This window comes from Passer domesticus, chromosome W, assembly GCF_036417665.1.
Source record: "Passer domesticus isolate bPasDom1 chromosome W, bPasDom1.hap1, whole genome shotgun sequence".
In the NCBI taxonomy this organism is placed as follows: domain Eukaryota; kingdom Metazoa; phylum Chordata; class Aves; order Passeriformes; family Passeridae; genus Passer; species Passer domesticus.
The window spans coordinates 34,501,713-34,571,903 of NC_087511.1; positions in this window are offsets into that span (position 1 = coordinate 34,501,713).

Here is a 70,191-nt window from a genome sequence, read left to right on the forward strand (position 1 = left end):
TTCCGCACGGATCAGGATACGTCCTATATGCAAGGTGCCCCCACAGGCAACTGTGGCTGGTTTGACAGTGCCAAGTGCCTCCTGCAAACTGACATCAGGAACCTGGCCTGCTGAATTTTGTTTCTCTGTGGAAAGGCCATAGTTCGTGTCTAGGGCCCGGTGGCCCGGAGTGGCCGGCTGCCTGCTGAAATTCCACACCGATCAGGATCCCTCCCGGACCGAAGGTACCACCACAGGCAACTGTGGCTGGTTTGACAGTGCCACGTGCCTCCTGCAAACTGACATCAGGAACCTGGCCTGGTGAGTTTTGTTTCTCTGGGGAAAGGCCATCGTTCCTGTCCGGTTCCGGGTGGCCCCGAGTGGCCGGCTGCCTGCTGAAATTCCGCACGGATCAGGATGCCTCCCAGACCGAAGGTACCACCGCAGGCAACTGTGGCAGGTTTGACAGTGCCAAGTGCCGCCTGCAAAATGACAGCAGGAACCTGGCCTGGTGACTTTTGTTTCTAAGGGAAAGGCCATGGTTGATATCCAGGGCCCGGTGGCCCGGAGTGGCCGGCTGCCTGCTGAAATTCCGCACGGATCAGGATACGTCCTAGATGCAAGGTGCCCCCACAGGCAACTGTGGCTGGTTTGACAGTGCCAAGTGCCTCCTGCAAACAGAGATGAGGAACCTGGCCTGGTGAGTTTTGTTTCTCAGGGGAAAGGCCATCGTTCGTGTCCAGGGCCCGGTGGCCCGGAGTGGCCGGCTGCCTGCTGAAATTCCGCACGGATCAGGATGCCTCCTAGATGCAAGGTGCCCCCTCAGGCAACTGTGGCTGGTTTGACAGTGCTACGTGCCTCCTGCAAACTGACACCAGGAACCTGGCCTGGTGCGTTTTGTTTCTCTGTGGAAAGGCCATCGTCCGTGTCCAGGGCCCGGTGGCCCGGAGTGGCCGGCTGCCTGCTGAAATTCCGCACCGATCTGGATGCCTCCCGGGCCGAAGGTACCACCACAGGCAACTGTGGCTGGTTTGACAGTGCCAAGTGCCTCCTGCAAACTGACAGCAGGAACCTGGCATGGTGACTTTAGTTTCTAAGGGAAAGGCCATGGTTTAGATCCAGGGCCCGGTGGCCCGGAGTGGCCAGCTGCCTGCTGAAATTCCGCACCGATTAGGATACATCCCAGATGCAAGGTGCCCCCACAGGCAACTGTGGCTGGTTTGACAGTGCCACGTGCCTCCTGCAAACTGACATCAGGAACCTGGCCTGGTGCGTTTTGTTTCTCTGGGGAAAGGCCATCGTTCTTGTCCAGGGCCCGATGGCCTGGAGTGGCCGGCTGCCTGCTGAAATTAATCCACCGATCAGGATGCCTCCCGGACCGAAGGTACCACCGCAGGCAACTGTGGCTGGTTTGACAGTGCCAAGTGCCTCCTGCGACCAGACATGAGGAACCGGGCCTGGTGCGTTTTGTTTCTCAGGGGAAAGGCCATTGTTCTTGTCCAGGGCCCGATGGCCTGGAGTGGCCGGCTGCCTGCTGAAATTCCGCACCGATCAGGATGCCTCCCGGGCCGAAGGTATCACCACAGGCAACTGTGGCAGGTTTGACAGTGCCACGTGCCTCCTGCAAACTGACATCAGGAACCTGGCCTGGTGAGTTTTGTTTCTCTGGTGAAAGGCCATCGTTCCTGTCCGGGGCCGGGTGGCCCCGAGTGGCCGGCTGCCTGCTGAAATTCCACACAGATCAGGATATGTCCCAGATGCAAGGTGCCCTCACAGGCAACTGTGGCTGGTTTGACAGTGCCACGTGCCTCCTGCAAACAGACATCAGGAACCTGGCCTGGTAAGTTTTGTTTCTCAGGGGAAAGGCCATCGTTTGTGTCCAGGGCCCGGTGGCCTGGAGTGGCCGGCTGCCTACTGAAATTCCACACCGATCAGGATCCCTCCCGGACCGAAGGTAACACCACAGGCAACTGTGGCTGGTTTGACAGTGCCACGTGCCTCCTGCAAACTGACATCAGGAACCTGGCCTGGTGAGTTTTGTTTCTCTGGGGAAAGGCCATCGTTCCTGTCCGGGGCCGGGTGGCCCGGAGTGGCCGGCTGCCTGCTGAAATTCCGCACGGATCAGGATACGTCCTAGATGCAAGGTGCCCCCACAGGCAACTGTGGCTGGTTTGACAGTGCCAAGTGCCTCCTGCAAACAGAGATGAGGAACCTGGCCTGGTGACTTTTGTTTCTAAGGGAAAGGCCATGGTTGATATCCAGGGCCCGGTGGCCCGGAGTGGCCGGCTGCCTGCTGAAATTCCGCACGGATCAGGATGCCTCCTACATGCAAGGTGCCCCCACAGGCAACTGTGGCTGGTTTGACAGTGCCAAGTGCCTCCTGCAAACTGACACCAGGAACCTGGCCTGGTGCGTTTTGTTTCTCTGTGGAAAGGCCATCGTTCGTGTCCAGGGCCCGGTGGCCCGGAGTGGCCGGCTGCCTGCTGAAATTCCGGCCGGATCAGGATACCGCCCAGATGCACGGTGCCCCCACAGGCAACTGTGGCTGGTTTGACAGTGCCAAGTTCCTCCTGCAAAAAGAGATGAGGAACCTGGCCTGGGGAGTTTTGTTTCTCAGGGGAAAGGCCATCGTTCGTGTCCAGGGCCTGATGGCCTGGAGTGGCCGGCTGCCTGCTGAAATTCCGCACCAATCAGGATGCCTCCCGGACTGAAGGTACCACCACAGGCATCTGCGGCTGGTTTGACAGTGCCAATTGCCGCCTGCAAACTGACAGCAGGAACCTGGCCTGGTGACTTTTGTTTATAAGGGAAAGGCCATGGTTGATATCCAGGGCCCGGTGGCCCGGAGTGGCCAGCTGCCTGCTGAAATTCCGCACGGATCAGGATACGTCCTATATGCAAGGTGCCCCCACAGGCAACTGTGGCTGGTTTGACAGTGCCAAGTGCCTCCTGCGACCAGACATGAGGAACCGGGCCTGGTGCGTTTTGTTTCTCAGGGGAAAGGCCATTGTTCTTGTCCAGGGCCCGATGGCCTGGAGTGGCCGGCTGCCTGCTGAAATTCCGCACCAATCAGGATGCCTCCCGGACTGAAGGTACCACGACAGGCATGTGCAGCTGGTTTGACAGTGCCAATTGCCTCCTGCAAACTGACATCAGGAACCTGGCCTGGTGAGTTTTGTTTCTCAGGGGAAAGGCCATGGTTCGTGCCCAGGGCCCGGTGGCCCGGAGTGGCCGGCTGCCTGCTGAAATTCCGCAGGGATCAGGATGCCTCCTAGATGCAAGGTGCCCCCACAGGCAACTGTGGCTGGTTTGACAGTGCCAAGTGCCTCCTGCAAACTGACACCAGGAACCTGGCCTGGTGAGTTTTGTTTCTCAGGGGAAAGGCCATCGTTCATGTCCAGGGCCCGGTGGCCCGGAGTGGCCGGCTGCCTGCTGAAATTCCGCACCGATCAGGATGCCTCCCGGGCCGAAGGTATCACCACAGGCAACTGTGGCAGGTTTGACAGTGCCACGTGCCTCCTGCAAACTGACATCAGGAACCTGGCCTGGTGAGTTTTGTTTCTCAGGGGAAAGGCCATCGTTTGCGTCCAGGGCCCGGTGGCCTGGAGTGGCCGGCTGCCTACTGAAATTCCACACCGATCAGGATCCCTCCCGGACCGAAGGTAACACCACAGGCAACTGTGGCTGGTTTGACAGCGCCAAGTGCCTCCTGCAAACTGAGATGAGGAACCTGGCCTGGTGAGTTTTGTTTCTCAGGGGAAAGGCCATCGTTCGTGTCCAGGGCATGATGGCCTGGAGTGGCCGGCTGCCTGCTGAAATTCCGCACCGATCCGGATGCCTCCCGGACTGAAGGAACCACGACAGGCAACTGTGGCTGGTTTGACAGTGCCAAGTGCCTCCTGCAAACTGACATCAGGAAGCTGGCCTGGTGCGTTTTGTTTCTCAGGGGAAAGGCCATTGTTCGTGTCCAGGGCCTGATGGCCTGGTGTGGCCGGCTGCCTGCTGAAATTCTGCGCCGATCAGGATGCCGCCCGGACCGAAGGTACCACCACAGGCAACTGTGGCTGGTTTGACAGTGCCAAGTGCCTCCGGCAAACAGAGATGAGGAACCTGGCCTGGGGAGTTTTGTTTCTCTGGGGAAAGGCCATCGTTCGTGTCCAGGGCCTGATGGCCTGGAGTGGCCGGCTGCCTGCTGAAATTCCGCACCAATCAGGATGCCTCCCGGACTGAAGGTACCACGACAGGCAACTGTGGCTGCTTTGACAGTGCCAATTGCCGCCTGCAAACTGACATCAGGAACCTGGCCTGGTGACTTTTGTTTCTAAGAGAAAGGCCATGGTTGATATCCAGGGCCCGGTGGCCCGGAGTGGCCGGCTGCCTGCTGAAATTCCGCACGGATCAGGATACGTCCTATATGCAAGGTGCCCCCACAGGCAACTGTGGCTGGTTTGACAGTGCCAAGTGCCTCCTGCAAACTGACATCAGGAACCTGGCCTGCTGAATTTTGTTTCTCTGTGGAAAGGCCATAGTTCGTGTCTAGGGCCCGGTGGCCCGGAGTGGCCGGCTGCCTGCTGAAATTCCACACCGATCAGGATCCCTCCCGGACCGAAGGTACCACCACAGGCAACTGTGGCTGGTTTGACAGTGCCACGTGCCTCCTGCAAACTGACATCAGGAACCTGGCCTGGTGAGTTTTGTTTCTCTGGGGAAAGGCCATCGTTCCTGTCCGGGGCCGGGTGGCCCCGAGTGGCCGGCTGCCTGCTGAAATTCCGCACGGATCAGGATGCCTCCCAGACCGAAGGTACCACCGCAGGCAACTGTGGCAGGTTTGACAGTGCCAAGTGCCGCCTGCAAAATGACAGCAGGAACCTGGCCTGGTGACTTTTGTTTCTAAGGGAAAGGCCATGGTTGATATCCAGGGCCCGGTGGCCCGGAGTGGCCGGCTGCCTGCTGAAATTCCGCACGGATCAGGATACGTCCTAGATGCAAGGTGCCCCCACAGGCAACTGTGGCTGGTTTGACAGTGCCAAGTGCCTCCTGCAAACAGAGATGAGGAACCTGGCCTGGTGAGTTTTGTTTCTCAGGGGAAAGGCCATCGTTCGTGTCCAGGGCCCGGTGGCCCGGAGTGGCCGGCTGCCTGCTGAAATTCCGCACGGATCAGGATGCCTCCTAGATGCAAGGTGCCCCCTCAGGCAACTGTGGCTGGTTTGACAGTGCTACGTGCCTCCTGCAAACTGACACCAGGAACCTGGCCTGGTGCGTTTTGTTTCTCTGTGGAAAGGCCATCGTTCGTGTCCAGGGCCCGGTGGCCCGGAGTGGCCGGCTGCCTGCTGAAATTCCGCACCGATCTGGATGCCTCCCGGGCCGAAGGTACCACCACAGGCAACTGTGGCTGGTTTGACAGTGCCAAGTGCCTCCTGCAAACTGACAGCAGGAACCTGGCCTGGTGACTTTAGTTTCTAAGGGAAAGGCCATGGTTTAGATCCAGGGCCCGGTGGCCCGGAGTGGCCAGCTGCCTGCTGAAATTCCGCACCGATTAGGATACATCCCAGATGCAAGGTGCCCCCACAGGCAACTGTGGCTGGTTTGACAGTGCCACGTGCCTCCTGCAAACTGACATCAGGAACCTGGCCTGGTGCGTTTTGTTTCTCTGGGGAAAGGCCATCGTTCTTGTCCAGGGCCCGATGGCCTGGAGTGGCCGGCTGCCTGCTGAAATTAATCCACCGATCAGGATGCCTCCCGGACCGAAGGTACCACCGCAGGCAACTGTGGCTGGTTTGACAGTGCCAAGTGCCTCCTGCGACCAGACATGAGGAACCGGGCCTGGTGCGTTTTGTTTCTCAGGGGAAAGGCCATTGTTCTTGTCCAGGGCCCGATGGCCTGGAGTGGCCGGCTGCCTGCTGAAATTCCGCACCGATCAGGATGCCTCCCGGGCCGAAGGTATCACCACAGGCAACTGTGGCAGGTTTGACAGTGCCACGTGCCTCCTGCAAACTGACATCAGGAACCTGGCCTGGTGAGTTTTGTTTCTCTGGTGAAAGGCCATCGTTCCTGTCCGGGGCCGGGTGGCCCCGAGTGGCCGGCTGCCTGCTGAAATTCCACACAGATCAGGATATGTCCCAGATGCAAGGTGCCCTCACAGGCAACTGTGGCTGGTTTGACAGTGCCACGTGCCTCCTGCAAACAGACATCAGGAACCTGGCCTGGTAAGTTTTGTTTCTCAGGGGAAAGGCCATCGTTTGTGTCCAGGGCCCGGTGGCCTGGAGTGGCCGGCTGCCTACTGAAATTCCACACCGATCAGGATCCCTCCCGGACCGAAGGTAACACCACAGGCAACTGTGGCTGGTTTGACAGTGCCACGTGCCTCCTGCAAACTGACATCAGGAACCTGGCCTGGTGAGTTTTGTTTCTCTGGGGAAAGGCCATCGTTCCTGTCCGGGGCCGGGTGGCCCGGAGTGGCCGGCTGCCTGCTGAAATTCCGCACGGATCAGGATACGTCCTAGATGCAAGGTGCCCCCACAGGCAACTGTGGCTGGTTTGACAGTGCCAAGTGCCTCCTGCAAACAGAGATGAGGAACCTGGCCTGGTGACTTTTGTTTCTAAGGGAAAGGCCATGGTTGATATCCAGGGCCCGGTGGCCCGGAGTGGCCGGCTGCCTGCTGAAATTCCGCACGGATCAGGATGCCTCCTACATGCAAGGTGCCCCCACAGGCAACTGTGGCTGGTTTGACAGTGCCAAGTGCCTCCTGCAAACTGACACCAGGAACCTGGCCTGGGGAGTTTTGTTTCTCAGGGGAAAGGCCATCGTTCGTGTCCAGGGCCTGATGGCCTGGAGTGGCCGGCTGCCTGCTGAAATTCCGCACCAATCAGGATGCCTCCCGGACTGAAGGTACCACCACAGGCATCTGCGGCTGGTTTGACAGTGCCAATTGCGGCCTGCAAACTGACAGCAGGAACCTGGCCTGGTGACTTTTGTTTATAAGGGAAAGGCCATGGTTGATATCCAGGGCCCGGTGGCCCGGAGTGGCCAGCTGCCTGCTGAAATTCCGCACGGATCAGGATACGTCCTATATGCAAGGTGCCCCCACAGGCAACTGTGGCTGGTTTGACAGTGCCAAGTGCCTCCTGCGACCAGACATGAGGAACCGGGCCTGGTGCGTTTTGTTTCTCAGGGGAAAGGCCATTGTTCTTGTCCAGGGCCCGATGGCCTGGAGTGGCCGGCTGCCTGCTGAAATTCCGCACCAATCAGGATGCCTCCCGGACTGAAGGTACCACGACAGGCATGTGCAGCTGGTTTGACAGTGCCAATTGCCTCCTGCAAACTGACATCAGGAACCTGGCCTGGTGAGTTTTGTTTCTCAGGGGAAAGGCCATGGTTCGTGCCCAGGGCCCGGTGGCCCGGAGTGGCCGGCTGCCTGCTGAAATTCCGCAGGGATCAGGATGCCTCCTAGATGCAAGGTGCCCCCACAGGCAACTGTGGCTGGTTTGACAGTGCCAAGTGCCTCCTGCAAACTGACACCAGGAACCTGGCCTGGTGCGTGTTGTTTCTCAGGGGAAAGGCCATCGTTCATGTCCAGGGCCCGGTGGCCCGGAGTGGCCGGCTGCCTGCTGAAATTCCGCACCGATCAGGATGCCTCCCGGGCCGAAGGTATCACCACAGGCAACTGTGGCAGGTTTGACAGTGCCACGTGCCTCCTGCAAACTGACATCAGGAACCTGGCCTGGTGAGTTTTGTTTCTCTGGTGAAAGGCCATCGTTCCTGTCCGGGGCCGGGTGGCCCCGAGTGGCCGGCTGCCTGCTGAAATTCCACACAGATCAGGATATGTCCCAGATGCAAGGTGCCCCCACAGGCAACTGTGGCTGGTTTGACAGTGCCAAGTGCCTCCTGCGACCAGACATGAGGAACCGGGCCTGGTGCGTTTTGTTTCTCAGGGGAAAGGCCATTGTTCTTGTCCAGGGCCCGATGGCCTGGAGTGGCCGGCTGCCTGCTGAAATTCCGCACCGATCCGGATGCCTCCCGGACTGAAGGAACCACGACAGGCAACTGTGGCTGGTTTGACAGTGCCAAGTGCCTCCTGCAAACTGACATCAGGAAGCTGGCCTGGTGCGTTTTGTTTCTCAGGGGAAAGGCCATCGTTCGTGTCCAGGGCCTGATGGCCTGGTGTGGCCGGCTGCCTGCTGAAATTCTGCGCCGATCAGGATGCCGCCCGGACCGAAGGTACCACCACAGGCAACTGTGGCTGGTTTGACAGTGCCAAGTGCCTCCGGCAAACAGAGATGAGGAACCTGGCCTGGGGAGTTTTGTTTCTCTGGGGAAAGGCCATCGTTCGTGTCCAGGGCCTGATGGCCTGGAGTGGCCGGCTGCCTGCTGAAATTCCGCACGAATCAGGATGCCTCCCGGACTGAAGGTACCACGACAGGCAACTGTGGCTGCTTTGACAGTGCCAATTGCCGCCTGCAAACTGACATCAGGAACCTGGCCTGGTGACTTTTGTTTCTAAGAGAAAGGCCATGGTTGATATCCAGGGCCCGGTGGCCCGGAGTGGCCGGCTGCCTGCTGAAATTCCGCACGGATCAGGATACGTCCTATATGCAAGGTGCCCCCACAGGCAACTGTGGCTGGTTTGACAGTGCCAAGTGCCTCCTGCAAACTGACATCAGGAACCTGGCCTGCTGAATTTTGTTTCTCTGTGGAAAGGCCATAGTTCGTGTCTAGGGCCCGGTGGCCCGGAGTGGCCGGCTGCCTGCTGAAATTCCACACCGTTCAGGATCCCTCCCGGACCGAAGGTACCACCACAGGCAACTGTGGCTGGTTTGACAGTGCCACGTGCCTCCTGCAAACTGACATCAGGAACCTGGCCTGGTGAGTTTTGTTTCTCTGGGGAAAGGCCATCGTTCCTGTCCGGGGCCGGGTGGCCCCGAGTGGCCGGCTGCCTGCTGAAATTCCGCACGGATCAGGATGCCTCCCAGACCGAAGGTACCACCGCAGGCAACTGTGGCAGGTTTGACAGTGCCAAGTGCCGCCTGCAAAATGACAGCAGGAACCTGGCCTGGTGACTTTTGTTTCTAAGGGAAAGGCCATGGTTGATATCCAGGGCCCGGTGGCCCGGAGTGGCCGGCTGCCTGCTGAAATTCCGCACGGATCAGGATACGTCCTAGATGCAAGGTGCCCCCACAGGCAACTGTGGCTGGTTTGACAGTGCCAAGTGCCTCCTGCAAACAGAGATGAGGAACCTGGCCTGGTGAGTTTTGTTTCTCAGGGGAAAGGCCATCGTTCGTGTCCAGGGCCCGGTGGCCCGGAGTGGCCGGCTGCCTGCTGAAATTCCGCACGGATCAGGATGCCTCCTAGATGCAAGGTGCCCCCTCAGGCAACTGTGGCTGGTTTGACAGTGCTACGTGCCTCCTGCAAACTGACACCAGGAACCTGGCCTGGTGCGTTTTGTTTCTCTGTGGAAAGGCCATCGTTCGTGTCCAGGGCCCGGTGGCCCGGAGTGGCCGGCTGCCTGCTGAAATTCCGCACCGATCTGGATGCCTCCCGGGCCGAAGGTACCACCACAGGCAACTGTGGCTGGTTTGACAGTGCCAAGTGCCTCCTGCAAACTGACAGCAGGAACCTGGCCTGGTGACTTTAGTTTCTAAGGGAAAGGCCATGGTTTAGATCCAGGGCCCGGTGGCCCGGAGTGGCCAGCTGCCTGCTGAAATTCCGCACCGATTAGGATACATCCCAGATGCAAGGTGCCCCCACAGGCAACTGTGGCTGGTTTGACAGTGCCACGTGCCTCCTGCAAACTGACATCAGGAACCTGGCCTGGTGCGTTTTGTTTCTCTGGGGAAAGGCCATCGTTCTTGTCCAGGGCCCGATGGCCTGGAGTGGCCGGCTGCCTGCTGAAATTAATCCACCGATCAGGATGCCTCCCGGACCGAAGGTACCACCGCAGGCAACTGTGGCTGGTTTGACAGTGCCAAGTGCCTCCTGCGACCAGACATGAGGAACCGGGCCTGGTGCGTTTTGTTTCTCAGGGGAAAGGCCATTGTTCTTGTCCAGGGCCCGATGGCCTGGAGTGGCCGGCTGCCTGCTGAAATTCCGCACCGATCAGGATGCCTCCCGGGCCGAAGGTATCACCACAGGCAACTGTGGCAGGTTTGACAGTGCCACGTGCCTCCTGCAAACTGACATCAGGAACCTGGCCTGGTGAGTTTTGTTTCTCTGGTGAAAGGCCATCGTTCCTGTCCGGGGCCGGGTGGCCCCGAGTGGCCGGCTGCCTGCTGAAATTCCACACAGATCAGGATATGTCCCAGATGCAAGGTGCCCTCACAGGCAACTGTGGCTGGTTTGACAGTGCCACGTGCCTCCTGCAAACAGACATCAGGAACCTGGCCTGGTAAGTTTTGTTTCTCTGTGGAAAGGCCATCGTTTGTGTCCAGGGCCCGGTGGCCTGGAGTGGCCGGCTGCCTACTGAAATTCCACACCGATCAGGATCCCTCCCGGACCGAAGGTAACACCACAGGCAACTGTGGCTGGTTTGACAGTGCCACGTGCCTCCTGCAAACTGACATCAGGAACCTGGCCTGGTGAGTTTTGTTTCTCTGGGGAAAGGCCATCGTTCCTGTCCGGGGCCGGGTGGCCCGGAGTGGCCGGCTGCCTGCTGAAATTCCGCACGGATCAGGATACGTCCTAGATGCAAGGTGCCCCCACAGGCAACTGTGGCTGGTTTGACAGTGCCAAGTGCCTCCTGCAAACAGAGATGAGGAACCTGGCCTGGTGAGTTTTGTTTCTCAGGGGAAAGGCCATCGTTCGTGTCCAGGGCCGGGTGGCCCCGAGTGGCCGGCTGCCTGCTGAAATTCCACACAGATCAGGATATGTCCCAGATGCAAGGTGCCCTCACAGGCAACTGTGGCTGGTTTGACAGTGCCACGTGCCTCCTGCAAACAGACATCAGGAACCTGGCCTGGTAAGTTTTGTTTCTCAGGGGAAAGGCCATCGTTTGTGTCCAGGGCCCGGTGGCCTGGAGTGGCCGGCTGCCTACTGAAATTCCACACCGATCAGGATCCCTCCCGGACCGAAGGTAACACCACAGGCAACTGTGGCTGGTTTGACAGCGCCAAGTGCCTCCTGCAAATTGACATCTGGAACCTGGCCTGGTGACTTTAGTTTCTAAGGGAAAGGCCATGGTTTAGATCCAGGGCCCGGTGGCCCGGAGTGGCCGGCTGCCTACTGAAATTCCACACCGATCAGGATCCCTCCCAGACCGAAGGTAACACCAAAGGCAACTGTGGCTGGTTTGACAGTGCCAAGTGCCTCCTGCAAACTGACACCAGGAACCTGGCCTGGTGCATTTTGTTTCTCAGGGGAAAGGCCATCGTTCGTGTCTAGGGCCCGGTGGCCGGAGTGGCCGGCTGCCTGCTGAAATTCCGCACCGATCAGGATGCCTCCCAGACCGAATGTACCACCGCAGGCAACTGTGGCTGGTTTGACAGTGCCAAGTGCCTCCTGCAAACTGACATCAGGAACCTGGCCTGGTGAGTTTTGTTTCTCAGGGGAAAGGCCATCGTTCGTGTCCAGGGCATGATGGCCTGGAGTGGCCGGCTGCCTGCTGAAATTCCGCACCGATCCGGATGCCTCCCGGACTGAAGGAACCACGACAGGCAACTGTGGCTGGTTTGACAGTGCCAAGTGCCTCCTGCAAACTGACATCAGGAACCTGGCCTGGTGCGTTTTGTTTCTCTGTGGAAAGGCCATCGTTCGTGTCCAGGGCCCGATGGCCTGGTGTGGCCGGCTGCCTGCTGAAATTCCGCGCCGATCAGGATGCCGCCTGGACCGAAGGTACCACCACAGGCAACTGTGGCTGGTTTGACAGTGCCAATTGCCACCTGCAAACTGACATCAGGAACCTGGCCTGGTGACTTTTGTTTCTAAGAGAAAGGCCATGGTTGATATCCAGGGCCCGGTGGCCCGGAGTGGCCGGCTGCCTGCTGAAATTCCGCACGGATCAGGATGCCTCCCGGACTGACGGTACCACGTTAGGCATCTGCGGCTGGTTTGACAGTGCCAATTGCCGCCTGCACACTGCCAGCAGGAACCTGGCCTGCTGACTTTTGTTTCTAAGGGAAAGGCCACGGTTGATATCCAGGGCCCGGTGGCCCGGAGTGGCCGGCTGCCTGCTGAAATTCCGCACGGATCAGGATACGTCCTAGATGCAAGGTGCCCCCACAGGCAACTGTGGCTGGTTTGACAGTGCCAAGTGCCTCCTGCAAACTGACATGAGGAACCTGGCCTGGTGAGTTTTGTTTCTCAGGGGAAAGGCCATCGTTCGTGTCCAGGGCCCGGTGGCCCGGAGTGGCCAGCTGCCTGCTGAAATTCCGCACGGATCAGGATGCCTCCTAGATGTAAGGTGCCCCCACAGGCAACTGTGGCTGGTTTGACAGTGCCAAGTGCCTCCTGCAAACTGACAGCAGGAACCTGGCCTGGTGACTTTTGTTTCTAAGGGAAAGGCCATGGTTCCTAGCCAGGGCCCGGTGGCCCGGAGTGGCCGGCTGCCGGCTGAAATTCCGCACGGATCAGGATGCCTCCTACATGCAAGGTGCCCCCACAGGCAACTGTGGCTCGTTTGAAAGTGCCAAGTGCCTCCAGCAAATTGACATAAGGATCCTGGCCTGTTGAGTTTTGTTTCTCAGGGGAAAGGCCATCGTTACTGTTTAGGGCCCGGTGGCCTGGAGTGGCCGGCTGCCTGCTGAAATTCCGCACGGATCAGGATACGTCCTATATGTAAGGTGCCCCCACAGGCAGCGGTGGCTGGTTTGACAGTGCCACGTGCCTCCTGAAAACTGCCATCAGGAACCTGCCCTGTTGAGTTTTGTTTCTCTGGGGAAAGGCCATTGTTCAAGTCCAGGGCGCGGTGGCCAGGAGTGGCCGGCTGCCTGCTGAAATTCCGCACCGATCAGGATTCCTCCTAGATGCAAGGTGCCCCCACAGGCAACTGTGGCTGGTTTGACAGTGCCAAGTGCCGCCTGCAAACTGACATCAGGAACCTGGCCTGGTGAGTTTTGTTTCTCAGGGGAAAGGCCATCGTTCGTGTCCAGGGCCCGGTGGCCCGGAGTGGCCGGCTGCCTGCTGAAATTCCGCATGCTTCAGGATATCTCCCAGATGCAAGGTGCCCCCACAGGCAACTGTGTCTGGTTTGAGAGTGCCAAGTGCCTCCTGCAAACTGACATCAGGAACCTGGCCTGGTGAGTTTTGTTTCTCAGGGGAAAGGGCATCGTTCGTGTCCAGGGCCCGGTGGCCCGGAGTGGCCGGCTGCCTGCTGAAATTCCGCGCCGATCAGGATGCCGCCCGGACCGAAGGTACCACCGCAGGCAACTGTGGCTGGTTTGACAGTGCCAAGTGCCTCCTGCAAACAGAGATGAGGAACCTGGCCTGGTGAGTTTTGTTTCGCAGCGGAAAGGCCATTGTTCGTGTCCAGGGCCTGATGGCCTGGAGTGGCCGGCTGCCTGCTGAAATTCCGCACCAATCAGGATGCCACCCGGACTGACCGTACCACGACAGGCATCTGCGGCTGGTTTGACAGTGCCAATTGCCGCCTGCACACTGCCAGCAGGAACCTGGCCTGCTGACTTTTGTTTCTAAGGGAAAGGCCATGGTTGATATCCAGGGCCCGGTGGCCCGGAGTGGCCGGCTGCCTGCTGAAATTCCGCACGGATCAGGATACGTCCGATATACAAGGAGCCCCCACAGGCAACTGTGGCTGGTTTGACAGTGCCAAGTGCCTCCTGCAAACAGACATCAGGAACCTGGCCTGCTGAATTTTGTTTCTCAGGGGAAAGGCCATCGTTCGTGTCCAGGGCCCGGTGGCCCGGAGTGGCCGGCTGCCTGCTGAAATTCCACACCGATCAGGATCCCTCCCGGACCGAAGGTACCACCACAGGCAACTGTGGTTGCTTTGACAGCGCCAAGTGCCTCCTGCAAATTGACATCTGGAACCTGGCCTGGTGACTTTAGTTTCTAAGGGAAAGGCCATGGTTTAGATCCAGGGCCCGGTGGCCCGGAATGGCCGGCTGCCTGCTGAAATTCCGCACCGATCAGGATGCCTCCCGGGCCGAAGGTACCACCGCAGTCAACTGTGGCTGGTTTGACAGTGCCAAGTGCCTCCTGCAAACAGAGATGAGGAACCTGGCCTGGGGAGTTTTGTTTCTCAGGGGAAAGGCCATCGTTCGTGTCCAGGGCCTGATGGCCTGGAGTGGCCGGCTGCCTGCTGAAATTCCGCACCAATCAGGATGCCTCCCGGACTGAAGGTACCACGACAGGCATCTGCGGCTGGTTTGACAGTGCCAATTGCCGCCTGCAAACTGACAGCAGGAACCTGGCCTGGCGACTTTTGTTTCTAAGGGAAAGGCCATGGTTGATATCCAGGGCCCGGTGGCCCGGAGCGGCCGGCTGCCTGCTGAAATTCCGCACGGATCAGGATACGCCCTAGATGCAAGGTGCCCCCACAGGCAACTGTGGCTGGTTTGACAGTGCCAAGTGCCTCCTGCAAACTGACATCAGGAACCTGGCCTGGTGAGTTTTGTTTCTCAGGGGAAAGGCCATCGTTCGTGCCCAGGGCCCGGTGGCCCGGAGTGGCCGGCTGCCTGCTGAAATTCCGCACGGATCAGGATGCCTCCTACATGCAAGGTGCCCCCACAGGCAACTGTGGCTGGTTTGACAGTGCCAAGTGCCTCCTGCAAACTGACACCAGGAACCTGGCCTGGTGCGTTTTGTTTCTCTGTGGAAAGGCCATCGTTCGTGTCCAGGGCCCGGTGGCCCGGAGTGGCCGGCTGCCTGCTGAAATTCCGCACCGATCAGGATGCCTCCCGGGCCGAAGGTACCACCACAGGCAACTGTGGCTGGTTTGACAGTGCCAAGTGCCTCCTGCAAAGTGTCATCAGGAACCTGGCCTGGTGAGTTTTCTTTCTCAGGGGAAAGGCCATCGTTCATGTCCAGGGCCCGGTGGCCCGGAGTGGCCAGCTGCCTGCTGAAATTCCGCACCGATTAGGATACATCCCAGATGCAAGGTGCCCCCACAGGCAACTGTGGCTGGTTTGACAGTGCCACGTGCCTCCTGCAAAAAGACATCAGGAACCTGGCCTGGTGCGTTTTGTTTCTCAGGGGAAAGGCCATCGTTCTTGTCCAGGGCCCGATGGCCTGGAGTGGCCGGCTGCCTGCTGAAATTAATCCACCGATCAGGATGCCTCCCGGACCGAAGGTACCACCGCAGGCAACTGTGGCTGGTTTGACAGTGCCAAGTGCCTCCTGCGACCAGACATGAGGAACCGGGCCTGGTGCGTTTTGTTTCTCAGGGGAAAGGCCATTGTTCTTGTCCAGGGCCCGATGGCCTGGAGTGGCCGGCTGCCTGCTGAAATTCCGCACCGATCAGGATGCCTCCCGGGCCGAAGGTATCACCACAGGCAACTGTGGCAGGTTTGACAGTGCCACGTGCCTCCTGCAAACTGACATCAGGAACCTGGCCTGGTGAGTTTTGTTTCTCTGGTGAAAGGCCATCGTTCCTGTCCAGGGCCGGGTGGCCCCGAGTGGCCGGCTGCCTGCTGAAATTCCACACAGATCAGGATATGTCCCAGATGCAAGGTGCCCCCACAGGCAACTGTGGCTGGTTTGACAGTGCCACGTGCCTCCTGCAAACAGACATCAGGAACCTGGCCTGGTAAGTTTTGTTTCTCAGGGGAAAGGCCATCGTTTGTGTCCAGGGCCCGGTGGCCTGGAGTGGCCGGCTGCCTACTGAAATTCCACACCGATCAGGATCCCTCCCGGACCGAAGGTAACACCACAGGCAACTGTGGCTGGTTTGACAGCGCCAAGTGCCTCCTGCAAATTGACATCTGGAACCTGGCCTGGTGACTTTAGTTTCTAAGGGAAAGGCCATGGTTTAGATCCAGGGCCCGGTGGCCCGGAGTGGCCGGCTGCCTACTGAAATTCCACACCGATCAGGATCCCTCCCGGACCGAAGGTAACACCACAGGCAACTGTGGCTGGTTTGACAGTGCCAAGTGCCTCCTGCAAACTGACACCAGGAACCTGGCCTGGTGCATTTTGTTTCTCAGGGGAAAGGCCATCGTTCGTGTCTAGGGCCCGGTGGCCGGAGTGGCCGGCTGCCTGCTGAAATTCCGCACCGATCAGGATGCCTCCCAGACCGAATGTACCACCGCAGGCAACTGTGGCTGGTTTGACAGTGCCAAGTGCCTCCTGCAAACTGAGATGAGGAACCTGGCCTGGTGAGTTTTGTTTCTCAGGGGAAAGGCCATCGTTCGTGTCCAGGGCATGATGGCCTGGAGTGGCCAGCTGCCTGCTGAAATTCCGCACCGATCCGGATGCCTCCCGGACTGAAGGAACCACGACAGGCAACTGTGGCTGGTTTGACAGTGCCAAGTGCCTCCTGCAAACTGACATCAGGAACCTGGCCTGGTGCGTTTTGTTTCTCAGGGGAAAGGCCATCGTTCGTGTCCAGGGCCCGATGGCCTGGTGTGGCCGGCTGCCTGCTGAAATTCCGCGCCGATCAGGATGCCGCCTGGACCGAAGGTACCACCACAGGCAACTGTGGCTGGTTTGACAGTGCCAATTGCCGCCTACAAACTGACATCAGGAACCTGGCCTGGTGACTTTTGTTTCTAAGAGAAAGGCCATGGTTGATATCCAGGGCCCGGTGGCCCGGAGTGGCCGGCTGCCTGCTGAAATTCCACGCCGATCAGGATGCCTCCCGGACTGAAGGTACCACGACAGGCATCTGCGGCTGGTTTGACAGTGCCAATTGCCCCCTGCACACTGCCAGCAGGAACCTGGCCTGCTGACTTTTGTTTCTAAGGGAAAGGCCATGGTTGATATCCAGGGCCCGGTGGCCCGGAGTGGCCGGCTGCCTGCTGAAATTCCGCACAGATCAGGATACGTCCTAGATGCAAGGTGCCCCCACAGGCAACTGTGGCTGGTTTGACAGTGCCAAGTGCCTCCTGCAAACAGAGATGAGGAACCTGGCCTGGTGCATTTTGTTTCTCTGTGGAAAGGCCATCGTTCGTGTCCAGGGCCCGGTGGCCCGGAGTGGCCGGCTGCCTGCTGAAATTCCGCACCGATCAGGATGCCTCCCGGGCCGAAGGTACCACCACAGGCAACTGTGGCTGGTTTGACAGTGCCGCGTGCCTCCTGCAAAGTGACATCAGGAACCTGGCCTGGTGAGTTTTCTTTCTCAGGCGAAAGGCCATCGTTCATGTCCAGGGCCCGGTGGCCCGGAGTGGCCAGCTGCCTGCTGAAATTCCGCACGGATCAGGATACGTCCTATATGCAAGGTGCCCCCACAGGCAACTGTGGCTGGTTTGACAGTGCCACGTGCCTCCTGCAAAAAGACATCAGGAACCTGGCCTGGTGCGTTTTGTTTCTCTGGGGAAAGGCCATTGTTCTTGTCCAGGGCCCGATGGCCTGGAGTGGCCGGCTGCCTGCTGAAATTCCGCACCAATCAGGATGCCTCCCGGACTGAAGGTACCACGACAGGCATGTGCAGCTGGTTTGACAGTGCCAATTGCCTCCTGCAAACTGACATCAGGAACCTGGCCTGGTGAGTTTTGTTTCTCAGGGGAAAGGCCATCGTTCGTGCCCAGGGCCCGGTGGCCCGGAGTGGCCGGCTGCCTGCTGAAATTCCGCACGGATCAGGATGCCTCCTAGATGCAAGGTGCCCCCACAGGCAACTGTGGCTGGTTTGACAGTGCCACGTGCCTCCTGCAAATTGACATCTGGAACCTGGCCTGGTGACTTTAGTTTCTAAGGGAAAGGCCATGGTTTAGATCCAGGGCCCGGTGGCCCGGAGTGGCCGGCTGCCTACTGAAATTCCACACCGATCAGGATCCCTCCCGGACCGAAGGTAACACCACAGGCAACTGTGGCTGGTTTGACAGTGCCAAGTGCCTCCTGCAAACTGACACCAGGAACCTGGCCTGGTGCATTTTGTTTCTCAGGGGAAAGGCCATCGTTCGTGTCTAGGGCCCGGTGGCCGGAGTGGCCGGCTGCCTGCTGAAATTCCGCACCGATCAGGATGCCTCCCAGACCGAATGTACCACCGCAGGCAACTGTGGCTGGTTTGACAGTGCCAAGTGCCTCCTGCAAACTGAGATGAGGAACCTGGCCTGGTGAGTTTTGTTTCTCAGGGGAAAGGCCATCGTTCGTGTCCAGGGCATGATGGCCTAGAGTGGCCGGCTGCCTGCTGAAATTCCGCACCGATCCGGATGCCTCCCGGACTGAAGGAACCACGACAGGCAACTGTGGCTGGTTTGACAGTGCCAAGTGCCTCCTGCAAACTGACATCAGGAACCTGGCCTGGTGCGTTTTGTTTCTCAGGGGAAAGGCCATCGTTCGTGTCCAGGGCCCGATGGCCTGGTGTGGCCGGCTGCCTGCTGAAATTCCGCGCCGATCAGGATGCCGCCTGGACCGAAGGTACCACCACAGGCAACTGTGGCTGGTTTGACAGTGCCAAGTGCCTCCTGCAAACAGAGATGAGGAACCTGGCCTGGTGAGTTTTGTTTCTCAGGGGAAAGGCCATCGTTCGTGTCCAGGGCCCGGTGGCCCGGAGTGGCCGGCTGCCGGCTGAAATTCCGCACGGATCAGGATGCCTCCTACATGCAAGGTGCCCCCACAGGCAACTGTGGCTCGTTTGAAAGTGCCAAGTGCCTCCAGCAAATTGACATAAGGATCCTGGCCTGTTGAGTTTTGTTTCTCAGGGGAAAGGCCATCGTTACTGTTTAGGGCCCGGTGGCCTGGAGTGGCCGGCTGCCTGCTGAAATTCCGCACGGATCAGGATGCCTCCCAGATGCAAGGTGCCCCCACAGGCAGCGGTGGCTGGTTTGACAGTGCCAAGTGCCTCCTGCAAACTGCCATCAGGAACCTGCCCTGTTGAGTTTTGTTTCTCTGGGGAAAGGCCATTGTTCAAGTCCAGGGCGCGGTGGCCAGGAGTGGCCGGCTGCCTGCTGAAATTCCGCACCGATCAGGATTCCTCCTAGATGCAAGGTGCCCCCACAGGCAACTGTGGCTGGTTTGACAGTGCCAAGTGCCGCCTGCAAACTGACATCAGGAACCTGGCCTGGTGAGTTTTGTTTCTCAGGGGAAAGGCCATCGTTCGTGTCCAGGGCCCGGTGGCCCGGAGTGGCCGGCTGCCTGCTGAAATTCCGCGCCGATCAGGATGCCGCCCGGACCGAAGGTACCACCACAGGCAACTGTGGCTGGTTTGACAGTGCCAAGTGCCTCCTGCAAACAGAGATGAGGAACCTGGCCTGGTGAGTTTTGTTTCTCAGCGGAAAGGCCATTGTTCGTGTCCAGGGCCTGATGGCCTGGAGTGGCCGGCTGCCTGCTGAAATTCCGCACCAATCAGGATGCCTCCCGGACTGAACGTACCACGACAGGCATCTGCGGCTGGTTTGACAGTGCCAATTGCCGCCTGCGCACTGCCAGCAGGAACCTGGCCTGCTGACTTTTGTTTCTAAGGGAAAGGCCATGGTTGATATCCAGGGCCCGGTGGCCCGGAGTGGCCGGCTGCCTGCTGAAATTCCGCACGGATCAGGATACGTCCTATATGCAAGGTGCCCCCACAGGCAACTGTGGCTGGTTTGACAGTGCCACGTGCCTCCTGCAAATTGACATCTGGAACCTGGCCTGGTGACTTTAGTTTCTAAGGGAAAGGCCATGGTTTAGATCCAGGGCCCGGTGGCCCGGAGTGGCCGGCTGCCTACTGAAATTCCACACCGATCAGGATCCCTCCCGGACCGAAGGTAACACCACAGGCAACTGTGGCTGGTTTGACAGTGCCAAGTGCCTCCTGCAAACTGACACCAGGAACCTGGCCTGGTGCATTTTGTTTCTCAGGGGAAAGGCCATCGTTCGTGTCTAGGGCCCGGTGGCCGGAGTGGCCGGCTGCCTGCTGAAATTCCGCACCGATCAGGATGCCTCCCAGACCGAATGTACCACCGCAGGCAACTGTGGCTGGTTTGACAGTGCCAAGTGCCTCCTGCAAACTGAGATGAGGAACCTGGCCTGGTGAGTTTTGTTTCTCAGGGGAAAGGCCATCGTTCGTGTCCAGGGCATGATGGCCTAGAGTGGCCGGCTGCCTGCTGAAATTCCGCACCGATCCGGATGCCTCCCGGACTGAAGGAACCACGACAGGCAACTGTGGCTGGTTTGACAGTGCCAAGTGCCTCCTGCAAACTGACATCAGGAACCTGGCCTGGTGCGTTTTGTTTCTCAGGGGAAAGGCCATCGTTCGTGTCCAGGGCCCGATGGCCTGGTGTGGCCGGCTGCCTGCTGAAATTCCGCGCCGATCAGGATGCCGCCTGGACCGAAGGTACCACCACAGGCAACTGTGGCTGGTTTGACAGTGCCAAGTGCCTCCTGCAAACAGAGATGAGGAACCTGGCCTGGTGAGTTTTGTTTCTCAGGGGAAAGGCCATCGTTCGTGTCCAGGGCCCGGTGGCCCGGAGTGGCCGGCTGCCTGCTGAAATTCCGCACGGATCAGGATGCCTCCTACATGCAAGGTGCCCCCACAGGCAACTGTGGCTCGTTTGAAAGTGCCAAGTGCCTCCAGCAAATTGACATAAGGATCCTGGCCTGTTGAGTTTTGTTTCTCAGGGGAAAGGCCATCGTTACTGTTTAGGGCCCGGTGGCCTGGAGTGGCCGGCTGCCTGCTGAAATTCCGCACGGATCAGGATGCCTCCCAGATGCAAGGTGCCCCCACAGGCAGCGGTGGCTGGTTTGACAGTGCCAAGTGCCTCCTGCAAACTGCCATCAGGAACCTGCCCTGTTGAGTTTTGTTTCTCTGGGGAAAGGCCATTGTTCAAGTCCAGGGCGCGGTGGCCAGGAGTGGCCGGCTGCCTGCTGAAATTCCGCACCGATCAGGATTCCTCCTAGATGCAAGGTGCCCCCACAGGCAACTGTGGCTGGTTTGACAGTGCCAAGTGCCGCCTGCAAACTGACATCAGGAACCTGGCCTGGTGAGTTTTGTTTCTCAGGGGAAAGGCCATCGTTCGTGTCCAGGGCCCGGTGGCCCGGAGTGGCCGGCTGCCTGCTGAAATTCCGCGCCGATCAGGATGCCGCCCGGACCGAAGGTACCACCACAGGCAACTGTGGCTGGTTTGACAGTGCCAAGTGCCTCCTGCAAACAGAGATGAGGAACCTGGCCTGGTGAGTTTTGTTTCTCAGCGGAAAGGCCATTGTTCGTGTCCAGGGCCTGATGGCCTGGAGTGGCCGGCTGCCTGCTGAAATTCCGCACCAATCAGGATGCCACCCGGACTGACCGTACCACGACAGGCATCTGCGGCTGGTTTGACAGTGCCAATTGCCGCCTGCACACTGCCAGCAGGAACCTGGCCTGCTGACTTTTGTTTCTAAGGGAAAGGCCATGGTTGATATCCAGGGCCCGGTGGCCCGGAGTGGCCGGCTGCCTGCTGAAATTCCGCACGGATCAGGATGCCTCCTATATGCAAGGTGCCCCCACAGGCAACTGTGGCTGGTTTGACAGTGCCAAGTGCCTCCTGCAAACAGACATCAGGAACCTGGCCTGCTGAATTTTGTTTCTCAGGGGAAAGGCCATCGTTCGTGTCCAGGGCCCGGTGGCCCGGAGTGGCCGGCTGCCTGCTGAAATTCCACACCGATCAGGATCCCTCCCGGACCGAAGGTACCACCACAGGCAACTGTGGTTGCTTTGACAGCGCCAAGTGCCTCCTGCAAACTGACATCAGGAACCTGGCCTGGTGAGTTTTGTTTCTCAGGGGAAAGGCCATCGTTCGTGCCCAGGGCCCGGTGGCCTGGAGTGGCCGGCTGCCTGCTGAAATTCCGCACGGATCAGGATGCCTCCTACATGCAAGGTGCCCCCACAGGCAACTGTGGCTGGTTTGACAGTGCCAAGTGCCTCCTGCAAACTGACACCAGGAACCTGGCCTGGTGCGTTTTGTTTCTCTGTGGAAAGGCCATCGTTCGTGTCCAGGGCCGGGTGGCCCCGAGTGGCCGGCTGCCTGCTGAAATTCCACACAGATCAGGATATGTCCCAGATGCAAGGTGCCCCCACAGGCAACTGTGGCTGGTTTGACAGTGCCAAGTGCCTCCAGCAAACTGACATCAGGAACCTGGCCTGGTGAGTTTTCTTTCTCAGGGGAAAGGCCATCGTTCATGTCCAGGGCCCGGTGGCCCGGAGTGGCCGGCTGCCTGCTGAAATTCCGCACCAATCAGGATGCCTCCCGGACTGAAGGTACCACGACAGGCAACTGTGGCTGGTTTGACAGTGCCAATTGCCGCCTGCAAACTGACATCAGGAACCTGGCCTGGTGACTTTTGTTTCTAAGAGAAAGGCCATGGTTGATATCCAGGGCCCGGTGGCCCGGAGTGGCCGGCTGCCTGCTGAAATTCCGCGCCGATCAGGATGCCTCCCGGACTGACCGTACCACGACAGGCATCTGCGGCTGGTTTGACAGTGCCAATTGCCGCCTGCACACTGCCAGCAGGAACCTGGCCTGCTGACTTTTGTTTCTAAGGGAAAGGCCATGGTTGATATCCAGGGCCCGGTGGCCCGGAGTGGCCGGCTGCCTGCTGAAATTCCGCACGGATCAGGATACGTCCTAGATGCAAGGTGCCCCCACAGGCAACTGTGGCTGGTTTGACAGTGCCAAGTGCCTCCTGCAAACAGAGATGAGGAACCTGGCCTGGTGAGTTTTGTTTCTCAGGGGAAAGGCCATCGTTACTGTTTAGGGCCCGGTGGCCTGGAGTGGCCGGCTGCCTGCTGAAATTCCGCACGGATCAGGATGCCTCCCAGATGCAAGGTGCCCCCACAGGCAGCGGTGGCTGGTTTGACAGTGCCAAGTGCCTCCTGCAAACTGCCATCAGGAACCTGCCCTGTTGAGTTTTGTTTCTCTGGGGAAAGGCCATTGTTCAAGTCCAGGGCGCGGTGGCCAGGAGTGGCCGGCTGCCTGCTGAAATTCCGCACCGATCAGGATTCCTCCTAGATGCAAGGTGCCCCCACAGGCAACTGTGGCTGGTTTGACAGTGCCAAGTGCCGCCTGCAAACTGACATCAGGAACCTGGCCTGGTGAGTTTTGTTTCTCAGGGGAAAGGCCATCGTTCGTGTCCAGGGCCCGGTGGCCCGGAGTGGCCGGCTGCCTGCTGAAATTCCGCGCCGATCAGGATGCCGCCCGGACCGAAGGTACCACCACAGGCAACTGTGGCTGGTTTGACAGTGCCAAGTGCCTCCTGCAAACAGAGATGAGGAACCTGGCCTGGTGAGTTTTGTTTCGCAGCGGAAAGGCCATTGTTCGTGTCCAGGGCCTGATGGCCTGGAGTGGCCGGCTGCCTGCTGAAATTCCGCACCAATCAGGATGCCACCCGGACTGACCGTACCACGACAGGCATCTGCGGCTGGTTTGACAGTGCCAATTGCCGCCTGCAAACTGCCAGCAGGAACCTGGCCTGCTGACTTTTGTTTCTACGGGAAAGGCCATGGTTGATATCCAGGGCCGGTGGCCCGGAGTGGCCGGCTGCCTGCTGAAATTCCGCACGGATCAGGATACGTCCTATATGCAAGGTGCCCCCACAGGCAACTGTGGCTGGTTTGACAGTGCCAAGTGCCTCCTGCAAACAGACATCAGGAACCTGGCCTGCTGAATTTTGTTTCTCAGGGGAAAGGCCATCGTTCGTGTCCAGGGCCCGGTGGCCCGGAGTGGCCGGCTGCCTGCTGAAATTCCACACCGATCAGGATCCCTCCCGGACCGAAGGTACCACCACAGGCAACTGTGGTTGCTTTGACAGCGCCAAGTGCCTCCTGCAAATTGACATCTGGAACCTGGCCTGGTGACTTTAGTTTCTAAGGGAAAGGCCATGGTTTAGATCCAGGGCCCGGTGGCCCGGAGTGGCCGGCTGCCTGCTGAAATTCCGCACCAATCAGGATGCCTCCCGGACTGAAGGTACCACGAGAGGCATCTGCGGCTGGTTTGACAGTGCCAATTGCCGCCTGCAAACTGACAGCAGGAACCTGGCCTGGTGACTTTTGTTTCTAAGGGAAAGGCCATGGTTGATATCCAGGGCCCGGTGGCCTGGAGTGGCCGGCTGCCTGCTGAAATTCCGCACCGATCCGGATGCCTGCCGGGCCGAAGGTACCACCACAGGCAACTGTGGCTGGTTTGACAGTGCCACGTGCCTCCTGCAAACTGACAGCAGGAACCTGGCCTGGTGACTTTTGTTTCTCTGGGGAAAGGCCATCGTTCCTGTCCGGGGCCGGGTGGCCCCGAGTGGCCGGCTGCCTGCTGAAATTCCACACAGATCAGGATATGTCCCAGATGCAAGGTGCCCCCACAGGCAACTGTGGCTGGTTTGACAGTGCCAAGTGCCTCCAGCAAACTGACATCAGGAACCTGGCCTGGTGAGTTTTCTTTCTCAGGGGAAAGGCCATCGTTCATGTCCAGGGCCCGGTGGCCCGGAGTGGCCGGCTGCCTGCTGAAATTCCGCACCAATCAGGATGCCTCCCGGACTGAAGGTACCACGACAGGCATCTGCAGCTGGTTTGACAGTGCCAATTGCCGCCTGCAAACTGACAGCAGGAACCTGGCCTGGTGACTTTTGTTTCTAAGGGAAAGGCCATGGTTGATATCCAGGGCCCGGTGGCCCGGAGCGGCCGGCTGCCTGCTGAAATTCCGCACGGATCAGGATACGCCCTAGATGCAAGGTGCCCCCACAGGCAACTGTGGCTGGTTTGACAGTGCCAAGTGCCTCCTGCAAACTGACATCAGGAACCTGGCCTGGTGAGTTTTGTTTCTCAGGGGAAAGGCCATCGTTCGTGCCCAGGGCCCGGTGGCCTGGAGTGGCCGGCTGCCTGCTGAAATTCCGCACGGATCAGGATGCCTCCTACATGCAAGGTGCCCCCACAGGCAACTGTGGCTGGTTTGACAGTGCCAAGTGCCTCCTGCAAACTGACACCAGGAACCTGGCCTGGTGCGTTTTGTTTCTCTGTGGAAAGGCCATCGTTCGTGTCCAGGGCCCGGTGGCCCGGAGTGGCCGGCTGCCTGCTGAAATTCCGGCCGGATCAGGATACCGCCCAGATGCACGGTGCCCCCACAGGCAACTGTGGCTGGTTTGACAGTGCCAAGTGCCTCCTGCAAACTGACACCAGGAACCTGGCCTGGTGCGTTTTGTTTCTCTGTGGAAAGGCCATCGTTCGTGTCCAGGGCCCGGTGGCCCGGAGTGGCCGGCTGCCTGCTGAAATTCCGCACCAATCAGGATGCCTCCCGGACTGAAGGTACCACCACAGGCATCTGCGGCTGGTTTGACAGTGCCAATTGCCGCCTGCAAACTGACAGCAGGAACCTGGCCTGGTGACTTTTGTTTCTAAGGGAAAGGCCATGGTTGATATCCAGGGCCCGGAGGCCCGGAGTGGCCGGCTGCCTGCTGAAATTCCGCACGGATCAGGATACGTCCTATATGCAAGGTGCCCCCACAGGCAACTGTGGCTGGTTTGACAGTGCCACGTGCCTCCTGCAAACTGACATCAGGAACCTGCCCTGGTGCGTTTTGTTTCTCTGTGGAAAGGCCATCGTTCGTGTCCAGGGCCCGGTGGCCCGGAGTGGCCGGCTGCCTGCTGAAATTCCGCACCGATCAGGATGCCTCCCGGGCCGAAGGTACCACCACAGGCAACTGTGGCTGGTTTGACAGTGCCGCGTGCCTCCTGCAAAGTGACATCAGGAACCTGGCCTGGTGAGTTTTCTTTCTCAGGGGAAAGGCCATCGTTCCTGTCCAGGGCCCGGTGGCCCGGAGTGGCCAGCTGCCTGCTGAAATTCCGCACCAATCAGGATGCCTCCCGGACTGAAGGTACCACGACAGGCATGTGCAGCTGGTTTGACAGTGCCAATTGCCTCCTGCAAACTGACATCAGGAACCTGGCCTGGTGAGTTTTGTTTCTCAGGGGAAAGGCCATCGTTCGTGCCCAGGGCCCGGTGGCCCGGAGTGGCCGGCTGCCTGCTGAAATTCCGCACGGATCAGGATGCCTCCTAGATGCAAGGTGCCCCCACAGGCAACTGTGGCTGGTTTGACAGTGCCAAGTGCCTCCTGGAAACTGACACCAGGAACCTGGCCTGGTGCGTGTTGTTTCTCTGTGGAAAGGCCATCGTTCATGTCCAGGGCCCGGTGGCCCGGAGTGGCCGGCTGCCTGCTGAAATTCCGCACCGATCAGGATGCCTCCCGGGCCGAAGGTATCACCACAGGCAACTGTGGCAGGTTTGACAGTGCCACGTGCCTCCTGCAAACTGACATCCGGAACCTGGCCTGGTGAGTTTTGTTTCTCTGGGGAAAGGCCATCGTTCCTGTCCGGGGCCGTGTGGCCCCGAGTGGCCGGCTGCCTGCTGAAATTCCACACAGATCAGGATATGTCCCAGATGCAAGGTGCCCCCACAGGCAACTGTGGCTGGTTTGACAGTGCCACGTGCCTCCTGCAAACAGACATCAGGAACCTGGCCTGGTAAGTTTTGTTTCTCAGGGGAAAGGCCATCGTTTGTGTCCAGGGCCCGGTGGCCCGGAGTGGCCGGCTGCCTGCTGAAATTCCGCACCAATCAGGATGCCTCCCGGACTGAAGGTACCACGACAGGCATCTGCGGCTGGTTTGACAGTGCCAATTGCCGCCTGCAAACTGACAGCAGGAACCTGGCCTGGTGACTTTTGTTTCTAAGGGAAAGGCCATGGTTGATATCCAGGGCCCGGAGGCCCGGAGTGGCCGGCTGCCTGCTGAAATTCCGCACGGATCAGGATACGTCCTATATGCAAGGTGCCCCCACAGGCAACTGTGGCTGGTTTGACAGCGCCAAGTGCCTCCTGCAAATTGACATCTGGAACCTGGCCTGGTGACTTTAGTTTCTAAGGGAAAGGCCATGGTTTAGATCCAGGGCCCGGTGGCCCGGAGTGGCCGGCTGCCTACTGAAATTCCACACCGATCAGGATCCCTCCCGGACCGAAGGTAACACCACAGGCAACTGTGGCTGGTTTGACAGTGCCAAGTGCCTCCTGCAAACTGACACCAGGAACCTGGCCTGGTGCATTTTGTTTCTCAGGGGAAAGGCCATCGTTCGTGTCTAGGGCCCGGTGGCCGGAGTGGCCGGCTGCCTGCTGAAATTCCGCACCGATCAGGATGCCTCCCAGACCGAATGTACCACCGCAGGCAACTGTGGCTGGTTTGACAGTGCCAAGTGCCTCCTGCAAACTGAGATGAGGAACCTGGCCTGGTGAGTTTTGTTTCTCAGGGGAAAGGCCATCGTTCGTGTCCAGGGCATGATGGCCTGGAGTGGCCGGCTGCCTGCTGAAATTCCGCACCGATCCGGATGCCTCCCGGACTGAAGGAACCACGACAGGCAACTGTGGCTGGTTTGACAGTGCCAAGTGCCTCCTGCAAACTGACATCAGGAACCTGGCCTGGTGCGTTTTGTTTCTCAGGGGAAAGGCCATCGTTCGTGTCCAGGGCCCGATGGCCTGGTGTGGCCAGCTGCCTGCTGAAATTCCGCGCCGATCAGGATGCCGCCCGGACCGAAGGTTCCACCACAGGCAACTGTGGCTGGTTTGACAGTGCCAAGTGCCTCCTGCAAACAGAGATGAGGAACCTGGCCTGCTGCGTTTTGTTTCTCAGGGGAAAGGCCATCGTTCGTGTCCAGGGCCTGATGGCCTGGAGTGGCCGGCTGCCTGCTGAAATTCCGCACCAATCAGGATGCCTCCCGGACTGAAGGTACCACGACAGGCAACTGTGGCTGGTTTGACAGTGCCAATTGCCGCCTGCAAACTGACATCAGGAACCTGGCCTGGTGACTTTTGTTTCTAAGAGAAAGGCCATGGTTGACATCCAGGGCCCGGTGGCCCGGAGTGGCCGGCTGCCTGCTCAAATTCCACACGGATCAGGATACGTCCTATATGCAAGGTGCCCCCACAGGCAACTGTGGCTGGTTTGACAGTGCCAAGTGCCTCCTGCAAACTGACATCAGGAACCTGGCCTGCTGAATTTTGTTTCTCTGTGGAAAGGCCATAGTTCGTGTCTAGGGCCCGGTGGCCCGGAGTGGCCGGCTGCCTGCTGAAATTCCGCACCGATCAGGATCCCTCCCGGACCGAAGGTACCACCACAGGCAACTGTGGCTGGTTTGACAGTGCCACGTGCCTCCTGCAAACTGACATCAGGAACCTGGCCTGGTGAGTTTTGTTTCTCTGGGGAAAGGCTATCGTTCCTGTCCGGGGCCGGGTGGCCCCGAGTGGCCGGCTGCCTGCTGAAATTCCGCACGGATCAGGATGCCTCCCAGACCGAAGGTACCACCGCAGGCAACTGTGGCAGGTTTGACAGTGCCAAGTGCTGCCTGCAAACTGACAGCAGGAACCTGGCCTGGTGACTTTTGTTTCTAAGGGAAAGGCCATGGTTCCTAGCCAGGGCCCGGTGGCCCGGAGTGGCCGGCTGCCTGCTGAAATTCCGCACGGATCAGGATACGTCCTAGATGCAAGGTGCCCCCACAGGCAACTGTGGCTGGTTTGACAGTGCCAAGTGCCTCCTGCAAACAGAGATGAGGAACCTGGCCTGGTGAGTTTTGTTTCTCAGGGGAAAGGCCATCGTTCGTGTCCAGGGCCCGGTGGCCCGGAGTGGCCGGCTGCCTGCTGAAATTCCGCACGGATCAGGATGCCTCCTAGATGCAAGGTGCCCCCTCAGGCAACTGTGGCTGGTTTGACAGTGCCACGTGCCTCCTGCAAACTGACACCAGGAACCTGGCCTGGTGCGTTTTGTTTCTCTGTGGAAAGGCCATCGTTCGTGTCCAGGGCCCGGTGGCCCGGAGTGGCCGGCTGCCTGCTGAAATTCCGCACCGATCTGGATGCCTCCCGGGCCGAAGGTACCACCACAGGCAACTGTGGCTGGTTTGACAGTGCCAAGTGCCTCCTGCAAACTGACAGCAGGAACCTGGCCTGGTGACTTTTGTTTCTAAGGGAAAGGCCATGGTTCCTAGCCAGGGCCCGGTGGCCCGGAGTGGCCGGCTGCCGGATGAAATTCCGCACGGATCAGGATGCCTCCTACATGCAAGGTGCCCCCACAGGCAGCTGTGGCTCGTTTGAAAGTGCCAAGTGCCTCCAGCAAATTGACATAAGGATCCTGGCCTGTTGAGTTTTGTTTCTCAGGGGAAAGGCCATCGTTACTGTTTAGGGCCCAGTGGCCTGGAGTGGCCGGCTGCCTGCTGAAATTCCGCACCAATCAGGATTCCTCCTAGATGCAAGGTGCCCCCACAGGCAACTGTGGCTGGTTTGACAGTGCCAAGTGCCGCCTGCAAACTGACATCAGGAACCTGGCCTGGTGAGTTTTGTTTCTCAGGGGAAAGGCCATCGTTCGTGTCCAGGGCCCGGTGGCCCGGAGTGGCCGGCTGCCTGCTGAAATTCCGCGCCGATCAGGATGCCGCCCGGACCGAAGGTACCACCACAGGCAACTGCGGCTGGTTTGACAGTGCCAAGTGCCTCCTGCAAACAGAGATGAGGAACCTGGCCTGGTGAGTTTTGTTTCTCAGCGGAAAGGCCATTGTTCGTGTCCAGGGCCTGATGGCCTGGAGTGGCCGGCTGCCTGCTGAAATTCCGCACCAATCAGGATGCCACCCGGACTGACCGTACCACGACAGGCATCTGCGGCTGGTTTGACAGTGCCAATTGCCGCCTGCACACTGCCAGCAGGAACCTGGCCTGCAGACTTTTGTTTCTAAGGGAAAGGCCATGGTTGATATCCAGGGCCCGGTGGCCCGGAGTGGCCGGCTGCCTGCTGAAATTCCACACCGATCAGGATCCCTCCCGGACCGAAGGTACCACCACAGGCAACTGTGGTTGCTTTGACAGCGCCAAGTGCCTCCTGCAAATTGGCATCTGGAACCTGGCCTGGTGACTTTAGTTTCTAAGGGAAAGGCCATGGTTTAGGTCCAGGGCCCGGTGGCCCGGAGTGGCCAGCTGCCTGCTGAAATTCCGCACCGATCAGGATACGTCCTATATGCAAGGTGCCCCCACAGGCAACTGTGGCTGGTTTGACAGTGCCAAGTGCCTCCTGCAAACAGACATCAGGAACCTGGCCTGCTGAATTTTGTTTCTCAGGGGAAAGGCCATCGTTCGTGTCCAGGGCCCGGTGGCCCGGAGTGGCCGGCTGCCTGCTGAAATTCCACACCGATCAGGATCCCTCCCGGACCGAAGGTACCACCACAGGCAACTGTGGTTGCTTTGACAGCGCCAAGTGCCTCCTGCAAATTGGCATCTGGAACCTGGCCTGGTGACTTTAGTTTCTAAGGGAAAGGCCATGGTTTAGATCCAGGGCCCGGTGGCCCGGAGTGGCCGGCTGCCTGCTGAAATTCCGCACCGATCAGGATGCCTCCCGGGCCGAAGGTACCACCGCAGTCAACTGTGGCTGGTTTGACAGTGCCAAGTGCCTCCTGCAAACTGACAGCAGGAACCTGCCCTGTTGAGTTTTGTTTCACTGGGGAAAGGCCATTGTTCAAGTCCAGAGCGCGGTGGCCAGGAGTGGCCAGCTGCCTGCTGAAATTCCGCACCGATCAGGATTCCTCCTAGATGCAAGGTGCCCCCACAGGCAACTGTGGCTGGTTTGACAGTGCCAAGTGCCTCCTGCAAACTGACATCAGGAACCTGGCCTGGTGAGTTTTGTTTCTCAGGGCAAAGGCCATCGTTCGTGTCCAGGGCCCGGTGGCCCGGAGTGGCCGGCTGCCTGCTGAAATTCCGCATGCTTCAGGATATCTCCCAGATGCAAGGTGCCCCCACAGGCAACTGTGTCTGGTTTGACAGTGCCAAGTGCCTCCTGCAAACTGACATCAGGAACCTGGCCTGGTGAGTTTTGTTTCTCAGGGGAAAGGGCATCGTTCGTGTCCAGGGCCCGGTGGCCCGGAGTGGCCGGCTGCCTGCTGAAATTCCGGATGCTTCAGGATATCTCCCCGATGCAAGGTGCCCCCACAGGCAACTGTGTCTGGTTTGACAGTGCCAAGTGCCTCCTGCAAACTGACATCAGGAACCTGGCCTGGTGAGTTTTGTTTCTCAGGGGAAAGGGCATCGTTCGTGTCCAGGGCCCGGTGGCCCGGAGTGGCCGGCTGCCTGCTGAAATTCCGCATGCTTCAGGATATCTCCCAGATGCAAGGTGCCCCCACAGGCAACTGTGTCTGGTTTGACAGTGCCAAGTGCCTCCTGCAAACTGACATCAGGAACCTGGCCTGGTGAGTTTTGTTTCTCAGGGCAAAGGCCATCGTTCGTGTCCAGGGCCCGGTGGCCCGGAGTGGCCGGCTGCCTGCTGAAATTCCGCATGCTTCAGGATATCTCCCAGATGCAAGGTGCCCCCACAGGCAACTGTGTCTGGTTTGACAGTGCCAAGTGCCTCCTGCAAACTGACATCAGGAACCTGGCCTGGTGAGTTTTGTTTCTCAGGGGAAAGGGCATCGTTCGTGTCCAGGGCCCGGTGGCCCGGAGTGGCCGGCTGCCTGCTGAAATTCCGGATGCTTCAGGATATCTCCGCGATGCAAGGTGCCCCCACAGGCAACTGTGTCTGGTTTGACAGTGCCAAGTGCCTCCTGCAAACTGACATCAGGAACCTGGCCTGGTGAGTTTTGTTTCTCAGGGGAAAGGGCATCGTTCGTGTCCAGGGCCCGGTGGCCCGGAGTGGCCGGCTGCCTGCTGAAATTCCGCATGCTTCAGGATATCTCCCAGATGCAAGGTGCCCCCACAGGCAACTGTGTCTGGTTTGACAGTGCCAAGTGCCTCCTGCAAACTGAGATGAGGAACCTGGCCTGGTGAGTTTTGTTTCTCAGGGGAAAGGGCATCGTTCGTGTCCAGGGCCCGGTGTCCCGGAGTGGCTGGCTGCCTGCTGAAATTCCGCATGCTTCAGGATATCTCCCAGATGCAAGGTGCCCCCACAGGCAACTGTGTCTGGTTTGACAGTGCCAAGTGCCTCCTGCAAACTGACATCAGGAACCTGGCCTGGGGAGTTTTGTTTCTCAGGGGAAAGGCCATCGTTCGTGTCCAGGGCCTGATGGCCTGGAGTGGCCGGCTGCCTGCTGAAATTCCGCACCAATCAGGATGCCTCCCGGACTGAAGGTACCACGACAGGCATCTGCGGCTGGTTTGACAGTGCCAATTGCCGCCTGCAAACTGACAGCAGGAACCTGGCCTGGTGACTTTTGTTTCTAAGGGAAAGGCCATGGTTGATATCCAGGGCCCGGTGGCCTGGAGTGGCCGGCTGCCTGCTGAAATTCCTCACGGATCAGGACACCTCCGAGATGCAAGGTGCCCCCACAGGTAACTGTGGCTGGTTTGACAGTGCCAAGTGCCTCCTGCAAACAGACATGAGGAACCTGGCCTGGTGAGTTTTGTATCTCAGGGGAAAGGCCATCGTTCGTGTCCAGGGCCCGGTGGCCCGGAGTGGCCGGCTGCCTGCTGAAATTCCACACCGATCAGGATCCCTCCCGGACCGAAGGTACCACCACAGGCAACTGTGGCTGCTTTTACAGCGCCAAGTGCCTCCTGCAAATTGACATCCGGAACCTGGCCTGGTGACTTTAGTTTCTAAGGGAAAGGCCATGGTTTAGATTCAGGGCCCGGTGGCCCGGAGTGGCCGGCTGCCTGCTGAAATTCCACACGGATCAGGATATGTCCCAGATGCAAGGTGCCCCCACAGGCAGCTGTGGCTGGTTTGACAGTGCCACGTGCCTCCTGCAAACAGACATCAGGAACCGGGCCTGGTGCGTTTTGTTTCTCAGGGGAAAGGCCATCGTTTGTGTCCAGGGCCCGGTGGCCTGGAGTGGCCGGCTGCCTGCTGAAATTAATCCACCGATCAGGATGCCGCCCGGACCGAAGGTACCACCGCAGGCAACTGTGGCTGGTTTGACAGTGCCAAGTGCCTCCTGCAAACAGAGATGAGGAACCTGGCCTGGTGAGTTTTGTTTCTCAGGGGAAAGGCCATCGTTCGTGTCCAGGGCCCGGTGGCCTGGAGTGGCCGGCTGCCGGCTGAAATTCCGCACCGATCAGGATGGCTCCTACATGCAAGGTGCCCCCACAGGCAACTGTGGCTCGTCTGACAGTGCCAAGTGCCTCCTGCAAACTGACATCAGGAACCTGGCCTGATGAGTTTTGTTTCTCTGGGGAAAGGCCATCGTTCCTGTCCGGGGCCGGTTGGCCCCGAGTGGCCGGCTGCCTGCTGAAATTCCACACAGAACAGGATATGTCCCAGATGCAAGGTGCCCCCACAGGCAACTGTGGCTGGTTTGACAGTGCCAAGTGCCTCCAGCAAACTGACATCAGGAACCTGGCCTGGTGAGTTTTCTTTCTCAGGGGAAAGGCCATCGTTCATGTCCAGGGCCCGGTGGCCCGGAGTGGCCGGCTGGTGCTGAAATTCCGCACCGATTAGGATATATCCCAGATGCAAGGTGCCCCCACAGGCAATTGTGGCTGGTTTGACAGTGCCAAGTGCCTCCTGCAAACAGACATCAGGAACCCGGCCTGGTGCGTTTTGTTTCTCAGGGGAAAGGCCATCGTTCGTGTCCAGGGCCCGGTGGCCTGGAGTGGCTGGCTGCCTGCTGAAATTAATCCACCGATCAGGATGCCTCCCGGACCGAAGGTACCACCACCGGCAACTGTGGCTGCTTTGACAGCGCCAAGTGCCTCCTGCAAATTGACATCTGGAACCTGGCCTGGTGACTTTAGTTTCTAAGGGAAAGGCCATGGTTTAGATCCAGGGCCCGGTGGCCCGGTGTGGCCGGCTGCCTGCTGAAATTCCGCACGGATCAGGATGCCTCCTACATGCAAGGTGCCCCCACAGGCAACTGTGGCTGGTTTGACAGTGCCAAGTGCCTCCTGCAAACTGACACCAGGAACCTGGCCTGGTGCGTTTTGTTTCTCTGTGGAAAGGCCATCGTTCGTGGCCAGGGCCCGTTGGCCCGGAGTGGCCGGCTGCCTGCTGAAATTCCGCACCGATCAGGATGCCTCCCGGACCGAAGGTACCACCGCAGGCAACTGTGGCTGGTTTGACAGTGCCAAGTGCCTCCTGCAAACAGAGATGAGGAACCTGGCCTGGTGAGTTTTGTTTCTCAGGGGAAAGGCCATCGTTCGTGTCCAGGGCCCGATGGCCTGGAGTGGCCGGCTGCCTGCTGAAATTCCGCACCCATCAGGATGCCTCCTACATGCAAGGTGCCCCCACAGGCAACTGTGGCTGGTCTGACAGTGCCAAGTGCCTCCTGAAAACTGACATCAGGAACCTGGCCGGGTGAGTTTTGTTTCTCTGGGGAAAGGCCATCATTCCTGTCCGGGGCCGGGTGGCCCCAAGTGGCCGGCTGCCTGCTGAAATTCCACACAGATCAGGATATGTCCCAGATGCAAGGTGCCCCCACAGGCAACTGTGGCTGGTTTGACAGTGCCAAGTGCCTCCTGCAAACTGACATCAGGAACCTGGCCTGGTGAGTTTTCTTTCTCAGGGGAAAGGCCATCGTTCATGTCCAGGGCCCGGTGGCCCGGAGTGGCCGGCTGGTGCTGAAATTCCGCACCGATTAGGATACATCCCAGATGCAAGGTGCCTCCACAGGCAACTGTGGCTGCTTTGACAGCGCCAAGTGCCTCCTGCAAATTGACATCAGGAACCTGGCCTGGTGACTTTATGTTCTAAGGGAAAGGCCCTGGTTTCGATCCAGGGCCCGGTGGCCCGGAGTGGCCGGCTGCCTGCTGAAATTCCGCACCGATCAGGATGCCTCCCGGGCCGAAGGTGCCACCACAGGCAACTGTGGCTGGTTTGACAGTGCCACGTGCCTCCTGAAAACTGACATCAGGAACCTGGCCTGCTGAATTTTGTTTCTCAGGGGAAAGGCCATCGTTCGTGTCCAGGGCCCGGTGGCCCGGAGTGGCCGGCTGCCTGCTGAAATTCCACACCGATCAGGATCCCTCCCGGACCGAAGGTACCACCACAGGCAACTGTGGTTGCTTTGACAGCGCCAAGTGCCTCCTGCAAATTGACATCTGGAACCTGGCCTGGTGAGTTTCGTTTCTTAGGGAAAGGCCATGGTTTAGATCCAGGGCCCGGTGGCCCGGAGTGGCCGGCTGCCTGCTGAAATTCCGCACGGATCAGGATGCCTCCTACATGCAAGGTGCCCCCAGAGGCAACTGTGGCTGGTTTGACAGTGCCAAGTGCCTCCTGCAAACTGACACCAGGAACCTGGCCTGGTGCGTTTTGTTTCTCAGGGGAAAGGCCATCGTTCGTGTCTAGGGCCCGGTGGCCTGGAGTGGCCGGCTGCCTGCTGAAATTCCGCACCGATCAGGATGCCTCCCAGACCGAAGGTATCACCGCAGGCAACTGTGGCTGGTTTGACAGTGCCAAGTGCCTCCTGCAAACTGACACCAGGAACCTGGCCTGGTGAGTTTTGTTTCTCTGTGGAAAGGCCATCGTTTGTGTCCAGGGCCCGGTGGCCCGGAGTGGCCGGCTGCCTGCTGAAATTCCGCACGGATCAGGATGCCTCCTGGGCCGAAGGTACCACCACAGGCAACTGTGGCTGGTTTGACAGTGCCACGTGCCTCCTGCAAACTGACATCAGGAACCTGGCCTGGTGAGTTTTGTTTCTCTGGGGAAAGGCCATCGTTCCGGTCCGGGGCCGGGTGGCCCCGAGTGGCCGGCTGCCTGCTGAAATTCCACACAGATCAGGATATGTCCCAGATGTAAGGTGCCCCCAGAGGCAACTGTGGCTGCTTTGACAGCGCCAAGTGCCTCCTGCAAACTGACACCAGGAACCTGGCCTGGTGCGTTTTGTTTCTCTGTGGAAAGGCCATCGTTCGTGGCCAGGGCCCGGTGGCCCTTAGTGGCCGGCTGCCTGCTGAAATTCCGCACCGATCAGGATGCCTCCCGGACCGAAGGTACCACCGCAGGCAACTGTGGCTGGTTTGACAGTGCCAAGTGCCTCCTGCAAACAGAGATGAGGAACCTGGCCTGGTGAGTTTTGTTTCTCAGGGGAAAGGCCATCGTTCGTGTCCAGGGCCCGATGGCCTGGAGTGGCCGGCTGCCTGGTGAAATTCCGCACCCATCAGGATGCCTCCTACATGCAAGGTGCCCCCACAGGCAACTGTGGCTGGTCTGACAGTGCCAAGTGCCTCCTGAAAACTGACGTCAGGAACCTGGCCGGGTGAGTTTTGTTTCTCTGGGGAAAGGCCATCGTTCCTGTCCGGGGCCGGGTGGCCTCGAGTGGCCGGCTGCCTGCTGAAATTCCACACCGATCAGGATATGTCCCAGATGCAAGGTGCCCCCACAGGCAACTGTGGCTGGTTTGACAGTGCCACGTGCCTCCTGCAAACTGACATCAGGAACCTGGCCTGGTGAGTTTTCTTTCTCAGGGGAAAGGCCATCGTTCATGTCCAGGGCCCGGTGGCCCGGAGTGGCCGGCTGGTGCTGAAATTCCGCACCAATCAGGATGCCTCCCGGACCAAAGGTACCACCACAGGCAACTGTGGCTGCTTTGACAGCGCCAAGTGCCTCCTGCAAATTGACATCTGGAACCTGGCCTGGTGAGTTTCGTTTCTTAGGGAAAGGCCATGGTTTAGATCCAGGGCCCGGTGGCCCGGAGTGGCCGGCTGCCTGCTGAAATTCCGCACGGATCAGGATGCCTCCTACATGCAAGGTGCCCCCACAGGCAACTGTGGCTGGTTTGACAGTGCCATGTGCCTCCTGCAAACTGACACCAGGAACCTGGCCTGGTGCGTTTTGTTTCTCAGGGGAAAGGCCATCGTTCGTGTCTAGGGCCCGGTGGCCCGGAGTGGCCGGCTGCCTGCTGAAATTCCGCACCGATCAGGATGCCTCCCAGACCGAAGGTATCACCGCAGGCAACTGTGGCTGGTTTGACAGTGCCAAGTGCCTCCTGCAAACTGACACCAGGAACCTGGCCTGGTGAGTTTTGTTTCTCAGGTGAAAGGCCATCGTTCGTGTCCAGGGCCCGGTGGCCCGGAGTGGCCGGCTGCCTGCTGAAATTCCGCGCCGATCAGGATGCCTCCCGGGCCGAAGGTACCACCACAGGCAACTGTGGCTGGTTTGACAGTGCCACGTGCCTCCTGCAAACTGACATCAGGAACCTGGCCTGGTGAGTTTTGTTTCTCAGGGGAAAGGCCATCGTTCGTGTCCAGGGCCCGATGGCCTGGAGTGGCCGGCTGCCTGCTGAAATTCCGCACCCATCAGGATGCCTCCTACATGCAAGGTGCCCCCACAGGCAACTGTGGCTGGTCTGACAGTGCCAAGTGCCTCCTGAAAACTGACATCAGGAACCTGGCCGGGTGAGTTTTGTTTCTCAGGGGAAAGGCCATCGTTCCTGTCCGGGGCCGGGTGGCCCCAAGTAGCCGGCTGCCTGCTGAAATTCCACACAGATCAGGATATGTCCCAGATGCAAGGTGCCCCCACAGGCAACTGTGGCTGCTTTGACAGCGCCAAGTGCCTCCTGCAAATTGACATCAGGAACCTGGCCTGGTGACTTTATGTTCTAAGGGAAAGGCCATGGTTTCGATCCAGGGCCCGGTGGCCCGGAGTGGCCGGCTGCCTGCTGAAGTTCCGCACGGATCAGGATGCCTCCCGGGCCGAAGGTACCACCACAGGCAATTGTGGCTGGTTTGACAGTGCCACGTGCCTCCTGAAAACTGACATCAGGAACCTGGCCTGCTGAATTTTGTTTCTCAGGGGAAAGGCCATCGTTCGTGTCCAGGGCCCGGTGGCCCGGAGTGGCCGGCTGCCTGCTGAAATTCCACACCGATCAGGATCCCTGCCGGACCGAAGGTACCACCACAGGCAACTGTGGTTGCTTTGACAGCGCCAAGTGCCTCTTGCAAATTGACATCTAGAACCTGGCCTGGTGAGTTTCGTTTCTTAGGGAAAGGCCATGGTTTAGATCCAGGGCCCGGTGGCCCGGAGTGGCCGGCTGCCTGCTGAAATTCCGCACGGATCAGGATGCCTCCTACATGCAAGGTGCCCCCACAGGCAACTGTGGCTGGTTTGACAGTGCCAAGTGCCTCCTGCAAACTGACACCAGGAACCTGGCCTGGTGCGTTTTGTTTCTCAGGGGAAAGGCCATCGTTCGTGTCTAGGGCCCGGTGGCCCGGAGTGGCCGGCTGCCTGCTGAAATTCCGCACCGATCAGGATGCCTCCCAGACCGAAGGTATCACCGCAGGCAACTGTGGCTGGTTTGACAGTGCCAAGTGCCTCCTGCAAACTGACACCAGGAACCTGGCCTGGTGCGTTTTGTTTCTCTGTGGAAAGGCCATCGTTTGTGTCCAGGGCCCGGTGGCCCGGAGTGGCCGGCTGCCTGCTGAAATTCCGCACCGATCAGGATGCCTCCCAGACCGAAGGTATCACCGCAGGCAACTGTGGCTGGTTTGACAGTGCCAAATGCCTCCTGCAAACTGACACCAGGAACCTGGCCTGGTGAGTTTTGTTTCTCAGGTGAAAGGCCATCGTTCGTGTCCAGGGCCCGGTGGCCCGGAGTGGCCGGCTGCCTGCTGAAATTCCGCGCCGATCAGGATGCCTCCCGGGCCGAAGGTACCACCACAGGCAACTGTGGCTGGTTTGACAGTGCCACGTGCCTCCTGCAAACTGACATCAGGAACCTGGCCTGGTGAGTTTTGTTTCTCAGGGGAAAGGCCATCGTTCGTGTCCAGGGCCCGATGGCCTGGAGTGGCCGGCTGCCTGCTGAAATTCCGCACCCATCAGGATGCCTCCTACATGCAAGGTGCCCCCACAGGCAACTGTGGTTGCTTTGACAGCGTCAAGTGCCTCCTGCAAATTGACATCTGGAACCTGGCCTGGTGACTTTAGTTTCTAAGGGAAAGGCCATGGTTTAGATCCAGGGCCCGGTGGCCCAGAGTGGCCGGCTGCCTGCTGAAATTCCGCACCAATCAGGATGCCACCCGGACTGACCGTACCACGACAGGCATCTGCGGCTGGTTTGACAGTGCCAATTGCCGCCTGCACACTGCCAGCAGGAACCTGGCCTGCTGACTTTTGTTTCTAAGGGAAAGGCCATGGTTGATATCCAGGGCCCGGTGGCCCGGAGTGGCCGGCTGCCTGCTGAAATTCCGCACCGATCAGGATGCCTCCCGGGCCGAAGGTACCACCGCAGTCAACTGTGGCTGGTTTGACAGTGCCAAGTGCCTCCTGCAAACAGAGATGAGGAACCTGGCCTGGGGAGTTTTGTTTCTCAGGGGAAAGGCCATCGTTCGTGTCCAGGGCCTGATGGCCTGGAGTGGCCGGCTGCCTGCTGAAATTCCGCACCAATCAGGATGCCTCCCGGACTGAAGGTACCACGACAGGCATCTGCGGCTGGTTTGACAGTGCCAATTGCCGCCTGCAAACTGACAGCAGGAACCTGGCCTGGTGACTTTTGTTTCTAAGGGAAAGGCCATGGTTGATATCCAGGGCCCGGTGGCCTGGAGTGGCCGGCTGCCTGCTGAAATTCCTCACGGATCAGGACACCTCCGAGATGCAAGGTGCCCCCACAGGTAACTGTGGCTGGTTTGACAGTGCCAAGTGCCTCCTGCAAACAGACATGAGGAACCTGGCCTGGTGAGTTTTGTATCTCAGGGGAAAGGCCATCGTTCGTGTCCAGGGCCCGGTGGCCCGGAGTGGCCGGCTGCCTGCTGAAATTCCACACCGATCAGGATCCCTCCCGGACCGAAGGTACCACCACAGGCAACTGTGGCTGCTTTTACAGCGCCAAGTGCCTCCTGCAAATTGACATCTGGAACCTGGCCTGGTGACTTTAGTTTCTAAGGGAAAGGCCATGGTTTAGATTCAGGGCCCGGTGGCCCGGAGTGGCCGGCTGCCTGCTGAAATTCCACACAGATCCGGATATGTCCCAGATGTAAGGTGCCCCCACAGGCAACTGTGGCTGGTTTGACAGTGCCAAGTGCCTCCAGCAAACTGACATCAGGAACCTGGCCTGGTGAGTTTTCTTTCTCAGGGGAAAGGCCATCGTTCGTGTCCAGGGCCCGATGGCCTGGAGTGGCGGGCTGCCTGCTGAAATTCCGCACCGATTAGGATACATCCCAGATGCAAGGTGCCCCCACAGGCAACTGTGGCTGGTTTGACAGTGCCACGTGCCTCCTGCAAACAGACATCAGGAACCTGGCCTGGTGCGTTTTGTTTCTCAGGGGAAAGGCCATCGTTTGTGTCCAGGGCCCGGTGGCCTGGAGTGGCCGGCTGCCTGCTGAAATTAATCCACCGATCAGGATGCCGCCCGGACCGAAGGTACCACCGCAGGCAACTGTGGCTGGTTTGACAGTGCCAAGTGCCTCCTGCAAACAGAGATGAGGAACCTGGCCTGGTGAGTTTTGTTTCTCAGGGGAAAGGCCATCGTTCGTGTCCAGGGCCCGGTGGCCCGGAGTGGCCGGCTGCCTGCTGAAATTCCGCACCGATCAGGATGGCTCCTACATGCAAGGTGCCCCCACAGGCAACTGTGGCTGGTCTGACAGTGCCAAGTGCCTCCTGCAAACTGACATCAGGAACCTGGCCTGGTGAGTTTTGTTTCTCTGGGGAAAGGCCATCGTTCCTGTCCGGGGCCGGTTTGCCCCGAGTGGCCGGCTGCCTGCTGAAATTCCACACAGATCAGGATATGTCCCAGATGCAAGGTGCCCCCACAGGCAACTGTGGCTGGTTTGACAGTGCCAAGTGCCTCCTGCAAACTGACATCAGGAACCTGGCCTGGTGAGTTTTCTTTCTCAGGGGAAAGGCCATCGTTCATGTCCAGGGCCCGGTGGCCCGGAGTGGCCGGCTGGTGCTGAAATTCCGCACCGATTAGGATACATCCCAGATGCAAGGTGCCCCCACAGGCAACTGTGGCTGGTTTGACAGTGCCAAGTGCCTCCTGCAAACAGACATCAGGAACCTGGCCTGGTGCGTTTTGTTTCTCAGGGGAAAGGCCATCGTTCGTGGCCAGGGCCCGGTAGCCCGGAGTGGCCGGCTGCCTGCTGAAATTCCACACCGATCAGGATCCCTCCCGGACTGAAGGTACCACCACAGCCAACTGTGGCTGCTTTGACAGCGCCAAGTGCCTCCTGCAAATTGACATCTGGAACCTGGCCTGGTGAGTTTCGTTTCTTAGGGAAAGGCCATGGTTTAGATCCAGGGCCCGGTGGCCCGGAGTGGCCGGCTGCCTGCTGAAATTCCGCACGGATCAGGATGCCTCCTACATGCAAGGTGCCCCCACAGGCAACTGTGGCTGGTTTGACAGTGCCAAGTGCCTCCTGCAAACTGACACCAGGAACCTGCCCTGGTGCGTTTTGTTTCTCAGGGGGAAGGCCATCGTTTGTGTCTAGGGCCCGGTGGCCCGGAGTGGCCGGCTGCCTGCTGAAATTCCGCACCGATCAGGATGCCTCCCAGACCGAAGGTATCACCGCAGGCAACTGTGGCTGGTTTGACAGTGCCAAGTGCCTCCTGCAAACTGACACCAGGAACCTGGCCTGGTGCGTTTTGTTTCTCTGTGGAAAGGCCATCGTTCGTGGCCAGGGCCCGGTGGCCCGGAGTGGCCGGCTGCCTGCTGAAATTCCGCACCGATCAGGATCCCTCCCGGACCGAAGGTACCACCGCAGGCAACTGTGGCTGGTTTGACAGTGCCAAGTGCCTCCTGCAAACAGAGATGAGGAACCTGGCCTGGTGAGTTTTGTTTCTCAGGGGAAAGGCCATCGTTCGTGTCCAGGGCCCGATGGCCTGGAGTGGCCGGCTGCCTGGTGAAATTCCGCACCCATCAGGATGCCTCCTAGATGCAAGGTGCCCCCACAGGCAACTGTGGCTGGTCTGACAGTGCCAAGTGCCTCCTGAAAACTGACATCAGGAACCTGGCCGGGTGAGTTTTGTTTCTCTGGGGAAAGGCCATCGTTCCTGTCCGGGGCCGGGTGGCCCCGAGTGGCCGGCTGCCTGCTGAAATTCCACACAGATCAGGATATGTCCCAGATGCAAGGTGCCCCCACAGGCAACTGTGGCTGGTTTGACAGTGCCACGTGCCTCCTGCAAACTGACATCAGGAACCTGGCCTGGTGAGTTTTCTTTCTCAGGGGAAAGGCCATCGTTCATGTCCAGGGCCCGGTGGCCCGGAGTGGCCGGCTGGTGCTGAAATTCCGCACCGATTAGGATACATCCCAGATGCAAGGTGCCCCCACAGGCAACTGTGGCTGGTTTGACAGTGCCACGTGCCTCCTGCAAACAGACATCAGGAACCTGGCCTGCTGAATTTTGTTTCTCAGGGGAAAGGCCATCGTTCGTGTCCAGGGCCCGGTAGCCCGGAGTGGCCGGCTGCCTGCTGAAATTCCACACCGATCAGGATCCCTCCCGGACCAAAGGTACCACCACAGGCAACTGTGGCTGCTTTGACAGCGCCAAGTGCCTCCTGCAAATTGACATCTGGAACCTGGCCTGGTGAGTTTCGTTTCTTAGGGAAAGGCCATGGTTTAGATCCAGGGCCCGGTGGCCCGGAGTGGCCGGCTGCCTGCTGAAATTCCGCACGGATCAGGATGCCTCCTACATGCAAGGTGCCCCCACAGGCAACTGTGGCTGGTTTGACAGTGCCAAGTGCCTCCTGCAAACTGACACCAGGAACCTGGCCTGGTGCGTTTTGTTTCTCAGGGGAAAGGCCATCGTTCGTGTCTAGGGCCCGGTGGCCCGGAGTGGCCGGCTGCCTGCTGAAATTCCGCACCGATCAGGATGCCTCCCAGACCGAAGGTATCACCGCAGGCAACTGTGGCTGGTTTGACAGTGCCAAGTGCCTCCTGCAAACTGACACCAGGAACCTGGCCTGGTGCATTTTGTTTCTCTGTGGAAAGGCCATCGTTCATGTCCAGGGCCCGGTGGCCCGGAGTGGCCGGCTGTCTGCTGAAATTCCGCCCCAATCAGGATGCCTCCCGGACTGAAGGTACAACCGCAGGCAACTGTGGCTGGTTTGACAGTGCCAAGTGCCTCCTGCAAACTGACACCAGGAACCTGGCCTGGTGAGTTTTGTTTCTCAGGGGAAAGGCCATCGTTCGTGTCCAGGGCCCGATGGCCTGGAGTGGCCGGCTGCCTGCTGAAATTCCGCACGGATCAGGATACGTCCTATATGCAAGGTGCCGCCCCAGGCAACTGTGGCTGGTTTGACAGTGCCAAGTGCCTCCTGCAAACTGACATCAGGAACCTGGCCTGGTGAGTTTTCTTTCTCAGGGGAAAGGCCATCGTTCATGTCCAGGGCCCGGTGGCCCGGAGTGGCCGGCTGCCTGCTGAAATTCCGCACCGATTAGGATACATCCCAGATGCAAGGTGCCCCCAGAGGCAACTGTGGCTGGTTTGACAGTGCCACGTGCCTCCTGCAAACAGACATCAGGAACCTGGCCTGGTGCGTTTTGTTTCTCAGGGGAAAGGCCATCGTTCGTGTCCAGGGCCCGGTGGCCTGGAGTGGCCGGCTGCCTGCTGAATTTCCACACCAATCAGGATGCCTCCCGGGCCGAAGGTACCACCACAGGCAACTGTGGCTGGTTTGACAGTGCCAAGTGCCGCCTGCAAACTGACAGCAGGAACCTGGCCTGGTGACTTTATGTTCTAAGGGAAAGGCCATGGTTTACATCCAGGGCCCGGTGGCCCGGAGTGGCCGGCTGCCTGCTGAAATTCCGCATGGATCAGGATGCCTCCTACATGCAAGGTGCCCCCACAGGCAACTGTGGCTGGTTTGACAGTGCCAAGTGCCTCCTGCAAACTGACACCAGGAACCTGGCCTGGTGAGTTTTGTTTCTCTGAGGAAAGGCCATGGTTCATGTCCAGGGCCTGGTGGCCGGGAGTGGCCGGCCGCCTGCTGAAATTCCGCACGGATCAGGATACGTCCTAGATGCAAGGTGCCCCCACAGGCAACTGTGGCTGGTTTGACAGTGCCAAGTGCCTCCTGCAAACAGAGATGAGGAACCTGGCCTGCTGCGTTTTGTTTCTCTGTGGAAAGGCCATCGTTCGTGTTCAGGGCCCGGTGGCCCGGAGTGGCCTGCTGCCTGCTGAAATTCCACACAGATCAGGATGCCTCCCAGACTGAAGGTACCACGACAGGCATCTGCGGCTGGTTTGACAGTGCCAATTGCCGCCTGCAAACTGACAGCAGGAACCTGGCCTGGTGACTTTTGTTTCTAAGGGAAAGGCCATGGTTGATATCCAGGGCCCAGTGGCCCGGAGTGACCGGCTGCCTGCTGAAATTCCGCACGGATCAAGATACGTCCTATATGTAAGGTGCCCCCACAGGCAACTGTGGCTGGTTTGACAGTGCCAAGTGCCTCCTGCAAACTGACATCAGGAACCTGGCCTGCTGAATTTTGTTTCTAAGGGAAAGGCCATTGTTCGTTTCTAGGGCCCGGTGGCCTGCAGTGGCCGGCTGCCTGCTGAAATTCCGCACCGATCAGGATGCCTCCCGGACTGAGGGAACCACGACAGGCAACTGTGGCTGGTTTGACAGTGCCAAGTGCCTCCTGCAAACAGACATGCGGAACCTGGCCCGGTGAGTTTTGTTTCTCGGGGAAAGGTCATCGTTCGTGTCCAGGGCCCGATGGCCTGGAGTGGCCGGCTGCCTGCTGAAATTCCGCACCAATCAGGATGCCTCCCGGACCGAAGGTACCACCGCAGGCAACTGTGGCTGGTTTGACAGTGCCAAGTGCCTCCTGCAAACAGAGATGAGGAACCTGGCCTGGTGACTTTTGTTTCTCAGGGGAAAGGCCATCGTTCGTGTCCAGGGCCCGGTGGCCCGGAGTGGCCGGCTGCCTGCTGAAATTCCACACCGATCAGGATCCCTCCCGGACCGAAGGTACCACCACAGGCAACTGTGGCTGCTTTGACAGCGCCAAGTGCCTCCTGCAAATTGACATCTGGAACCTGGCCTGGTGACTTTAGTTTCTAAGGGAAAGGCCATGGTTTAGATCCAGGGCCCGGTGGCCCGGAGTGGCCAGCTGCCTGCTGAAATTCCGCACGGATCAGAATGCCTCCTACATGCAAGGTGCCCCCACAGGCAGCTGTGGCTGGTTTGACAGTGCCAAGTGCCTCCTGCAAACTGACACCAGGAACCTGGCCTGGTGCGTTTTGTTTCTCTGGGGAAAGGCCATAGTTCGTGTCCAGGGCGCGGTGGCCCGGAGTGGCCGGCTGCCTGCTGAAATTCCGCACCGATCAGGATGCCTCCCGGGCCGAAGGTACCACCGCAGGCTACTGTGGCTGGTTTGACAGTGCCAAGTGCCTCCTGCAAACAGAGATGAGGAACCTGGCCTGGTGAATTTTGTTTCTCAGGGGAAAGGCCATCGTTCGTGTCCAGGGCCCGATGGCCTGGAGTGGCCGGCTGCCTGCTGAAATTCCGCACCGATCAGGATGTCTCCCGGGCCGAAGGTACCACCACAGGCAACTGTGGCTGGTTTGACAGTGCCACGTGCCTCCTGCAAACTGACATCAGGAACCTGGCCAGGTGAGTTTTGTTTCTCTGAGGAAAGGCCATGGTTCATGTCCAGGGCCCGGTGGCCGGGAGTGGCCGGCTGCCTGCTGAAATTCCGCACCGATCAGGATACGTCCTAGATGCAAGGTGCCCCCACAGGCAACTGTGGCTGCTTTGACAGCGCCAAGTGCCTCCTGCAAATTGACATCAGGAACCTGGCCTGCTGAATTTTGTTTCTAAGGGAAAGGCCATCGTTCGTTTCTAGGGCCTGGTGGCCTGCAGTGGCCGGCTGCCTGCTGAAATTCCGCACCAATCAGGATGCCTCCCGGACTGAGGGAACCACGACAGGCAACTGTGGCTGGTTTGACAGTGCCAAGTGCCTCCTGCAAACAGACATGCGGAACCTGGCCCGGTGAGTTTTGTTTCTCGGGGAAAGGCCATCGTTCATGTCCAGGGCCCGATGGCCTGGAGTGGCCGGCTGCCAGCTGAAATTCCGCACCAATCAGGATGCCTCCCGGACTGAAGGTACAACCGCAGGCAACTGTGGCTGGTTTGACAGTGCCAAGTGCCTCCTGCAAACACACATGAGGAACCTGGCCTGGTGAGTTTTGTTTCTCAGGGGAAAGGCCATCGTTCGTGTCCAGGGCCCGACGGCCTGGATTGGTCGGCTGCCTGCTGAAATTCCGCACGGATCAGGATACGTCCTATATGCAAGGTGCCGCCCCAGGCAACTGTGGCTGGTTTGACAGTGCCAAGTGCCTCCTGCAAACTGACATCAGGAAACTGGCCTGGTGACTTTTGTTTCTCAGGGGAAAGGCCATCGTTCGTGTCCAGGGCCCGGTGGCCCGGAGTGGCCGGCTGCCTGCTGAAATTCCGCACCGATTAGGATACATCCCAGATGCAAGGTGCCCCCACAGGCAACTGTGGCTGGTTTGACAGTGCCACGTGCCTCCTGCAAACAGACATCAGGAACCTGGCCTGGTGCGTTTTGTTTCTCAGGGGAAAGGCCATCGTTCGTGTCCAGGGCCCGGTGGCCTGGAGTGGCCGGCTGCCTGCTGAATTTCCACACCAATCAGGATCCCTCCCGGACCGAAGGTACCACCACAGGCAACTGTGGCTGCTTTGACAGTGCCAAGTGCCGCCTGCAAACTGACAGCAGGAACCTGGCCTGGTGACTTTATGTTCTAAGGGAAAGGCCATGGTTTACATCCAGGGCCCGGTGGCCCGGAGTGGCCGGCTGCCTGCTGAAATTCCGCACGGATCAGGATGCCTCCTACATGCAAGGTGCCCCCACAGGCAACTGTGGCTGGTTTGACAGTGCCAAGTGCCTCCTGCAAACTGACACCAGGAACCAGGCCTGGTGAGTTTTGTTTCTCTCAGGAAAGGCCATGGTTCATGTCCAGGGCCCGGTGGCCGGGAGTGGCCGGCTGCCTGCTGAAATTCCGCACGGATCAGGATACGTCCTAGATGCAAGGTGCCCCCACAGGCAACTGTGGCTGGTTTGACAGTGCCAAGTGCCTCCTGCAAACAGAGATGAGGAACCTGGCCTGGTGAGTTTTGTTTCTCAGGGGAAAGGCCATCGTTCGTGTCCAGGGCCCGGTGGCCGGGAGTGGCCGGCTGCCTGCTGAAATTCCGCACGGATCAGGATGCCTCCTAGATGCAAGGTGCCCCCACAGGCAACTGTGGCTGGTTTGACAGTGCCAATTGCCGCCTGCAAACTGTCAGCAGGAACCTTCCCTGGTGACTTTTGTTTCTAAGGGAAAGGCCATGGTTCATGTCCAGGGCCCAGTGGCCCGGAGTGACCGGCTGCCTGCTGAAATTCCGCACCAATCAGGATGCCTCCCGGACTGAGGGAACCACGACAGGCAACTGTGGCTGGTTTGACAGTGCCAAGTGCCTCCTGCAAACAGACATGCGGAACGTGGCCCGGTGAGTTTTGTTTCTCGGGGAAAGGTCATCGTTCGTGTCCAGGGCCCGATGGCCTGGAGTGGCCGGCTGCCTGCTGAAATTCCGCACCAATCAGGATGCCTCCCAGACCGAAGGTACCACCGCAGGCAATTGTGGCTGGTTTGACAGTGCCAAGTGCCTCCTGCAAACTGAGATGAGGAACCTGGCCTGGTGAGTTTTCTTTCTCAGGGGAAAGGCCATCGTTCGTGTCCAGGGCCCGGTGGCCCGGAGTGGCCGGCTGCCTGCTGAAATTCCACACCGATCAGGATCCCTCCCGGACCGAAGGTACCACCACAGGCAACTGTGGCTGCTTTGACAGCGCCAAGTGCCTCCTGCAAATTGACATCTGGAACCTGGCCTGGTGACTTTAGTTTCTAAGGGAAAGGCCATGGTTTAGATCCAGGGCCCGGTGGCCCGGAGTGGCCGGCTGCCTGCTGAAATTCCGCACGGATCAGGATGCCTCCTAAATGCAAGGTGCCCCCACAGGCAACTGTGGCTGGTTTGACAGTGCCAAGTGCCTCCTGCAAACTGACACCAGGAACCTGGCCTGGTGCGTTTTGTTTCTCTGGGGAAAGGCCATAGTTCATGTCCAGGGCGCGGTGGCCCGGAGTGGCCGGCTGCCTGCTGAAATTCCGCACCGATCAGGATGCCTCCCGGACCGAAGGTACCACCGCATGCAACTGTGGCTGGTTTGACAGTGCCAAGTGCCTCCTGCAAACAGAGATGAGGAACCTGGCCTGGTGAGTTTTGTTTCTCAGGGGAAAGGCCATCGTTCGTGTCCAGGGCCCGATGGCCTGGAGTGGCCGGCTGCCTGCTGAAATTCCGCACGGATCAGGATACGTCCTATATGCAAGGTGCCGCCCCAGGCAACTGTGGCTGGTTTGACAGTGCCAAGTGCCTCCTGCAAACTGACATCAGGAACCTGGCCTGGTGACTTTTGTTTCTCAGGGGAAAGGCCATCGTTCGTGTCCAGGGCCCGGTGGCCCGGAGTGGCCGGCTGCCTGCTGAAATTCCGCACCGATTAGGATCCCTCCCGGACCGAAGGTACCACCACAGGCAACTGTGGCTGCTTTGACAGTGCCAAGTGCCGCCTGCAAACTGACAGCAGGAACCTGGCCTGGTGACTTTTGTTTCTAAGAGAAAGGCCATGGTTTAGATCCAGGGCCCGGTGGCCCGGAGTGGCCGGCTGCCTGCTGAAATTCCGCACGGATCAGGATACGTCCTAGATGCAAGGTGCCCCCACAGGCAACTGTGGCTGGTTTGACAGTGCCAAGTGCCTCCTGCAAACAGAGATGAGGAACCTGGCCTGGTGAGTTTTGTTTCTCTGAGGAAAGGCCATGGTTCATGTCCAGGGCCCGGTGGCCGGGAGTGGCCGGCTGCCTGCTGAAATTCCGCACGGGTCAGGATACGTCCTAGATGCAAGGTGCCCCCACAGGCAACTGTGGCTGGTTTGACAGTGCCAAGTGCCTCCTGCAAACAGAGATGAGGAACCTGGCCTGGTGAGTTTTGTTTCTCAGGGGAAAGGCCATTGTTCGTGTCCAGGGCCCGGTGGCCTGCAGTGGCCGGCTGCCTGCTGAAATTCCGCACGGATCAGGATGCCTCCTAGATGCAAGGTGCCCCCACAGGCAACTGTGGCTGGTTTGACAGTGCCACGTGCCTCCTGCAAACTGACACCAGGAACCTGGCCTGGTGCGTTTTGTTTCTCTGTGGAAAGGCCATCGTTCGTGTTCAGGGCCCGGTGGCCCGGAGTGGCCTGCTGCCTGCTGAAATTCCACACAGATCAGGATGCCTCCCAGACTGAAGGTACCACGACAGGCATCTGCGGCTGGTTTGACAGTGCCAATTGCCGCCTGCAAACTGTCAGCAGGAACCTGGCCTGGTGACTTTTGTTTCTAAGGGAAAGGCCATGGTTGATATCCAGGGCCCAGTGGCCCGGAGTGACCGGCTGCCTGCTGAAATTCCGCACGGATCAGGATACGTCCTATATGTAAGGTGCCCCCACGGGCAACTGTGGCTGGTTTGACAGTGCCAACTGCCTCCTGCAAACTGACATCAGGAACCTGGCCTGCTGAATTTTGTTTCTAAGGGAAAGGCCATCGTTCGTTTCTAGGGCCCGGTGGCCTGCAGTGGCCGGCTGCCTGCTGAAATTCCGCACCAATCAGGATGCCTCCCGGACTGAGGGAACCACGACAGGCAACTGTGGCTGGTTTGACAGTGCCAAGTGCCTCCTGCAAACAGACATGCGGAACCTGGCCCGGTGAGTTTTGTTTCTCGGGGAAAGGCCATCGTTCGTGTCCAGGGCCCGATGGCCTGGAGTGGCCGGCTGCCTGCTGAAATTCCGCACCAATCAGGATGCCTCCCGGACCGAAGGTACCACCGCAGGCAACTGTGGCTGGTTTGACAGTGCCAAGTGCCTCCTGCAAACAGAGATGAGGAACCTGGCCTGGTGACTTTAGTTTCTAAGGGAAAGGCCATGGTTTAGATCCAGGGCCCGGTGGCCCGGAGTGGCCGGCTGCCTGCTGAAATTCCGCACGGATCAGGATACGTCCTAGATGCAAGGTGCCCCCACAGGCAACTGTGGCTGCTTTGACAGCGCCAAGTGCCTCCTGCAAATTGACATCAGGAACCTGGCCTGGTGACTTTATGTTCTAAGGGAAAGGCCATGGTTTAGATCCAGGGCCCGGTGGCCCGGAGTGGCCGGCTGCCTGCTGAAATTCCGCACCGATTAGGATACATCCCAGATGCAAGGTGCCCCCAGAGGCAACTGTGGCTGGTTTGACAGTGCCAAGTGCCTCCTGCAAACTGACACCAGGAACCTGGCCTGGTGCGTTTTGTTTCTCTGGGGAAAGGCCATAGTTCGTGTCCAGGGCGCGGTGGCCCGGAGTGGCCGGCTGCCTGCTGAAATTCCGCACCGATCAGGATGTCTCCCGGACCGAAGGTACCACCGCATGCAACTGTGGCTGGTTTGACAGTGCCAAGTGCCTCCTGCAAACAGAGATGAGGAACCTGGCCTGGTGAGTTTTGTTTCTCTGAGGAAAGGCCATGGTTCATGTCCAGGGCCCGGTGGCCGGGAGTGGCCGGCTGCCTGCTGAAATTCCGCACCGATCAGGATACGTCCTAGATGCAAGGTGCCCCCACAGGCAACTGTGGCTGCTTTGACAGCGCCAAGTGCCTCCTGCAAATTGACATCAGGAACCTGGCCTGGTGACTTTATGTTCTAAGGGAAAGGCCATGGTTTAGATCCAGGGCCCGGTGGCCCGGAGTGGCCGGCTGCCTGCTGAAATTCCGCACCGATTAGGATACATCCCAGATGCAAGGTGCCCCCAGAGGCAACTGTGGCTGGTTTGACAGTGCCAAGTGCCTCCAGCAAACTGACACCAGGAACCTGGCCTGGTGCGTTTTGTTTCTTTGGGGAAAGGCCATAGTTCGTGTCCAGGGCGCGGTGGCCCGGAGTGGCCGGCTGCCTGCTGAAATTCCGCACCGATCAGGATGTCTCCCGGACCGAAGGTACCACCGCATGCAACTGTGGCTGGTTTGACAGTGCCAAGTGCCTCCTGCAAACAGAGATGAGGAACCTGGCCTGGTGAGTTTTGTTTCTCTGAGGAAAGGCCATAGTTCGTGTCCAGGGCCCGGTGGCCTGGAGTGGCCGGCTGCCTGCTGAATTTCCACACCGATCAGGATCCCTCCCGGACCGAAGGTACCACCACAGGCAACTGTGGCTGCTTTGACAGCGCCAAGTGCCTCCTGCAAATTGACATCAGGAACCTGGCCTGGTGACTTTATGTTCTAAGGGAAAGGCCATGGTTTAGATCCAGGGCCCGGTGGCCCGGAGTGGCCGGCTGCCTGCTGAAATTCCGCACCGATCAGGATGTCTCCCGGGCCGAAGGTACCACCACAGGCAACTGTGGCTGGTTTGGCAGTGCCACGTGCCTCCTGAAAACTGACATCAGGAACCTGGCCTGGTGAGTTTTGTTTCTCTGAGGAAAGGCCATGGTTCATGTCCAGGGCCCGGTGGCCGGGAGTGGCCGGCTGCCTGCTGAAATTCCGCACGGATCAGGATACGTCCTATATGCAAGGTGCCGCCCCAGGCAACTGTGGCTGGTTTGACAGTGCCACGTGCCTCCTGCAAACTGACACCAGGAACCTGGCCTGGTGCGTTTTGTTTCTCTGTGGAAAGGCCATCGTTCGTGTCCAGGGCCTGGTGGCCCGGAGTGGCCGGCTGCCTGCTGAAATTCCGCACCGATCAGGATGCCTCCCGGGCCGAAGGTACCACCACAGGCAACTGTGGCTGGTTTGACAGTGCCACGTGCCTCCTGCAAACTGACATCAGGAACCTGGCCTGGTGAGTTTTGTTTCTCAGGGGAAAGGCCATCGTTCGTGTCCAGGGCCCGGTGGCCCGCAGTGGCCGGCTGCCTGCTGAAATTCCGCACGGATCAGGATACGTCCTATATGCAAGGTGCCGCCCCAGGCAACTGTGGCTGGTTTGACAGTGCCACGTGCCTCCTGCAAACTGACACCAGGAACCTGGCCTGGTGCGTTTTGTTTCTCTGTGGAAAGGCCATCGTTCGTGTCCAGGGCCTGGTGGCCCGGAGTGGCCGGCTGCCTGCTGAAATTCCGCACCGATCAGGATGCCTCCCGGGCCGAATGTACCACCACAGGCAACTGTGGCTGGTTTGACAGTGCCACGTGCCTCCTGCAAACTGACATCAGGAACCTGGCCTGGTGAGTTTTGTTTCTCTGGGGAAAGGCCATCGTTCCTGTCCGGGGCCGGGTGGCCCCGAGTGGCCGGCTGCCTGCTGAAATTCCACACAGATCAGGATATGTCCCAGATGCAAGGTGCCCCCACAGGCAACTGTGGCTGGTTTGACAGTGCCAACTGCCTCCTGCAAACTGACATCAGGAACCTGGCCTGCTGAATTTTGTTTCTAAGGGAAAGGCCATCGTTCGTTTCTAGGGCCCGGTGGCCTGCAGTGGCCGGCTGCCTGCTGAAATTCCGCACCAATCAGGATGCCTCCCGGACTGAGGGAACCACGACAGGCAACTGTGGCTGGTTTGACAGTGCCAAGTGCCTCCTGCAAACAGACATGCGGAACCTGGCCCGGTGAGTTTTGTTTCTCGGGGAAAGGCCATCGTTCGTGTCCAGGGCCCGATGGCCTGGAGTGGCCGGCTGCCTGCTGAAATTCCGCACCAATCAGGATGCCTCCCGGACCGAAGGTACCACCGCAGGCAACTGTGGCTGGTTTGACAGTGCCAAGTGCCTCCTGCAAACAGAGATGAGGAACCTGGCCTGGTGACTTTAGTTTCTAAGGGAAAGGCCATGGTTTAGATCCAGGGCCCGGTGGCCCGGAGTGGCCGGCTGCCTGCTGAAATTCCGCACGGATCAGGATACGTCCTAGATGCAAGGTGCCCCCACAGGCAACTGTGGCTGCTTTGACAGCGCCAAGTGCCTCCTGCAAATTGACATCAGGAACCTGGCCTGGTGACTTTATGTTCTAAGGGAAAGGCCATGGTTTAGATCCAGGGCCCGGTGGCCCGGAGTGGCCGGCTGCCTGCTGAAATTCCGCACCGATTAGGATACATCCCAGATGCAAGGTGCCCCCAGAGGCAACTGTGGCTGGTTTGACAGTGCCAAGTGCCTCCTGCAAACTGACACCAGGAACCTGGCCTGGTGCGTTTTGTTTCTCTGGGGAAAGGCCATAGTTCGTGTCCAGGGCGCGGTGGCCCGGAGTGGCCGGCTGCCTGCTGAAATTCCGCACCGATCAGGATGTCTCCCGGACCGAAGGTACCACCGCATGCAACTGTGGCTGGTTTGACAGTGCCAAGTGCCTCCTGCAAACAGAGATGAGGAACCTGGCCTGGTGAGTTTTGTTTCTCTGAGGAAAGGCCATGGTTCATGTCCAGGGCCCGGTGGCCGGGAGTGGCCGGCTGCCTGCTGAAATTCCGCACCGATCAGGATACGTCCTAGATGCAAGGTGCCCCCACAGGCAACTGTGGCTGCTTTGACAGCGCCAAGTGCCTCCTGCAAATTGACATCAGGAACCTGGCCTGGTGACTTTATGTTCTAAGGGAAAGGCCATGGTTTAGATCCAGGGCCCGGTGGCCCGGAGTGGCCGGCTGCCTGCTGAAATTCCGCACCGATTAGGATACATCCCAGATGCAAGGTGCCCCCAGAGGCAACTGTGGCTGGTTTGACAGTGCCAAGTGCCTCCAGCAAACTGACACCAGGAACCTGGCCTGGTGCGTTTTGTTTCTTTGGGGAAAGGCCATAGTTCGTGTCCAGGGCGCGGTGGCCCGGAGTGGCCGGCTGCCTGCTGAAATTCCGCACCGATCAGGATGTCTCCCGGACCGAAGGTACCACCGCATGCAACTGTGGCTGGTTTGACAGTGCCAAGTGCCTCCTGCAAACAGAGATGAGGAACCTGGCCTGGTGAGTTTTGTTTCTCTGAGGAAAGGCCATAGTTCGTGTCCAGGGCCCGGTGGCCTGGAGTGGCCGGCTGCCTGCTGAATTTCCACACCGATCAGGATCCCTCCCGGACCGAAGGTACCACCACAGGCAACTGTGGCTGCTTTGACAGCGCCAAGTGCCTCCTGCAAATTGACATCAGGAACCTGGCCTGGTGACTTTATGTTCTAAGGGAAAGGCCATGGTTTAGATCCAGGGCCCGGTGGCCCGGAGTGGCCGGCTGCCTGCTGAAATTCCGCACCGATCAGGATGTCTCCCGGGCCGAAGGTACCACCACAGGCAACTGTGGCTGGTTTGGCAGTGCCACGTGCCTCCTGAAAACTGACATCAGGAACCTGGCCTGGTGAGTTTTGTTTCTCTGAGGAAAGGCCATGGTTCATGTCCAGGGCCCGGTGGCCGGGAGTGGCCGGCTGCCTGCTGAAATTCCGCACGGATCAGGATACGTCCTATATGCAAGGTGCCGCCCCAGGCAACTGTGGCTGGTTTGACAGTGCCACGTGCCTCCTGCAAACTGACACCAGGAACCTGGCCTGGTGCGTTTTGTTTCTCTGTGGAAAGGCCATCGTTCGTGTCCAGGGCCTGGTGGCCCGGAGTGGCCGGCTGCCTGCTGAAATTCCGCACCGATCAGGATGCCTCCCGGGCCGAAGGTACCACCACAGGCAACTGTGGCTGGTTTGACAGTGCCACGTGCCTCCTGCAAACTGACATCAGGAACCTGGCCTGGTGAGTTTTGTTTCTCAGGGGAAAGGCCATCGTTCGTGTCCAGGGCCCGGTGGCCCGCAGTGGCCGGCTGCCTGCTGAAATTCCGCACGGATCAGGATACGTCCTATATGCAAGGTGCCGCCCCAGGCAACTGTGGCTGGTTTGACAGTGCCACGTGCCTCCTGCAAACTGACACCAGGAACCTGGCCTGGTGCGTTTTGTTTCTCTGTGGAAAGGCCATCGTTCGTGTCCAGGGCCTGGTGGCCCGGAGTGGCCGGCTGCCTGCTGAAATTCCGCACCGATCAGGATGCCTCCCGGGCCGAATGTACCACCACAGGCAACTGTGGCTGGTTTGACAGTGCCACGTGCCTCCTGCAAACTGACATCAGGAACCTGGCCTGGTGAGTTTTGTTTCTCTGGGGAAAGGCCATCGTTCCTGTCCGGGGCCGGGTGGCCCCGAGTGGCCGGCTGCCTGCTGAAATTCCACACAGATCAGGATATGTCCCAGATGCAAGGTGCCCCCACAGGCAACTGTGGCTGGTTTGACAGTGCCAAGTGCCTCCTGCAAACTGAGATGAGGAACCTGGCCTGGTGAGTTTTCTTTCTCAGGGGAAAGGCCATCGTTCATGTCCAGGGCCCGGTGGCCCGGAGTGGCCGGCTGCCTGCTGAAATTCCGCACCGATTAGGATACATCCCAGATGCAAGGTGCCCCCAGAGGCAACTGTGGCTGGTTTGACAGTGCCACGTGCCTCCTGCAAACAGACATCAGGAACCTGGCCTGGTGCGTTTTGTTTCTCAGGGGAAAGGCCATCGTTCGTGTCTAGGGCCCGGTGGCCAGGAGTGGCCAGCTGCCTGCTGAAATTCCGCACCGATCAGGATTCCTCCTACATGCAAGGTGCCCCCACAGGCAACTGTGGCTGGTTTGACAGTGCCAACTGCCTCCTGCAAACTGACATCAGGAACCTGGCCTGGTGCGTTTTGTTTCTCAGGGGAAAGGCCATCGTTCGTGTCCAGGGCCCGATGGCCTCCTGTGGCCGGCTGCCTGCTGAAATTCCGCGCCGATCAGGATGCCGCCCGGACCGAAGGTACCACCACAGGCAACTGTGGCTGGTTTGACTGTGCCAAGTGCCTCCTGCAAACAGAGATGAGGAACCTGGCCTGGTGAGTTTTGTTTCTCAGGGGAAAGGCCATCGTTCGTGTCCAGGGCCTGATGGCCTGTAGTGGCCGGCTGCCTGCTGAAATTCCTCACCAATCAGGATGCCTCCCGGACCGAAGGTACCACCGCAGGCAACTGTGGCTGGTTTGACAGTGCCAAGTGCCTCCTGCAAACAGAGGTGAGGAACCTGGCCTGGTGAGTTTTGTTTCTCAGGGGAAAGGCCATCGTTCGTGTCCAGGGCCCGGTGGCCGGGAGTGGCCGGCTGCCTGCTGAAATTCCGCACGGATCAGGATACGTCCTATATGCAAGGTGCCGCCCCAGGCAACTGTGGCTGGTTTGACAGTGCCAAGTGCCTCCTGCAAACTGACATCAGGAACCTGGCCTGCTGAATTTTGTTTCTCAGGGGAAAGGCCATCGTTCGTGTCCAGGGCCCGGTGGCCCGGAGTGGCCGGCTGCCTGCTGAAATTCCACACCGATCAGGATCCCTCCGGGACCGAAGGGACCACCACAGGCAACTGTGGCTGCTTTGACAGCGCCAAGTGCCTCCTGCAAATTTACATCTGGAACCTGGCCTGGTGACTTTAGTTTCTAAGGGAAAGGCCATGGTTTAGATCCAGGGCCCGGTGGCCCGGAGTGGCCAGCTGCCTGCTGAAATTCCGCACGGATCAGGATGCCTCCTACATGCAAGGTGCCCCCACAGGCAACTGTGGCTGGTTTGACAGTGCCACGTGCCTCCTGCAAACTGACATCAGGAACCTGGCCTGGTGAGTTTTGTTTCTCAGGGGAAAGGCCATCGTTCGTGTTCAGGGCCCGGTGGCCCGCAGTGGCCGGCTGCCTGCTGAAATTCCGCACGGATCAGGATATGTCCTATATGCAAAGTGCCGCCCCAGGCAACTGTGGCTGGTTTGACAGTGCCACGTGCCTCCTGCAAACTGACACCAGGAACCTGGCCTGGTGCGTTTTGTTTCTCTGTGGAAAGGCCATCGTTCGTGTCCAGGGCCCGGTGGCCCGGAGTGGCCGGCTGCCTGCTGAAATTCCACACAGATCCGGATATGTCCCAGATGCAAGGTGCCCCCACAGGCAACTGTGGCTGGTTTGACAGTGCCACGTGCCTCCTGCAAACTGAGATGAGGAACCTGGCCTGGTGAGTTTTCTTTCTCAGGGGAAAGGCCATCGTTCATGTCCAGGGCCCGGTGGCCCGGAGTGGCCGGCTGCCTGCTGAAATTCCGCACCGATTAGGATACATCCCAGATGCAAGGTGCCCCCAGAGGCAACTGTGGCTGGTGTGACAGTGCCACGTGCCTCCTGCAAACAGACATCAGGAACCTGGCCTGGTGCGTTTTGTTTCTCAGGGGAAAGGCCATCTTTCGTGTCTAGGGCCCGGTGGCCAGGAGTGGCCAGCTGCCTGCTGAAATTCCGCACCGATCAGGATTCCTCCTACATGCAAGGTGCCCCCACAGGCAACTGTGGCTGGTTTGACAGTGCCAACTGCCTCCTGCAAACTGACATCAGGAACCTGGCCTGGTGCGTTTTGTTTCTCAGGGGAAAGGCCATCGTTCGTGTCCAGGGCCCGATGGCCTCCTGTGGCCGGCTGCCTGCTGAAATTCCGCGCCGATCAGGATGCCGCCCGGACCGAAGGTACCACCACAGGCAACTGTGGCTGGTTTGACTGTGCCAAGTGCCTCCTGCAAACAGAGATGAGGAACCTGGCCTGGTGAGTTTTGTTTCTCAGGGGAAAGGCCATCGTTCGTGTCCAGGGCCTGATGGCCTGTAGTGGCCGGCTGCCTGCTGAAATTCCTCACCAATCAGGATGCCTCCCGGACCGAAGGTACCACCGCAGGCAACTGTGGCTGGTTTGACAGTGCCAAGTGCCTCCTGCAAACAGAGGTGAGGAACCTGGCCTGGTGAGTTTTGTTTCTCAGGGGAAAGGCCATCGTTCGTGTCCAGGGCCCGGTGGCCGGGAGTGGCCGGCTGCCTGCTGAAATTCCGCACGGATCAGGATACGTCCTATATGCAAGGTGCCGCCCCAGGCAACTGTGGCTGGTTTGACAGTGCCAAGTGCCTCCTGCAAACTGACATCAGGAACCTGGCCTGCTGAATTTTGTTTCTCAGGGGAAAGGCCATCGTTCGTGTCCAGGGCCCGGTGGCCCGGAGTGGCCGGCTGCCTGCTGAAATTCCACACCGATCAGGATCCCTCCGGGACCGAAGGGACCACCACAGGCAACTGTGGCTGCTTTGACAGCGCCAAGTGCCTCCTGCAAATTTACATCTGGAACCTGGCCTGGTGACTTTAGTTTCTAAGGGAAAGGCCATGGTTTAGATCCAGGGCCCGGTGGCCCGGAGTGGCCGGCTGCCTGCTGAAATTCCGCACCAATCAGGATGCCTCCTACATGCAAGGTGCCCCCACAGGCAACTGTGGCTGGTTTGACAGTGCCAAGTGCCTCCAGCAAACTGACACCAGGAACCTGGCCTGGTGCGTTTTGTTTCTCTGGGGAAAGGCCATCGTTCGTGTCCAGGGCCCGGCGGCCCGGAGTGGCCGACTGCCTGCTGAAATTCCGCACCAATCAGGATGCCTCCCGGACTGAGGGAACCACGACAGGCAACTGTGGCTGGTTTGACAGTGCCAAGTGCCTCCTGCAAACAGACATGAGGAACCTGGCCTGGTGAGTTTTGTTTCTCAGGGGAAAGGCCATCGTCCATGTCCAGGGCCCGATGGCCTGGAGTGGCCGGCTACCTGCTGAAATTCCGCACCAATCAGGATGCCTCCCGGACTGAAGGTACCACCGCAGGCAACTGTGGCTGGTTTGACAGTGCCACAGGCCTCCTGCAAACAGACATCAGGAAACTGGCCTGGTGAGTTTTGTTTCTCAGGGGAAAGGCCATCGTTCGTGTCCAGGGCCCGGTGGCCTGGAGTGGCCGGCTGCCTGCGGAAATTAATCCACCGATCAGGATGCCTCCCGGACCGAAGGTACCACCGCAGGCAACTGTGGCTGGTTTGACAGTGCCAAGTGCCTCCTGCAAACAGACATGAGGAACCTGGCCTGGTGAGTTTTGTTTCTCTGGGGAAAGGCCATCGTTCGTGTCCAGGGCCCGGTGGCCCGGTGTGGCCGGCTGCCTGCTGAAATTCCACACCGATCAGGATCCCTCCCGGACCGAAGGTACCACGACAGGCAACTGTGGCTGGTTTGACAGCGCCAAGTGCCTCCTGCAAATTGACATCTGGAACCTGGCCTGGTGCGTTTTGTTTCTCAGGGGAAAGGCCATCGTTCGTGTCCAGGGCCCGATGGCCTCCTGTGGCCGGCTGCCTGCTGAAATTCCGCGCCGATCAGGATGCCGCCCGGACCGAAGGTACCACCACAGGCAACTGTGGCTGGTTTGACAGTGCCAATTGCCGCCTGCAAACTGACAGCAGGAACCTGGCCTGGTGACTTTTGTTTCTAAGGGAAAGGCCATGGTTGATATCCAGGGCCCGGTGGCCCGGAGTGGCCGGCTGCCTGCTGAAATTCGGCACGGATCAGGATACGTCCTATATGTAAGGTGCCCCCCCAGGCAACTGTGGCTGGTTTGACAGTGCCAAGTGCCTCCTGCAAACTGACATCAGGAACCTGGCCTGCTGAATTTTGTTTCTAAGGGAAAAGCCATCGTTCGTGTCTAGGACCCGGTGGCCGGGAGTGGCCGGCTGCCTGCTGAAATTCCGCACCAATCAGGATGCTTCCCGGACTGAGGGAACCACGACAGGCAACTGTGGCTGGTTTGACAGTGCCAAGTGCCTCCTGCAAACAGACATCAGGAACCTGGCCTGGTGCGTTTTGTTTCTCAGGGGAAAGGCCATCGTTCGTGTCTAGGGCCCGGTGGCCAGGAGTGGCCAGCTGCCTGCTGAAATTCCGCACCGATCAGGATTCCTCCTACATGCAAGGTGCCCCCACAGGCAACTGTGGCTGGTTTGACAGTGCCAACTGCCTCCTGCAAACTGACATCAGGAACCTGGCCTGGTGCGTTTTGTTTCTCAGGGGAAAGGCCATCGTTCGTGTCCAGGGCCCGATGGCCTCCTGTGGCCGGCTGCCTGCTGAAATTCCGCGCCGATCAGGATGCCGCCCGGACCGAAGGTACCACCACAGGCAACTGTGGCTGGTTTGACTGTGCCAAGTGCCTCCTGCAAACAGAGATGAGGAACCTGGCCTGGTGAGTTTTGTTTCTCAGGGGAAAGGCCATCGTTCGTGTCCAGGGCCTGATGGCCTGTAGTGGCCGGCTGCCTGCTGAAATTCCTCACCAATCAGGATGCCTCCCGGACCGAAGGTACCACCGCAGGCAACTGTGGCTGGTTTGACAGTGCCAAGTGCCTCCTGCAAACAGAGGTGAGGAACCTGGCCTGGTGAGTTTTGTTTCTCAGGGGAAAGGCCATCGTTCGTGTCCAGGGCCCGGTGGCCGGGAGTGGCCGGCTGCCTGCTGAAATTCCGCACGGATCAGGATACGTCCTATATGCAAGGTGCCTCCCCAGGCAACTGTGGCTGGTTTGACAGTGCCAAGTGCCTCCTGCAAACTGACATCAGGAACCTGGCCTGCTGAATTTTGTTTCTCAGGGGAAAGGCCATCGTTCGTGTCCAGGGCCCGGTGGCCCGGAGTGGCCGGCTGCCTGCTGAAATTCCACACCGATCAGGATCCCTCCGGGACCGAAGGGACCACCACAGGCAACTGTGGCTGCTTTGACAGCGCCAAGTGCCTCCTGCAAATTTACATCTGGAACCTGGCCTGGTGACTTTAGTTTCTAAGGGAAAGGCCATGGTTTAGATCCAGGGCCCGGTGGCCCGGAGTGGCCAGCTGCCTGCTGAAATTCCGCACGGATCAGGATGCCTCCTACATGCAAGGTGCCCCCACAGGCAACTGTGGCTGGTTTGACAGTGCCACGTGCCTCCTGCAAACTGACATCAGGAACCTGGCCTGGTGAGTTTTGTTTCTCAGGGGAAAGGCCATCGTTCGTGTTCAGGGCCCGGTGGCCCGCAGTGGCCGGCTGCCTGCTGAAATTCCGCACGGATCAGGATATGTCCTATATGCAAAGTGCCGCCCCAGGCAACTGTGGCTGGTTTGACAGTGCCACGTGCCTCCTGCAAACTGACACCAGGAACCTGGCCTGGTGCGTTTTGTTTCTCTGTGGAAAGGCCATCGTTCGTGTCCAGGGCCCGGTGGCCCGGAGTGGCCGGCTGCCTGCTGAAATTCCACACAGATCCGGATATGTCCCAGATGCAAGGTGCCCCCACAGGCAACTGTGGCTGGTTTGACAGTGCCACGTGCCTCCTGCAAACTGAGATGAGGAACCTGGCCTGGTGAGTTTTCTTTCTCAGGGGAAAGGCCATCGTTCATGTCCAGGGCCCGGTGGCCCGGAGTGGCCGGCTGCCTGCTGAAATTCCGCACCGATTAGGATACATCCCAGATGCAAGGTGCCCCCAGAGGCAACTGTGGCTGGTGTGACAGTGCCACGTGCCTCCTGCAAACAGACATCAGGAACCTGGCCTGGTGCGTTTTGTTTCTCAGGGGAAAGGCCATCTTTCGTGTCTAGGGCCCGGTGGCCAGGAGTGGCCAGCTGCCTGCTGAAATTCCGCACCGATCAGGATTCCTCCTACATGCAAGGTGCCCCCACAGGCAACTGTGGCTGGTTTGACAGTGCCAACTGCCTCCTGCAAACTGACATCAGGAACCTGGCCTGGTGCGTTTTGTTTCTCAGGGGAAAGGCCATCGTTCGTGTCCAGGGCCCGATGGCCTCCTGTGGCCGGCTGCCTGCTGAAATTCCGCGCCGATCAGGATGCCGCCCGGACCGAAGGTACCACCACAGGCAACTGTGGCTGGTTTGACTGTGCCAAGTGCCTCCTGCAAACAGAGATGAGGAACCTGGCCTGGTGAGTTTTGTTTCTCAGGGGAAAGGCCATCGTTCGTGTCCAGGGCCTGATGGCCTGTAGTGGCCGGCTGCCTGCTGAAATTCCTCACCAATCAGGATGCCTCCCGGACCGAAGGTACCACCGCAGGCAACTGTGGCTGGTTTGACAGTGCCAAGTGCCTCCTGCAAACAGAGGTGAGGAACCTGGCCTGGTGAGTTTTGTTTCTCAGGGGAAAGGCCATCGTTCGTGTCCAGGGCCCGGTGGCCGGGAGTGGCCGGCTGCCTGCTGAAATTCCGCACGGATCAGGATACGTCCTATATGCAAGGTGCCGCCCCAGGCAACTGTGGCTGGTTTGACAGTGCCAAGTGCCTCCTGCAAACTGACATCAGGAACCTGGCCTGCTGAATTTTGTTTCTCAGGGGAAAGGCCATCGTTCGTGTCCAGGGCCCGGTGGCCCGGAGTGGCCGGCTGCCTGCTGAAATTCCACACCGATCAGGATCCCTCCGGGACCGAAGGGACCACCACAGGCAACTGTGGCTGCTTTGACAGCGCCAAGTGCCTCCTGCAAATTTACATCTGGAACCTGGCCTGGTGACTTTAGTTTCTAAGGGAAAGGCCATGGTTTAGATCCAGGGCCCGGTGGCCCGGAGTGGCCGGCTGCCTGCTGAAATTCCGCACCAATCAGGATGCCTCCTACATGCAAGGTGCCCCCACAGGCAACTGTGGCTGGTTTGACAGTGCCAAGTGCCTCCAGCAAACTGACACCAGGAACCTGGCCTGGTGCGTTTTGTTTCTCTGGGGAAAGGCCATCGTTCGTGTCCAGGGCCCGGCGGCCCGGAGTGGCCGACTGCCTGCTGAAATTCTGCACCGATCAGGATGCCTCCCGGGCCGAAGGTACCACCCCAGGCAACTGTGGCTGGTTTGACAGTGCCACGTGCCTCCTGCAAACTGACATCAGGAACCTGGCCTGGTGAGTTTTGTTTCTCTGGGGAAAGGCCATCGTTCCTGTCCGGGGCCGGGTGGCCCCGAGTGGCCTGCTGCCTGCTGAAATTCCACACAGATCAGGATGCCTCCCGGACTGAAGGTACCACGACAGGCATCTGAGGCTGGTTTGACAGTGCCAATTGCCGCCTGCAAACTGACAGCAGGAACCTGGCCTGGTGACTTTTGTTTCTAAGGGAAAGGCCATGGTTCATATCCAGGGCCCGGTGGCCCGGAGTGGCCGGCTGCCTGCTGAAATTCGGCACGGATCAGGATACGTCCTATATGTAAGGTGCCCCCACAGGCAACTGTGGCTGGTTTGACAGTGCCAAGTGCCTCCTGCAAACTGACATCAGGAACCTGGCCTGCTGAATTTTGTTTCTAAGGGTGAAAGCCATCGTTCGTTTCTAGGACCCGGTGGCCGGGAGTGGCCGGCTGCCTGCTGAAATTCCGCACCAATCAGGATGCCTCCCGGACTGAGGGAACCACGACAGGCAACTGTGGCTGGTTTGACAGTGCCAAGTGCCTCCTGCAAACAGACATGAGGAACCTGGCCTGGTGAGTTTTGTTTCTCAGGGGAAAGGCCATCGTTCATGTCCAGGGCCCGATGGCCTGGAGTGGCCGGCTACCTGCTGAAATTCCGCACCAATCAGGATGCCTCCCGGACTGAAGGTACCACCGCAGGCAACTGTGGCTGGTTTGACAGTGCCACAGGCCTCCTGCAAACAGACATCAGGAAACTGGCCTGGTGAGTTTTGTTTCTCAGGGGAAAGGCCATCGTTCGTGTCCAGGGCCCGGTGGCCTGGAGTGGCCGGCTGCCTGCGGAAATTAATCCACCGATCAGGATGCCTCCCGGACCGAAGGTACCACCGCAGGCAACTGTGGCTGGTTTGACAGTGCCAAGTGCCTCCTGCAAACAGACATGAGGAACCTGGCCTGGTGAGTTTTGTTTCTCAGGGGAAAGGCCATCGTTCGTGTCCAGGGCCCGGTGGCCCGGTGTGGCCGGCTGCCTGCTGAAATTCCACACCGATCAGGATCCCTCCCGGACCGAAGGTACCACGACAGGCAACTGTGGCTGGTTTGACAGCGCCAAGTGCCTCCTGCAAATTGACATCTGGAACCTGGCCTGGTGCGTTTTGTTTCTCAGGGGAAAGGCCATCGTTCGTGTCCAGGGCCCGATGGCCTCCTGTGGCCGGCTGCCTGCTGAAATTCCGCGCCGATCAGGATGCCGCCCGGACCGAAGGTACCACCACAGGCAACTGTGGCTGGTTTGACAGTGCCAATTGCCGCCTGCAAACTGACAGCAGGAACCTGGCCTGGTGACTTTTGTTTCTAAGGGAAAGGCCATGGTTGATATCCAGGGCCCGGTGGCCCGGAGTGGCCGGCTGCCTGCTGAAATTCGGCACGGATCAGGATACGTCCTATATGTAAGGTGCCCCCCCAGGCAACTGTGGCTGGTTTGACAGTGCCAAGTGCCTCCTGCAAACTGACATCAGGAACCTGGCCTGCTGAATTTTGTTTCTAAGGGAAAAGCCATCGTTCGTGTCTAGGACCCGGTGGCCGGGAGTGGCCGGCTGCCTGCTGAAATTCCGCACCAATCAGGATGCTTCCCGGACTGAGGGAACCACGACAGGCAACTGTGGCTGGTTTGACAGTGCCAAGTGCCTCTTGCAAACAGACATGAGGAACCTGGCCTGGTGAGTTTTGTTTCTCAGGGGAAAGGCCATCGTTCATGTCCAGGGCCCGATGGCCTGGAGTGGCCGGCTACCTGCTGAAATTCCGCACCAATCAGGATGCCTCCCGGACTGAAGGTACCACCGCAGGCAACTGTGGCTGGTTTGACAGTGCCACAGGCCTCCTGCAAACAGACATCAGGAAACTGGCCTGGTGAGTTTTGTTTCTCAGGGGAAAGGCCATCGTTCGTGTCCAGGGCCCGGTGGCCTGGAGTGGCCGGCTGCCTGCGGAAATTAATCCACCGATCAGGATGCCTCCCGGACCGAAGATACCACCGCAGGCAACTGTGGCTGGTTTGACAGTGCCAAGTGCCTCCTGCAAACAGACATGAGGAACCTGGCCTGGTGAGTTTTGTTTCTCAGGGGAAAGGCCATCGTTCGTGTCCAGGGCCCGGTGGCCCGGAGTGGCCGGCTGCCTGCTGAAATTCCACACCGATCAGGATCCCTCCCGGACCGAAGGTACCACGACAGGCAACTGTGGCTGGTTTGACAGCGCCAAGTGCCTCCTGCAAATTGACATCTGGAACCTGGCCTGGTGCGTTTTGTTTCTCAGGGGAAAGGCCATCGTTCGTGTCCAGGGCCCGATGGCCTCCTGTGGCCGGCTGCCTGCTGAAATTCCGCGCCGATCAGGATGCCGCCCGGACCGAAGGTACCACCACAGGCAACTGTGGCTGGTTTGACTGTGCCAAGTGCCTCCTGCAAACAGAGATGAGGAACCTGGCCTGGTGAGTTTTGTTTCTCAGGGGAAAGGCCATCGTTCGTGTCCAGGGCCTGATGGCCTGTAGTGGCCGGCTGCCTGCTGAAATTCCTCACCAATCAGGATGCCTCCCGGACCGAAGGTACCACCGCAGGCAACTGTGGCTGGTTTGACAGTGCCAAGTGCCTCCTGCAAACAGAGGTGAGGAACCTGGCCTGGTGAGTTTTGTTTCTCAGGGGAAAGGCCATCGTTCGTGTTCAGGGCCCGGTGGCCCGCAGTGGCCGGCTGCCTGCTGAAATTCCGCACGGATCAGGATACGTCCTATATGCAAGGTGCCGCCCCAGGCAACTGTGGCTGGTTTGACAGTGCCAAGTGCCTCCTGCAAACTGACACCAGGAACCTGGCCTGGTGCGTTTTGTTTCTCTGTGGAAAGGCCATCGTTCGTGTCCAGGGCCCGGTGGCCCGGAGTGGCCGGCTGCCTGCTGAAATTCCGCACCGATCAGGATGCCTCCCGGGCCGAAGGTACCACCACAGGCAACTGTGGCTGGTTTGACAGTGCCACGTGCCTCCTGCAAACTGACATCAGGAACCTGGCCTGGTGAGTTTTGTTTCTCTGGGGAAAGGCCATCGTTCCTGTCCGGGGCCGGGTGGCCCCGAGTGGCCGGCTGCCTGCTGAAATTCCACACAGATCAGGATATGTCCCAGATGCAAGGTGCCCCCACAGGCAACTGTGGCTGGTTTGACAGTGCCAAGTGCCTCCAGCAAACTGACATCAGGAACCTGGCCTGGTGAGTTTTCTTTCTCAGGGGAAAGGCCATCGTTCATGTCCAGGGCCCGGTGGCCCCGAGTGGCCGGCTGCCTGCTGAAATTCCGCACCGATTAGGATACATCCCAGATGCAAGGTGCCCCCAGAGGCAACTGTGGCTGGTTTGACAGTGCCACGCGCCTCCTGCAAACAGACATCAGGAACCTGGCCTGGTGCGTTTTGTTTCTCAGGGGAAAGGCCATCGTTCGTGTCTAGGGCCCGGTGGCCAGGAGTGGCCAGCTGCCTGCTGAAATTCCGCACCGATCAGGATTCCTCCTACATGCAAGGTGCCCCCACAGGCAACTGTGGCTGGTTTGACAGTGCCAACTGCCTCCTGCAAACTGACATCAGGAACCTGGCCTGGTGCGTTTTGTTTCTCAGGGGAAAGGCCATCGTTCGTGTCCAGGGCCCGATGGCCTCCTGTGGCCGGCTGCCTGCTGAAATTCCGCGCCGATCAGGATGCCGCCCGGACCGAAGGTACCACCACAGGCAACTGTGGCTGGTTTGACAGTGCCAAGTGCCTCCTGCAAACAGAGATGAGGAACCTGGCCTGGTGAGTTTTGTTTCTCAGGGGAAAGGCCATCGTTCGTGTCCAGGGCCTGATGGCCTGTAGTGGCCGGCTGCCTGCTGAAATTCCTCACCAATCAGGATGCCTCCCGGACCGAAGGTACCACCGCAGGCAACTGTGGCTGGTTTGACAGTGCCAAGTGCCTCCTGCAAACAGAGGTGAGGAACCTGGCCTGGTGAGTTTTGTTTCTCAGGGGAAAGGCCATCGTTCGTGTCCAGGGCCCGGTGGCCGGGAGTGGCCGGCTGCCTGCTGAAATTCCGCACGGATCAGGATACGTCCTATATGCAAGGTGCCGCCCCAGGCAACTGTGGCTGGTTTGACAGTGCCAAGTGCCTCCTGCAAACTGACATCAGGAACCTGGCCTGCTGAATTTTGTTTCTCAGGGGAAAGGCCATCGTTCGTGTCCAGGGCCCGGTGGCCCGGAGTGGCCGGCTGCCTGCTGAAATTCCACACCGATCAGGATCCCTCCGGGACCGAAGGGACCACCACAGGCAACTGTGGCTGCTTTGACAGCGCCAAGTGCCACCTGCAAATTTACATCTGGAACCTGGCCTGGTGACTTTAGTTTCTAAGGGAAAGGCCATGGTTTAGATCCAGGGCCCGGTGGCCCGGAGTGGCCGGCTGCCTGCTGAAATTCCGCACCAATCAGGATGCCTCCTACATGCAAGGTGCCCCCACAGGCAACTGTGGCTGGTTTGACAGTGCCAAGTGCCTCCAGCAAACTGACACCAGGAACCTGGCCTGGTGCGTTTTGTTTCTCTGGGGAAAGGCCATAGTTCGTGTCCAGGGCGCGATGGCCCGGAGTGGCCGGCTGCCTGCTGAAATTCCGCACCGATCAGGATGCCTCCCGGACCGAAGGTACCACCGCAGACAACTGTGGCTGGTTTGACAGTGCCACGTGCCTCCTGCAAACTGACATCAGGAACCTGGCCTGGTGAGTTTTGTTTCTCTGGGGAAAGGCCATCGTTCCTGTCCGGGGCCGGGTGGCCCCGAGTGGCCGGCTGCCTGCTGAAATTCCACACAGATCAGGATATGTCCCAGATGCAAGGTGCCCCCACAGGCAACTGTGGCTGGTTTGACAGTGCCAAGTGCCTCCAGCAAACTGACATCAGGAACCTGGCCTGGTGAGTTTTCTTTCTCAGGGGAAAGGCCATCGTTCATGTCCAGGGCCCGGTGGCCCGGAGTGGCCGGCTGCCTGCTGAAATTCCGCACCGATTAGGATACATCCCAGATGCAAGGTGCCCCCAGAGGCAACTGTGGCTGGTTTGACAGTGCCACGTGCCTCCTGCAAACAGACATCAGGAACCTGGCCTGGTGCGTTTTGTTTCTCAGGGGAAAGGCCATCGTTCGTGTCTAGGGCCCGGTGGCCAGGAGTGGCCAGCTGCCTGCTGAAATTCCGCACCGATCAGGATTCCTCCTACATGCAAGGTGCCCCCACAGGCAACTGTGGCTGGTTTGACAGTGCCAACTGCCTCCTGCAAAATGACATCAGGAACCTGGCCTGGTGCGTTTTGTTTCTCAGGGGAAAGGCCATCGTTCGTGTCCAGGGCCCGATGGCCTCCTGTGGCCGGCTGCCTGCTGAAATTCCGCGCCGATCAGGATGCCGCCCGGACCGAAGGTACCACCACAGGCAACTGTGGCTGGTTTGACAGTGCCAAGTGCCTCCTGCAAACAGAGATGAGGAACCTGGCCTGGTGAGTTTTGTTTCTCAGGGGAAAGGCCATCGTTCGTGTCCAGGGCCTGATGGCCTGTAGTGGCCGGCTGCCTGCTGAAATTCCTCACCAATCAGGATGCCTCCCGGACCGAAGGTACCACCGCAGGCAACTGTGGCTGGTTTGACAGTGCCAAGTGCCTCCTGCAAACAGAGGTGAGGAACCTGGCCTGGTGAGTTTTGTTTCTCAGGGGAAAGGCCATCGTTCGTGTCCAGGGCCCGGTGGCCGGGAGTGGCCGGCTGCCTGCTGAAATTCCGCACGGATCAGGATACGTCCTATATGCAAGGTGCCGCCCCAGGCAACTGTGGCTGGTTTGACAGTGCCAAGTGCCTCCTGCAAACTGACATCAGGAACCTGGCCTGCTGAATTTTGTTTCTCAGGGGAAAGGCCATCGTTCGTGTCCAGGGCCCGGTGGCCCGGAGTGGCCGGCTGCCTGCTGAAATTCCACACCGATCAGGATCCCTCCGGGACCGAAGGGACCACCACAGGCAACTGTGGCTGCTTTGACAGCGCCAAGTGCCACCTGCAAATTTACATCTGGAACCTGGCCTGGTGACTTTAGTTTCTAAGGGAAAGGCCATGGTTTAGATCCAGGGCCCGGTGGCCCGGAGTGGCCGGCTGCCTGCTGAAATTCCGCACCAATCAGGATGCCTCCTACATGCAAGGTGCCCCCACAGGCAACTGTGGCTGGTTTGACAGTGCCAAGTGCCTCCAGCAAACTGACACCAGGAACCTGGCCTGGTGCGTTTTGTTTCTCTGGGGAAAGGCCATAGTTCGTGTCCACGGCGCGATGGCCCGGAGTGGCCGGCTGCCTGCTGAAATTCCGCACCGATCAGGATGCCTCCCGGACCGAAGGTACCACCGCAGACAACTGTGGCTGGTTTGACAGTGCCACGTGCCTCCTGCAAACTGACACCAGGAACCTGGCCTGGTGAGTTTTGTTTCTCTGTGGAAAGGCCATCGTTCGTGTCCAGGGCCCGGCGGCCCGGAGTGGCCGACTGCCTGCTGAAATTCTGCACCGATCAGGATGCCTCCCGGGCCGAAGGTACCACCACAGGCAACTGTGGCTGGTTTGACAGTGCCACGTGCCTCCTGCAAACTGACATCAGGAACCTGGCCTGGTGAGTTTTGTTTCTCTGGGGAAAGGCCATCGTTCCTGTCCGGGGCCGGGTGGCCCCGAGTGGCCTGCTGCCTGCTGAAATTCCACACAGATCAGGATGCCTCCCGGACTGAAGGTACCACGACAGGCATCTGCGGCTGGTTTGACAGTGCCAATTGCCGCCTGCAAACTGACAGCAGGAACCTGGCCTGGTGACTTTTGTTTCTAAGGGAAAGGCCATGGTTGATATCCAGGGCCCGGTGGCCCGGAGTGGCCGGCTGCCTGCTGAAATTCCGCAGGGATCAGGATACGTCCTATATGTAAGGTGCCCCCCCAGGCAACTGTGGCTGGTTTGACAGTGCCAAGTGCCTCCTGCAAACTGACATCAGGAACCTGGCCTGCTGAATTTTGTTTCTAAGGGAAAAGCCATCGTTCGTGTCTAGGACCCGGTGGCCTGGAGTGGCCGGCTGCCTGCTGAAATTCCGCACCAATCAGGATGCCTCCCGGACTGAGGGAACCACTACAGGCAACTGAGGCTGGTTTGACAGTGCCAAGTGCCTCCTGCAAACAGACATGAGGAACCTGGCCTGGTGAGTTTTGTTTCTCAGGGGAAAGGCCATCGTTCATGTCCAGGGCCCGATGGCCTGGAGTGGCCGGCTACCTGCTGAAATTCCGCACGGATCAGGATGCCTCCCGGACTGAAGGTACCACCGCAGGCAACTGTGGCTGGTTCGACAGTGCAACAGGCCTCCTGCAAACAGACATCAGGAAACTGGCCTGGTGAGTTTTGTTTCTCAGGGGAAAGGCCATCGTTCGTGTCCAGGGCCCGGTGGCCTGGAGTGGCCGGCTGCCTGCGGAAATTAATCCACCGATCAGGATGCCTCCCGGACCGAAGGTTCCACCGCAGGCAACTGTGGCTGGTTTGACAGTGCCAAGTGCCTCCTGCAAACAGACATGAGGAACCTGGCCTGGTGAGTTTTGTTTCTCAGGGGAAAGGCCATCGTTCGTGTCCAGGGCCCGATGGCCTGGAGTGGC